Source organism: Gossypium raimondii, chromosome 10 (assembly GCF_025698545.1).
Source record: "Gossypium raimondii isolate GPD5lz chromosome 10, ASM2569854v1, whole genome shotgun sequence".
In the NCBI taxonomy this organism is placed as follows: domain Eukaryota; kingdom Viridiplantae; phylum Streptophyta; class Magnoliopsida; order Malvales; family Malvaceae; genus Gossypium; species Gossypium raimondii.
In genome coordinates this window covers 11,041,884-11,113,972 of record NC_068574.1, presented here as the reverse complement: position 1 = coordinate 11,113,972, position 72,089 = coordinate 11,041,884, and the positions used below count along the sequence as shown (strand labels likewise).

The following is a 72,089-nucleotide window of genomic DNA, read 5'->3' as shown; positions in this document are numbered from 1 at the left end:
GCCATTCTAAATGCCTTTCCTGGTTCACTCCGTGCCAGTATAGTACTCTTTCCTTGATTCTCTCTTCTTCGTGTTCTGGTTGACAACTTAATATCGGGATAGGGATATGTTTCTTCATAAAAGAAAAGTCTGAAACATCTGCTGCTTATCAGCAATACCTAAAAGATACAGAAACTTTCTTGACTGTCTCATCTCGAGTAATATTAAATCTATATTGCATTGCTACGCGTAAGAAAACTTAGTTCCATATAAAGTTGTGAATGAGTCTCTAACTTCTGTTTTCTGCTAAGCATTAGTCTGGTTGTGACTTAACATTTAGTATATATTTTAGTTGCTACGAGGGCTGAAGTACCTCCACTCGGCAAACATCCTTCACCGAGATTTGAAGCCCGGGAACCTTCTTGTCAATGCAAACTGTGACCTGAAGATATGTGATTTTGGGCTGGCTCGAACCAGCAGAGGCAACGAACAATTCATGACAGAGTATGTTGTCACCCGCTGGTACCGTGCACCTGAGCTCCTACTCTGTTGTGATAATTATGGGACCTCCATTGATGTTTGGTCGGTAGGATGCATCTTTGCGGAGATTCTTGGTCGGAAACCAATCTTTCCTGGAACGGAATGCCTCAACCAGCTTAAGCTGATTATCAATGTTCTCGGAAGTCAACAAGAGGCCGACATTCAGTTTATTGATAATCCCAAAGCTCGACGGTACATCAAGTCACTTCCGTACTCTAGGGGCACCCACTTTTCCCTTTTATACCCACAAGCCGATCCATTAGCCATAGATTTGTTGCAAAGGATGCTTGTTTTCGACCCATCAAAGAGAATCACCGTCACAGAAGCACTCCTACATCCATACCTGTTAGGGCTGTATGATCCAAGGTGCAATCCACCTGCTCAAGTCCCAATTGATCTTGAGATAGATGAGAACATGGGAGAATCGATGATCAGGGAGATGATGTGGAGTGAAATGCTTCACTATCACCCAGAGGCTGTATCTGCCAATGCTTAGGTAACATTGTTTTAGCTATCCTTGGTTTTCGCTGCTTTGTTGTAATGTATTTTCGGAACTGATATTTATCGATTGAACTCAATGAACAATGTTGAGAATTCTGGTGGTACCCAGATTTTGTTTTACTTTTAACATTCTTGTTTATTAGTTTATGATTTGGCTGTAGCGAACTTCGGGTTGTGTAACTTGTAAATATTTATGCTTTTCCGTGGGACTTCTATATAATCTTGTTATGGAAAAACAATGGGGAACGCAATAAACAACAAATTTGCCTCTTATTTTAGATTTCTAGTTTATAACTGTGATATTCAGAAGTGATATCATTCTTATTAATTTTATACTGATTCATATTGACGAAGATTTACGAAATTATAATTATTATTTTTCAATATCTATATTATTAATAAAATCTTTAGTTGAGTTAACTCGGTTGAGAGAATGTATTTTATTGATTAATCGGAATATTTACAAAGCTTCTTCAAAGTTTTATTTATAGGCATAAGAAGTATAAATGAAGTAGAAATCTAATTCCTTTATGGACATTCATTTTGTCCATTAGTAGATAATGTGTCTCGTTAAAATCTTACTAAGATGAAAACATTGTAGAAAAAAATTTAGTGAAGGAAAAAAAGTATACTAATTTTTAAATGACTATTTGAATGTATTTGCTAATTATTTATATCATTATTTTTTGAAAGTCATGAGAGAAATTTTGGGTAAATATATTTTGATCTCTTAGGAGTTTTAACAATAATTATAACAAATTTTAATCATTATTCTTCTATAAAAACACAAATAGGTATTTTGGATCATTTTATAATCTTCCTTAAACTACTATTCACTAAGGGCCAGTTCTTCATTGCTTAAAAAAGTACTTTTGGCTCCAAAAAGCACTTTTGAAAGAAAAGCTGTGAAGAACAAGTTGCTTTTGACTAAAATTTTTAACTTTTCAGAAGTGCTTTTGAAAAGCACTTCTGAAAAGGAGAAACTAAAAATTTTAGTTTTTCCTCTCCCAAAAGCACTTTTGGTGCTTAATTACTTTTTCACCCCTCTAATAACATGGTATTTTTATTTTTTTTTCTTAGTGCTTAATTACAATTGTGTTAAAATCATTAATTAAAAATAAAAAAATATTTTTTCTAAAATATTAATTACAAATATTTAATGGTTATATTTAAATATTTAAAATATAGTTTATATATTCTAATTAAATTTTATAAAATATTAATATTTATTGCTTAAAATATTTAAAATTTATATTTCATATATTAAAATATTAACAACAAGTTATAATAATTTTTTATATTCTTACTAAAATATAATAATATTAACTAATTTAAATATTATTTAAATGTATATTTGTTACTTGATAATAACATGTCTAAAATTGACATTTTATTTCTCAAAAGCACTTTTTGATAGTAATGCTAAACACTCAAATTTTAAACCAAACTTTTCAAAAGCACTTCTCAAAAGTACTTTTCCACAGCGCTTTTGAAAAGTGCTTTTGAAATTAAAATATGCTTTGGGCATTCTAAATCCTTCAATGATTTTAATATAAACTTTACACTATATAGTGATTCATAAAAGGTTATAACAACAACCAATAGACGCAAGTTAAATCTTTTATGAACTGTAAGTTTAATAATATATCTAAAGGTTATTGTATTCACCACAAAAGAATATTATATCTTTTCATAATTAATGTCAGGGATTAGCAAAAAAATTCATATTTTTTTTCTGCTTTTGCAAAACTACTTCATTTGCACCATTACTGGCTTTATACCTTTAGATATTTAGACTACTGGTCCAAAAACTTCATGAATTTAATTGTACTTAAGTTGCGTCTTTCTATTTTAATCAATCTATTCCATATCTATATTTCTCAATAGATTTATTCAAGATCCTCATTTTATTTCATTATTTCAACAATAATATTGCATGCAAAACCATTGTCGAACAGTTTTATTATTCAGGTCCACATTTTCTTGAATTGACATAACTTATTGTGATTTCTTTATTTTCATTACTTTAATATTTAGTTTCAAGTACCTGAATCTCTTCTAAAGTTTTACTTATTAGTTATGTCTTGGGTCTCTTCTGGAGCACCGCCTCCACTATATGACCATCTAGAAGAATCTTCATATTTGGAACCGATCAATCTATTATTTATTCTAACTGATTGTTCTACTAGGACTTTGATTCAAATTAAAATATTAGATGGTATATACCACTTGGTTATTCTCATTAAGTTTGTAAATACATCTAACTCATTACTCTCCCCCTAACTCATTACAAGTTATTATTTCTCTCTCCCCTAATGTCAAGAAAACTATCGAATCAAAATGGTAATCACAAATCATGTCATAATTGAATCTTCAATACATTCAAAACATCTAATAATATAAAGAGACTTGTAATTAATATATATTTCCAACTTTCTTTGAGGATTCCCTCATCTTTGTGCGTTGCGGTGGAGCAATTGGAACATATGCGCACATAAAAAAAATTCAAAGATGAGAAATAATTAGCTCTTAATCAAAGACCAATTGTAATAGGGAGTATTTATAACTTATTGGCTTGATGCGTACAACACGTAAATCAACATTATCTCATGTTGAAAGAGGAAGTTCAGTTCTCATAATTAATGATTTAGACATTAATCAAAAGCGTTCAATTAATAATTTCTCTAAACTATTATGCGCATAAATAACAAAATTTTACAAAGTTTTTCAAACTCAATCAATAACGAATGAGATATAAACTCATCAGTATTAGCAAGATGAATTGTCTTAATTGCATGATCTGAAATTAATTATTTAAACAAACAATCTTGCAAACGACAGGTTGCAAGTTGATAACACATACATGATTATTTTGTAGATGTATCTACCAAAATCATATAATACCAAAACCATCTACATGGTGGATGAATTGGCCCATATTTATTTTTAGAAATGTAAGATATTAAATCTCAACTTTAGCTAGTAAGTTTTAACAATCAATTTTCATTGAGAACAAGTAACAAATGAGAATTCTTTAAATTAAACAATATTCGGTTCTTTAATGAATGTCCATATGAATTCTCAATTAATTTTTGCATCATATATGATCCAGATAGTCTAACTAGTCATGCCAAGTAGTAAATTTATTTGTATCAAGAAACTTCTAGTTTACTTTAACATGTGTTTCAATTGTACTAAATTGTAACAAATTGATAATTTTACTATCATTCCTTTACTTTGTATCCACATATAAGTACTATTGTGGCATTTACTACTAGAAATATCTAAATCAATATAAAATCTATAATGTCACTAAGTCAATAAATATAATTTCCAAATAATTATATGCAATATTAGCTTCAAAGAATATGTTAAAATCTTCAAATGCAGGGCATTTGGTCTAGTGGTATGATTCTCTATTCGGATGCGAGAAGTCTCGAATTCAATTCAAAATAGTTTTAAAACCTTTTTAACAAGAGTTTTGCATAATCAGTTAACTACCAAGAATAACTGCCTAAGTTATATATAGAAACAAGTCTATATTAAATATATCAATAAACGTGTCACATCTTAGACATAAAAATATGACATAATGAAAAACTAGTATTTTTTTTCATAACCATCATCATAAACATGCATGAAATTTAATTCAAAATCCAACTATTCACGCTCATAGAACTTTTCATTTACAATTGCTCATATCATTTCTCTAAATAATTAACAAATGAAATAATATAAAATATATGAACTACTACCTATAACAATTCTTTGAACTTAATCAAATCTGAATAACCATAAAATTCATTGGTTTGTTAACATAAATTTGCATGCTAAATATGTTTTAATCAAATATATTATTTAATTATAAAACCTACTATAGCGACATAAATAAATCAGTTAAAATTCATTTTCATAAACAAATGAGATGCTTAAAACAATATGTAACACATGGAATCAAAATTTAAAAGAAGAACATCTCAAAATATTTAAATCATATATCAAGTTGATTTAATATTTAAAGACGTACCCTTTTTTTCTACATTGAGTCTTAATGATAAGAAGTAAGTAAATTAAACTTCAGTAGTAGACTTTGAATCCAATCGAATCTATTACTAGCAACCTTTGATAGTGGATCTTATTCTCTAAGTGTACAATAGGTACATAACCAATGACTCTTCAAAAATAAATTGTTTCTCTTCTTAAAAAGTTCTTGAAAATTCTTGTTATTTTCTTGCTTTCTTCATTTTTCCACTTCTGGTGGTAAGAAAATTTATTACGACCATCCCCCATGACTATTATTATAGTCTAATATACTACATCCATGTTAAAGATTATGTCTTTCAAATTTATTACATATTGTTACATTATCTTCAGGGAATGGTTAGGTTTCATGGTTAAAAACTTTTGTTCAATCATAAGTAAAAAAAATTTCATGATGTTGCTACCGTAAGAGCACATTTGAATCATGGAAAGTTGAATAATCTCTCTCTTGTAAGATTCTCATCAGTAATATTTTTCCACGTAATTTTAATTGAAAACTTACTCTGAATACTGTAGAGTTATACTCACAGTTTTTAAAAATTTGCAACTTCAGGTGCATCCAACTATAACAAACTTTAGATAGATTTACCATATTCTATTGCTAATAAGTAGATCTTTCATAGTCAAATAATTCGCTTTCAACCCCTTAATGGGGATGATGACAAAAGAAGATCACAAAGATAGTCACGATTCATTCAATTTATAACAAGAGGAATAAATATAAAACAATAACCCAATCCTCTTTTGATTCATATGAAATATAATTTTTCTTCATTCACAATCCCAATATGATATCCATTATAATGAATATCTTTTAAAACTAATGCATTAACCATCATAAATTTTGTACTTTTAGATATTGATATATTAGCTTTTCGAAGCTTTCAACTAATTTTATACTATCAAATATTGGAATAATATTTGTTTGTTTCATACCAAATAAGATAAATATTTTCTATTTGTAATAATGGAATTCATTACTACATTCTCATATCCTTCCTAAAAAATATTAATGAAACAAAATATTTGTGCATAAGCCACATATGTGGCCAATAATCTTTCATATCACATTGATAACATAGGTTATTTTTACCATTTGAAGAGTTATCTTAAGAACTCTCATTATTATCTTATTTATTACCATGTTCCCACTTTTAGTAGTCCATGATTATATATTTTATTTTTTTATGTTTGCATTCACTTCAGGGAATGCAACAAATCTGGTAGGAATGCAACAAATCTGGTAGGACGGACTTCTAAACGCCTCCATTGATTCTTTATTTCATAATCACCATTGCAAAACATTCATGGATTTCAAATCAAAATCTATCTATTCATGTTGTCATGATTAGTCTCCAATTATAATAAACATGATATAATAAATCATAGTAAAATATACTTTGAGATTCTTTAACATCATTGTTATCACCCTAACTATTATCACGAACACTATTACAAGTGGTAAAACAACTTTATTTTCATAATAACATTTATAACCTAATAGTAAAAAATTATTTAATAAACAAAATTAAAATTTTCGTCTCGATGCTTGAAAGTTATTCGATACACATTGTACCAAATTTCAATACCACATATATGTTATAAAATCTTAGGATGCTCTAATCAAATATTTATAAATTCAATTTAAAATATATAATACAATAATTTCAAGCATATTTAACAATAATTTAATTATAAAAAATTTAATCATCCAAATATCATACATACTATAATTTAATAAAAGAATCTTAGTTTAAAAGAAACCTTAAAGGAATAATATTTTTCATAAAATAATTTTACCAAAAATCAAACAACAAAGAAGAAAAACATGCCATGTAAGGATTATATAAATTTCTCTGCATAATTATTACCCGTAATGCTTAGGCCTCAATTGAAGACTGAAATAGCAGTAGCTGTAAAAGGCAATGGACAACAGCTTGAGTAGCAAATTTGAGTGACCAACTATTGCATTGGTTGTTGCTTGAAAGAGGTAAGGCACGGTGAAAGGGAAAAAATGAGAAAATTAATGGTTAGGGACCCTTGCTTAAGTGGCTAGCGGCTAAGTCTCTACATGATTTGGGGATTTTTTGTATGTGTGATCTTGTTAAATAAAACTTATGGAGAAAAACAATTAAAAGAGAATCGTGTTGATAACGTGTTATAAAATAAAAAAGCAAGTAAAGAACAAAGAAAATAGGAGAGCAAATATGAGAGTGTATTTTATTGATCAATCGGAATATTTATAAAGCTTATCTAAAGTCTCTATTTATAAGTATAAGAAATATAAATAAAGTAGAGATCTACTTCTAATCACTATTAGAATTTAAAGTATATCAAAACTTATCTTGATCTTGATGGATATACGATATTCATAATACTAATAAAGTTTTTTTAATCTTAATTTTAATTTTAATTTTAATCCACCACAAAACATTCTTGTGATATATAAATATTAGTTTAGACACCCGGTTTATCAAAAACGTTTGTATTTATCAAAAAAGTTTGTATACCCCAGTTTATAATTATAATTTTGATTTTTGTTAGATATATCTACCTATTTATCTAAGTGTGAATTTTAAAATTACTAAAGGTTAACAATGTAAATACCATTTAAAATTTTAAAATTCATAAAGTTATTTTATCTAATTTTATTATTTATTTAAATATTAATTTAAGTTTATATAAAAAATACATACTTAAAATTTTCTCATTTAATTATGTAAAAGTTATTTTTGGTCAAAGTAAGTTTTAAAGTTTTATTCCATTTTTATTTTAGGTATCAATCATTAACTCTCATTAAAAAAAACCTCTAAATAAATCAAATTATTACTAGTAATTTTTTAATTAAATAAAAATATTTAAAATTAACATTAAGTAAATGTTAATTTAAAAATAAAATTGCCATTTTTTTCCCTCTCCCTCTCCCTCTCCCTCTCGTCCTTCTTCATCTTCTCTATATTCATCTTTTTAACAATGTGTAAAACCAAACACCCCCGCCCCCCCCTAAAAGCAATCTATCATGGCCTCAAAATGGAGAAAACGGGAATTTCTTTTTTGCCATTTCTTTTTTTTTTCTTTCCTATTTTGGGTTTCTTATATTAAAAAAGGAGGTACGTTTTAATGCAAAGAAGATGGTGGTTTATTTTAATACTGAAAATTGGGGTTTATTTTAATGGAAGCAATTCAAAGTAGAGTTTATTTCAAATTTTGGTAAAAGTTTTTTAGAGAAGATAAGATGGAATGAGAGAGATTGAGAGATGATATTTTATATTTTTAATTTATTTTATTGAATTTTAGTTTTAAATGTTTTATTTAATTAAAAATGTCAAGTGTTATAATTTGATTGATTCAAAAATTTTATTTTAACTGGAGATAACTATTGGTACTTAATTTGGTAATAGAATAAAACTTTAGATACCTAAATAATAAAAAATACATACTTTAGAGGCCTATTTTTATATAAGCCAAACATTTCACATAATATTAATCTACACCAAATCAATAACAAATTTTATATATATAATTTTATTAAATTATTTAAATTTAAATAAACTAAATACATAAAAATAAAATCTATTATTTTAATTAAAAATATTAGGTTAACTTACCATTAAATTATTGAATTCTGAACTTTCAAATGGAATAATTTCAGAATTTGCCATAGGACACTAAAATAAATAGGGATAATATAGTTTTAGCCCCTACACTAGGTAATTAAGTCTACTTTGGTACCTTTACTTTCATTTTATTTTAGTCATTGAACTTGAATTCCATCAAGTTTTGAAACATGAATGGATTGGTTAGTCGGACCGATTGGACGGGTTGAGCTCATGCAAGGTATCTAGATCAATTTTCTAAACTCGGGCTCAACTTAATAATGGGCTTATTTTTACCCAAGTCTTACCTAAATTAAGAAAGGTAAACATGAGCCCGGCCCATATTTGATTTTTTAGATAATTTTTTATTTAAAACAAATTTTTAAAAATATAATGCACAAAAAGCACTAAAATAAATATTTTTAACACATTAAAATACATTAAAAAGTATTTATATTAAAACCACTAACATAAATATAATAAATGTTTTATTGTATTAAATATAATTTTAGAAATTTATATTTTCGGTTGGGTTATTTAGTTGGTAGGTTTTTCGGGTTTGAATAATGGGTTTAATTGTTATTGAGTTAGTGATTCAATATATATCTTAGTTTAAAAGAAACCTTAAAGGAATAATATTTTTCATAAAATAATTTTACCAAAATCAAACAACAAAGAAGAAAAACATGCCATGTAAGGATTATATAAATTTCTCTGCATAATTATTACCCGTAATGCTTAGGCCTCAATTGAAGACTGAAATAGCAGAGCTGTAAAAGGCAATGGACAACAACTTGAGTAGCAAATTTGAGTGACCAACTATTGCATTGGTTGTTGCTTGAAAGAGGTAAGGCACGGTGAAAGGGAAAAATGAGAAAATTAATGGTTAGGGACCCTTGCTTAAGTGGCTAGCGGCTAAGTCTCTACATGATTTGGGGATTTTTGTATGTGTGATCTTGTTAAATAAAACTTATGGAGAAAACAATTAAAAGAGAATCGTGTTGATAACGTGTTATAAAATAAAAAGAAAAGTAAAGAACAAAGAAAATAGGAGAGCAAATATGAGAGTGTATTTTATTGATCAATCGGAATATTTATAAAGCTTATCTAAAGTCTCTATTTATAAGTATAAGAAATATAAATAAAGTAGAGATCTACTTCTAATCACTATTAGAATTTAAAGTATATCAAAACTTATCTTGATCTTGATGGATATACTGATATTCATAATACTAATAAAGTTTTTTTAATCTTAATTTTAATTTTAATTTTAATCCACCACAAAAACATTCTTGTGATATATAAATATTAGTTTAGACACCCGGTTTATCAAAAACGTTTGTATTTATCAAAAAAGTTTGTATACCCCAGTTTATAATTATAATTTTGATTTTTGTTAGATATATCTACCTATTTATCTAAGTGTGAATTTTAAAATTACTAAAGGTTAACAATGTAAATACCATTTAAAATTTTAAAATTCATAAAGTTATTTTATCTAATTTTATTATTTATTTAAATATTAATTTAAGTTTATATAAAAAATACATACTTAAAATTTTTCTCATTTAATTATGTAAAAGTTATTTTTGGTCAAAGTAAGTTTTAAAGTTTTATTCCATTTTTATTTTAGGTATCAATCATTAACTCTCATTAAAAAACCTCTAAATAAATCAAATTATTACTAGTAATTTTTAATTAAATAAAATATTTAAAATTAACATTAAGTAAATGTTAATTTAAAAATAAAATTGCCATTTTTTCCTCTCCCTCTCCCTCTCCCTCTCGTCCTTCTTCATCTTCTCTATATTCATCTTTTTAACAATGTGTAAAACCAAACACCCCGCCCCCCTAAAAGCAATCTATCATGGCCTCAAAATGGAGAAAACGGAATTTCTTTTTGCCATTTCTTTTTTTTCTTTCCTATTTTGGGTTTCTTATATTAAAAAGGAGGTACGTTTTAATGCAAAGAAGATGGTGGTTTATTTTAATACTGAAAATTGGGGTTTATTTTAATGGAAGCAATTCAAAGTAGAGTTTATTTCAAATTTTGGTAAAAGTTTTTTAGAGAAGATAAGATGGAATGAGAGAGATTGAGAGATGATATTTTATATTTTTAATTTATTTTTATTGAATTTTAGTTTTAAATGTTTTTATTTAATTAAAAATGTCAAGTGTTATAATTTGATTGATTCAAAAATTTTATTTTAACTGGAGATAACTATTGGTACTTAATTTGGTAATAGAATAAAACTTTAGATACCTAAATAATAAAAAATACATACTTTAGAGGCCTATTTTTATATAAGCCAAACATTTCACATAATATTAATCTACACCAAATCAATAACAAATTTTATATATATAATTTTATTAAATTATTTAAATTTAAATAAACTAAATACATAAAAATAAAATCTATTATTTTAATTAAAAATATTAGGTTAACTTACCATTAAATTATTGAATTCTGAACTTTCAAATGGAATAATTTCAGAATTTGCCATAGGACACTAAAATAAATAGGGATAATATAGTTTTTAGCCCCTACACTAGGTAATTAAGTCTACTTTGGTACCTTTACTTTCATTTTTATTTTAGTCATTGAACTTGAATTCCATCAAGTTTTGAAACATGAATGGATTGGTTAGTCGGACCGATTGGACCGGGTTGAGCTCATGCAAGGTATCTAGATCAATTTTCTAAACTCGGGCTCAACTTAATAATGGGCTTATTTTTTACCCAAGTCTTACCTAAATTAAGAAAGGTAAACATGAGCCCGGCCCGCCCATATTTGATTTTTTTTAGATAATTTTTTTATTTAAAACAAATTTTTTAAAAATATAATGCACAAAAAAGCACTAAAATAAATATTTTTTAACACATTAAAATACATTAAAAAGTATTTATATTAAAAACCACTAACATAAATATAATAAATGTTTTATTGTATTAAATATAATTTTTAGAAATTTATATTTTCGGTTGGGTTATTTAGTTGGTAGGTTTTTCTGGGTTTCGAATAATGGGTTTAATTGTTATTGAGTTAGTGATTCAATATATATATAATATTATTTAACATATATAATTAATACAATTAATTTTTATAATATATTATATTCAAGTCAGGCTTGGGCAAAAAAATCTTGCCCAAGGCCCGACCCATATAGAAAGCGGGCTTTAAATTTTACCCAAGCGCATTTTCCGAACCTCGTATATTTGTCTAAATCCTCTCATTTTTCGAGCAAGCCTTTGGGCCTACGCAAGTGGCTTGGCCCATGAGCAACTCAAACCAAGAACTAATAGGTATACTGGTTCAAACAAAGGGGTTGAATCGAAAGAATTAAAAATTACTTAAAACTAGTAAAAATCGAAATATGAGACAAACCAATAGTTGAACAAGTTGAATCGATTTAATATTTTTTATTTTAAATTTTATGAATTTTTAATTATTGTTGGTTTAGAAGTTGAACCAATCAAATCGGTTAAATCGAGAACTAGTGGTTTGATCAATTCAACCACTGGTCCGATTATTAGAACATTGTTTGTGACACTATAAGATTGTATCATGTCATCACCTGAAAATTTATATAAATTTTTTAATTTTCAAGTGATGATGTGGCACAATCTTAGAGTTTCATATCATTAAAATTTTATATTATTCAAGTTTAGGAATCAAAATGATCTAGTTGCCAACTTTAGGTACCAAAATGAAAAGAAAATATAAATATCAAAGTGGGCTTAGTTACCAAGTTCAAGAGCTAAAAATTATATTATCCCAAATAAATAACTAAAGTTATCCCAAATAAATAACTAAAGTTTACACTTTCAAAAATACAGAAAACAAGGGCTTGTTTTCTATATAAAAAATGACTCGATTTATTTATTAATTACAAAAATGACTCATCTTTTCAAATTAAGTAAGTAAATGACCTGAAATGAACAGTGAACATGGGTGGTGCCAATCTCATTGGCGTCACCACCCGGCCATATCAGCCAATGATTGGTCCTGTTTCTTAAAAGTTATTTTTTGGGTGGTTCCAATGTATTTGGTGTCACCCGTATAAATATCTCTCCCAAATACATGTATTTCATGTATTTCGTTGGAGGGGAAAAATTATGGGGTGCTGCCAAGAAGATTGGCGTCACCAATGTCATAATTTTGATGGTGCCAAATAGATTGGTGTCACCAGTCCCAGCCATTTTTTTGAAGTTTTTTTTAAATGATTTTTTATTTGGTGATGCCAAATAGATTGGTGTCACTAGTTGATGGTCACTAAACTAACTATAAATACGACTAAGGTAAGCGCACCTATCGAACAATAGTATAATTATGGTGAGTAAGGAATATCGTATCCACGAGGACTAAAAGTACTAGTAATTACCGTTTTTCTATTATTTAGCCGAAAAATTGGAGTGATTGTTTTTAATCTAAAATTACTAAAATAATCTAACTAAGAACACAACAGAGAATGAAATCGGAAAATAATTGAAGATAACCAATGAGATAGACAATACCCAGGAAAGAATCCACCTAGACTTCACCTATTATTTTGAATCTAAATTAAACGATTTATTCACCTATGCCTTGATCCGTAGAAATCCCTAAATTATGTTAATATCTCTTTTGAGAGTAAGAACAACTGACTCTAGGTTGATTAATAGAAATCTCTTTCTAATTAAAACCTCTATTGTCGCATTAACTCGATCTATGGATTCCCCTATTAGATTTGACTTTAATCTGGTAGATTTATGTCGTCTTATTTTTAGGATTGCATGCAACTCCACTCAGTTATGCTAGATTTACTCTTAAACAGGGACTTTTTCTCCATTGAAATAAGCAATTTAAACTTGAATTAATATCTCAGAAATATTAAAATAAGAAATAAGCATACATAATTGAGAACAAGAATCAAGTATTTATCGCGTAAATCAGAAATCAAATAATAAGATTCATTATAGGTTTCATCTTCCCTAGGTATCTAGGGAATTTAGTTCATAATCCTGAAAGAAAACATCTCAAAGTCAGAATAACCACAAGACATAAAGAAACTCAATAAAACTTTGAAAGAAATTAAATGGAGATCTTCGATCTTGAGGGAGATCCACTTTCGAGTTGATCCTGATGGCATTCTTCGAGTGTTTTCTTCGATCTTCTCTTAGTGCCCCATTAGGTCTTCTTCTAATTGATATTTATAGACTTTAGAATTCTCATAAAGCTTATTGGGTTTTTCCGCGTATTTGGGAAGCAGGGTGCGATATCGACACGGGCTGGCACATGGGCATGTGGCCAACACGCATGGATCCTGGAAACAGCTATATTTGTTCGATTTTGGCTTATTTTTCGCTCCCAAATGCTCTCCTAAGTAGAGAAACATGATTTAAAGGATTAGGAGCATCAAATTCAATAATTTAAATAATTAATCATCCAAAAACGCATTAAGAATTGGGTTAAAATATGTTACTTTTACAGCTTATCAAATATCCCCACACTTAAGTGTTTGCTTTTCCTCAAGCAAAATCCTCAAATCACATTAAAAATAATATTTCTCAACTTGTAATTCCCATCAATAATGTCTCAAAATAATCCATAAATAATCATGCATTGGCAATTCAACTAAAAGAGCACTAAAGTCTCAAACAATCCAAGCTAAAATTTTTAAACATGAAAACATAGGTGTTTCTCCTTATCTAAGTAATTATCTTTAATTCAAAATTGACAAGAATCGACATCCGCACTAAAGATTCACTCAAATCACTCAAAGTGTTTAAGGTTCAAGAATAAGCACTCAATAGTCAAACATGAAAAGTCATTACCATAGACTTGCATGAAAATCAAATCTCCACCACTATAAAATGATATGATACTCAAATCAAAAAGTCTTTAAGAGGTTGTAATAGGGCGTAGGTTAAAGGTGTGGAGAAAGGCCGAAAAAGATGGTTAAAATTGAGATCGAATTGATAAATTACCAAACTATAAAAATAACAAATACTGAATTAAAAACAAGTGCATAAATCAAGAAATATTCAAGAATAAGAAAACGAGCTTCTTCTCGAAATGTGAATTTAACTGTTCAAGCTCATAGAACTAAATAATAATCAAAATGTAAATATATATTTTCGATTTTTTTTATTTTTTTAACAATAAGAAACAATTCAGCAAATCAAACAAAAGATCATAGTTAGGCAACTAACCAAATCAAATCTCGACAAAAAGGGAGTCAATAAACGGGAAAAATTCTCAACGAAAAAAAATAAGTTATGAGTTAACATTAATGGGTAATTTAAAAAACGGTGTGTTAGGTTCACGAAGGGTTAATTATGTAGGTAGGCTTTTTATGGGATAAGTGGGTTAAAACCTAAGTGCCTTTATCATCTCAGTGTATCAAATCAAAATGTGTGGTCTCGACATGTATAATCGACACAAGTTCTAGAATAACAAATCAAATTGACACACTCATAACCAATAATAGAATGAGCAAGAAAAATGTATGCTCTAAAGGCAAGCATTTGGGTCATCAACCCATCTAAATAAGGGAGAATGAAGCCTAATTTGGCAAGGGAATTTGGGAAGCTCAAAATTCACTTTTGGCAGATTTAATGGAGGTCCCTACAATTACAAATAAATTAGAAATAAGCACACAAACTTTACCCTTGAAACCATCTACCACCTTGCTTAATTCAAGCATGATTTCATGCATGAATCAAGCAACTAAATAAACCCCTATCTCATTTCATTTTCCAATTAATTTTCTTTCTTTCCACACAAACATCCATATTTCCCTAAGCCAACAAATCCTTGAGAAATTACTCTCTTGACCGGCCACCTTGAGGAGTAGTTTGTGGAAAAACAGTTGTGAGAATTGGAGGAAGCCTCCACGGTTAGTCACCACACTTATCAAAGAGTTTCTTCTTCCTTTTTTCTCTTTCTTAATTATTCAATATGTTTGCAAATTGCTTTGTTGTTTTTTCATCAACAATGGTAGCTTGATTCTGTTTAGATAATATGATTGCATCAATTCAATAAAGTTTATTTAAATCATGTTCTGTGCCTCAATCGATCATGTTTTCAATTAAAATCATGCATGTATTTCGTTCATTAAAATGTGATTGAATGCATTAGAATTAGTTGCCTAATCCGACCTAGATGGTGGCTAATAGACACAATAATTGAAAAGTGCATGCTTAATTTATATCCAACCTAGAATAAATTAAAGTTCGTAATAACTTGACTGAGCTCTATTACCTTGCATAGATTTTAGGTTTATGTGATTAAATTGTTTCAAACCAATCCAGTCCCTGTTACTTCACATTAATTCTAAGAAACCCTTAGTTTAATATGATCAGTAATATGCATGTTTTTCTAAGTAAAAGATTCTGAAAGGACTTAATATTTATTTCAAGCTTATGAAAAATTGAGTTGCCATGGAATATTTTTCTAGAACATTATTAATATGATGATAATGAACTAAGTTAATTGATGTGATTATCCTAGCTTGTTCATGTTATTGTTTTAAAATCTTCCGAATTCTACTGTTAAGTCCATCTCATCTATTTTATTCCTTCATCATACTTAGATTAATTTGCATTAGGGATCATTTTCCATTTAGTTATTTATTTTACATCACACCACTAAAAAATTATTGTGTTTTCCTCACCAAATTGTTAACTTTAATTTTACAATTAATTAATTAACATACATAGTCTCTGTGGAGATGATAACTCTTTTACTTACTTATTTAGTGAGAAAAAGCTATTCGGTGTTGATTTGATTCGAGAAACTTTTGAAAATTTCAAAGTAATACGTGACAGTTTGAAAGCCGCTTCTAATCATTAGAAATCTTACGCATATTTGAAAAGAAAAGATATTGAATTTCAATTTGGCGACAGAGTATTTCTAAAAGTATCGCCCTTGGAGAAAAGTTCTCCATTTTGGCCAAAAAGGGAAACTTAGTCCATGATTCATCGGGCCGTATGAGACCATCGAGAGGATTGGGCCAGTGGCTTATTGTTTAGCATTACCATCTGAGTTAAAGACAATACATAACATGTTTCATGTATCGATGTTAAGGCGGTACCGATCAGACCCTTCACACATAATTTCACTTGTTGATGTTAAGATTCAGCCAAATATGTCGTACAGTGAAGAACCAATCAGAATCTTAGCTTGGGAAGTTAAAAAGTTAAGAAATAAACTATAGCTTTAGTTAAAGTTCTCTAGCAACGTCATGGAATTGAGGAGGCTACCTGGGAACTGGAAAAAGCTATGAAAGTGTAATACCCGAACCTATTTTTTCGTACGATTTTTAGGGACGAAAAATTCTTTAAAGGGAAAGTTGTAACAACCCGTTTTCAGTGGTGTTGGAAATAGTGGTTTCGAGACCACAATTCTAAAAAATGAATTATTATTTAATATTTATTTAATTTCTACAGGATTATATTAAGGTTGTATTAAAATTTCATTAAGAAATTTGAAGTTTAAATGGTTAATTAGGTGAAAAGGACTAAACAGTAAAAGGTGAAAAAGCTGAGTTCTATTAGTTAAAAGGGTCAAATGGCTATGAAAGTTTAAGCTAATGGACTAAGATAGTAATTATACCATTTAAAGAGTTATTGGATGTGCATGGACAAGGTTTTATTGAAATTATTAATTAATGATAAGGGTAAAGTAGTAATTTAGTAATTAAAAAGAAAATTAAGTAAAGACAAGATGAAACAAAGTTATCATCTTCCTCATTTCATTTTTTTGACCAAAATTCATTATTGAACAGGGGGAGAGCTTTAGTTTTGATTTCTTCATGCATGGTAGGTTTTCAAGCTCCGTTTCTAATGATTTTTATGTTTTTGAGTTTGTTTTAGCTTAATCTAGCTAACCCAGGGGTTAATTTGCAAAACCGTTGAAGGTTGAGGGACTTTCCATGGATTTTTTTGAATAGGTTTTGAAGTTATTTGATAGCTTACTTATCTTGGTTGTGAAATAAACATGTTTTGTTAAGTGATTTTTGGTGAAATTGTAATTAGGGATTAAATTGTTAAAAGTGTAAATTTATGGGTTTTATTGTGAAATTTTGGTAATAATGGGTTGATTCAAGGTCCCTTGTAACATTGGTTAAGTTGGATTTAGGCTAAAATGTGTTATATTTAGGTTATGAGCTTAAGGACTAAATTGTGAAAGGTCAAAGTATTAGGGGTAATTTTGTAATTTTTCATAAATATGAACTATAGATTAAATTGAATATTAGAAGTACTTAATTGAATGAAATTATTTATTTAGATCAAGATAACCCATAATCAGACTTAAATCGAGGAAAAGTTAAAGCTTCGGATTAGTTTGAATTCTACTTCTACGATCTTTGTTATCAAGTTAAGTTCGTATGAACCATGATCGTATTAGTGTTAGTTAAATTTATTATTTCCTATGTTATGTAATATAAATGAACTTGAAATTGTAAATGTATCAATGCTATGATGAATTGACGGATAACGAGTCCCGTTTGAACCTTAAGAATTCTTAGGATACAAATGACATGTCATTAGGGATTTCATATTTCGGGTGCTGGTTTTGAATGTCTTACCAATGGCTAAGGTCCTGCATTTTTTTTGGATTCTCCACAACTCGTGTGAGCAGCATCGTGTAGCTTACATTCCGACCCACAGCTCGTGTGAGCATTAATGTAAAAGAAATGTTACAGTTATATGGAAAGGCACACTATGTGTGAGCATTCCCGAGTATCCGATGTAATTCTAGTTGGTTCAATGGGTAAGAAAAGGAAATGAAAAGGTAAGTATGCAATTGGGATGAATCATGATCTCATGGAAACATTAATGAATTAAATGGTGTTTATGTATGGAAATCTACTTATCTTATTGTTGAATTCATTTGTATCATGGCCAAGTGCACTAACATGTGAGTTTGATGTTTTATAGGCTTATACTAAGCTTATGGCATTGGTAATGACTTATGCTTAATCTATGAATTGTATAAATGAAATGGTAAGTTATGTTTAAGTTTATACGAGCTTACTAAGCACTCGTTGCTTACGTAGTTACTTTCCTTTGTTTTATAGATAATTGGAAGCTCGATCAGTTGGAAGTTCATTGAGACCTATCACATTATCCAGCAATCACTTCTGTAGTTTTTGAGTATTTTGGCCAAGGTTAATAATGGCATGTATAGGAACTTTTGTAATGGTAGTTTATGAATGTGTTAATGGTGATTTGGTATGTATATGCTTTGAGGTTTATGTTTAGTTTCATGAACCTTAATATATTGTCAAGTTATGTCATTTTTATCACTTTTATGTGCTTGTGTATAAGGTCATGGTTGGTACATTTACGGTGATATGCAAGTGGTCATGATGTTATTTAATACTTAAGGAACTAGATTGGTATGCTTGGAATATAGCAATATTGACTTGTTTTGGTAAATAATGTTTTGATACAATTCTGGTGCCTTTGGATGGCATATTGGTTACATGAATTAGGGTGTTTGAAATACATGCTTATACGTGTTTGAGTGAGGTTTAAATCTCTTGAATGTGTGCCCAAATGGAATGAATGGTTAGGTATGGATTGGACTTGAAATGGTTTGATTTTAGGTCAATTTTTGGGATCACATGGGCTGTCACACGGTCGTGTGTCATTTGAAAATTCTTAGTGTTTCAAGTCAGTGAGTTACACAGCCTAGCACACTGTCTGGCACACGGTTGTGTGTGGCAACTCAAAGAGTTACATGGCCTGCGACACAGCCGTGTGACCCTACTTAATGAGTTACACGGGTGAGGACATGAGCTAGGACACGGTCGTGTGTCCCTTTGTTCAAATGTTACATAACTTGGGCTATGTCACATGACCTGGCCACAAACGTGTGACCCCTGTTTTCACATTTTTGCATCTTTTTCTTAAAACTTTTGAATTCTTTCAGTTTAGTCTTGAATTGTATTTAAGCTATTTTTAAGGCCTCGAAGGCTCGATTTAGGGACAAAATGCATACGATTGATTGGTTTATAATAAGTTTAATTTATTTAATCTTATAATGATAAATGCTTTTTGATTGATCGGTAATACACCATAACTATAATCCGGCGACAAAGACGGGTTAGGGGTGTTACACCTTGCCTAACCACAGATTAAATCCTTGAAAGAATGCACATGCAAGGCAATGATTTCCTAAATTACAGGGATACAACTATCGACTATAACATGGTGGTTTACTTGTTCCCCCAGAAAATTTGTTTTCCCTGTCTTATCTTTGTTCATGGGGTGAACCAAGGAAAGGGTCGATTGGGCGATGCTAATAACTACCTCCTTCCTCCCTAGAGGAGATTTTTGGTTACGGGGGGTTACACATCTCTATTTCCAATCAACCTAAAACGAGGGAGGTTTTTTTCTTAAAAAAAAAAGGGAAGTTCCTTTCATTAACTTTCTCGTTCCTTTCCAAGGCAAGGCTTATCATGACTCCTACTATAACATCAGGAAAAGATTACTTTAGCATCACTCATCTCTCCTCCCCGAGGGTTTAAGTTCAAGCCTTTGAAGGCTTGCAAATAAGATGTGGGAGGAATCTGTAACCTGATGAAAAGATGCAATTGTAAAATGGGGAGCCACTCAATCCTTCGGCAGATGCCAAATCTGGCATCCAAACAAACCTCCTTTCTCATCCTCCCTACTTAATTCCCATTCAAACCTAATGCAAGGGTCCTCCTTGCTAGGTTTCAAACTCACGGCTAGGTTTTCCTACTACTAAGGGTCCTCCCATTGCAGATCTCACCTTTCCTCCAGATCCAACAAGGAGGTTGACAAGAGGAATCCAACTGCTTCTACATTTTCAAGCATCTAGCTCGATCATTCCTACTTTTTCCTAGGAACTAGCCAAGAAGAAGTGAAGACACCATTGAGGCAACAGCCTACTAGGTGAATAAAGATACTTGCTTCTCTTTGTATCTCTTCTTTATTGAATTTTTCTTTTTTCTAGTAATTGTACTTTCAACCACTATATTTACCTCATTATACTTCCCTTCTATTCATTTTCTGAATCATTTATTTTTAATGTCATCACCATCTGCCAATTTTGGCTACTGTATCCATTCATATCACATATTAACTTAATTAAACAATGACTCGTAGGACTCAGCCAGATCAACCGTCCTGCACATAAGGGGTACTCCTTCCAATTCCTATATCCAAAGGACCGACTAAATTATGCTCTGATACCACTTAAATTGTAACACCCTCACCCAACCCAACCCATCATCGAGTCTGGGTAAAGGGTGCCACAACTAAATCGGATCTTTTAACATACTTAAAGGCTTGCAAGATGCAATCATATTGTATTACCTATTGATATAAAAAAATTTACAATGAATCAAAAACAAAACAAAATAAAAGTTCATTGTATCAACTACAGATACTAAGGGATTTGTTTAACTACAACTCATTCGACCCCTAGGTGGAGTATCTAGAGGTTTCCCCCTTAAATGTGCATGACACCAACAGGTTATCACTCCACGATCTACTATTGTTTGGTTGGGTCCTTCCTCAAGATCCAACAGGTCCTGCATACATAAACTAGATCATGTAAGTTCAAAGGAACTTAGTGAGCTTCTTTACTACCATACTCAATAATATTCCCCAATTGTAAAGGTTTCCAATTGAAAGGACTAAACGTATATTCCATGTCTATCAAATGCTTATCTTTAATGCCGGAGTGTTCGCAAGGCAATCACTACCTGAACTTCTTACATCCATTAGTTATCTCTGGTGGATTCCCACTTTTTCACTACTAGCTTCTTGTAACTTTCCATCCCTATTCCTATCAACTTTCAATCAGCATTGACGGTTCCTTGATTATCTCAACATTTTTACGGACTCTATCCTTCCTTTACTTGTATTCTCTCCCCATTGGCAATCATTCCAATTCTGTTTAATCCATGGTGGATTTTTTTCTTACCCTAATCCCGAAGGACTAACTATTTTCCCATCTTGTGGAATGACTAGTGAAAAACCTGACACTTAGGCATATTAAGGCCCTCTTGGGACCAATAGTGGTTGGATTTCTTCCTTGTAATCCACCTTATTTGAGGTATCATGCTCGAAAATGTAACATATTTGTCTATTGCGGGCCGCTTTGGCTTTCAGTATCCCGTCGACTATTATTAGAGTGGTTCTTTGTGTTCACAGTCTCTCCCTCATATTGGTCCCCTACAGAACTAGCCATTTGGCTGGTACATACTCAATGGTTTCCCTTTGAAGAGGAATAGTCTTGACAGCCATAACTATCATCCTGTGTGTCCTTCTTTGTCACTGAGCTCTAACTAACCCCTCTTTTCCTTATGGACTAACTTGTATTCTCATGACAAACCACTAGCATATAGGGTTTCTCTCAGCGTCCTCTAGCATTTCTTAATGGCGGATCCTTATCTATGATCCTCATATAATCTAACTTTCGATCGACTATACACTAGGAACCACTAATACGTCAACTCTCATGACTGATCCCTGCTGGATCACCACTAATGCCATCTTACTTGACCACCTGTGTTTATTATCCCAGTGAACTATTCAGTGTTTAGTATCCCAATAGAGTCTGTTTGTTACCATAATCAAGCTATGGTCTTACACCTCAAAATTCTCGCGCTTACTGTCCCAACAGACTATCTCGTGTTTAATGTCCCGTTGGACTATCCCATGCTTAATGTCTCGTTAGACTATCTCATGTTTAGTGTCCCGATAGTCTATCTATGATGTTGCAACATCTTTTAGCTATGGTCTTACACAATATAACCCCATGTTTACTGTCTCGACGAACTATCAAAGGATGTCATAACATCTTTCAGCTATGGTCTTACATAATATAACCTAGTGTTTACTGTCTCGGTGAACTATCAAAGGATGTCATAGTGTCTTTCAGCTATGGTCTTACACAAGATAACCCCATGTTTATTGTCCCAACGGACTATCAAAGGATGTCATAGTATCTTTCAGCCATGGTTTTAGTCCTATTTACTGTTATGGCACACTTTCATATGATGTCATAGCGTCTTTCAGCTTTGGTCTTACTCATTTTTATCATGATGCCATAACATCTTTCAACTATGGTCTTACTAATTTTGCCGTATAGCCTCTAAGACTAGCCACGACATTTTGTTTACTTTTCTTGTTGCATCCCGTCAATTCCTCCATTCTTCGCCCTAACATTAATGCTCAAACATCGCAGTGTCCACTCCGCAATGCCCGAAGCTTCGCTTGTCATAGCTGCACTCAGCAACACTCTATGGTGGTACCTAACAAACTCAACCTCTTTTTCCCATTCCTAACTTCATCAAACCCATTGGTAATTTCTTTTCCAAATAATGCATACCATACAGAATACCTTTATGCAATACACTATGCTAGATAACCATTCAACAATCATCTACTATTTCAATCAGCATGGAAATTTCTTACAACAACATTTTGTAACCAGAAGGCAAAGTGTAGATACTCACCTGATACCTCTTCATCTTATCAACTTAGCTTTTCCAAATGTTAGAGCTTCCATTTCCTAGGAAACTAAGCATAAAAACAAAAATAAGGGGTTAAACTCATTGTTTTTAACTTAAACCTCAATTCGTTTTAGAAACATGGAAAACCCTTTTAATGGTTTTTTAAAATTTTTATCTTCATTCTCTTAATCCCTGCATTTACAGAAAGATTAAAAACCTGACCATTTCACTGGACTCTCTACTCTTTCTATCTAAACCTAATGATCATCGCTCCATGCAAAGCTTTCCCCTAACCACCTCTTTTACAGAGAAACCAAGGAAGAGGATTGAAGAAGAAAAGAAAGTGAAACTAAGTCGAAAAAAGTCTCCTTGAGAAATCATTCCCCCAGCTATATATATAGCCCTTCCTGCACGGTCTTCAACCATTTTAAAACCATCCATTGACAATCATTTTGTCCCCCACTAAGGGACCAATTGGTTCTAATCTAACCGAACCAGATTTGAGGCTCAATTATGTCTAAACTAGCCTTTATACTTTTAAAATTTTCGGTGGGCCCTAACTAACGGTCTCTTTTAATTAAATCCCTAATTATTCCAAATTTTTGGGTTCAAGGGAAACTAGATGTGACATTCATTTTCATAAATATAAAACTCGTGGAAGCTAAATTTAAAACATACTATAATTTTATATAAATTCAACATAAGCAAAGTTCACAAAAATTACGATTTTGTCCCTTCTAACTAAATAATACACCTTAAGCCTATGTACATCCAATACTATCTTCAAAATATAAAACCATAATCTTATCCTAGCTCGATGATGTGATGTGATGGGATGAGTAAGTCTTGAACCACTTCTAACTTCCCTTTTCAACTTCAACGTACGCGTTAAAAGAAACGTGTTAAGCTAAAATAGCTTAGTAAGTGCTACAAGAATTTAATCGTAAACCACATATCATATTGCAGTTTACTATATATACATATACTCTTAACATTAATCATGCTTGTTCAAATTACACTTACCAATTTGTATTTTGTTCACACAACCTAAAATGGACTGATTAGAACAATTAGGACATACGGAATAGAACTGAACATAGTCGAAGCAGATAACAGAACACAACCAAAGCGAATCAATAGTAAGTGCACTATATATATTTTTTTAATGGAATGCCACTAATATCCTAATTGTTCATATTTCACCTACTTGGGCTCAACATCAACTATGCTAATTTTTCAATTTTTTACAATTTAGTCCTTGGACTTATAGTTTCACGTGCAACTTCCATTTACAATCACATCTTTAACACACATAGTTATCTTAATACATATAATTCACCATACCACTTTTACTTTCATTTACATTCTTATAACATATTTTATTATCTATAAAATTTAGTCCTTTTATTACTATTACATATATATCTAATATTTGAGCATCTAATTAACAAATCCTATTATTAATATCTAAGGAAATGGGATTAAATCCTTGTAGTACTCACAACCAAGCCTTAAATGATAAATCTTGTTCTTCATTCACTTCTTAGCTACACCTTTTACTTTTCTTCAATTTGGTCCTCTCCATTCTTCTCTTTTTCTTCATTTCCATAACAAATACATAAGATTTTCTTGTTAAAATCATGATCACATAACATATTCATGCTTAAATAATAGAAAATAACATGAACATCATGAAAATTTTCCGTCTCTTACCTTGAATTCTTGATATCACAAACTAACCTTAATTTCCTCTCTTCTCTTAGATAGATATTGACTCTCTTTTTATGAAACTAAGGTTACTACCTTACTCTTTTATTGATTTGAGTAGGAAAATATTAAAGAAATTTGAAGGAACAAGGTTGCGAATTCAAAAATGGAGGACATAACTTAAATGGAATAAAAACAAAAGATTAGATGGAGAGAATAGGTAGGTGAAGTTTTTGGCTTATTTGAGAAGGATAAGAGCTTTTCATCTTTCTCTAAAATTCTACACTATTCTACTAAAATATCTCATCATTTTAATTTAAAATGGTTAATTTGATATCTAGCCCTTATGCTAAATACCTTTACACTTAATCCCTAATCACTGTCTCATAATATCTTATTTAACTAATTACTATTTTGTCCTTCCTCATCTCTAGAAATTCCACGTAAGAATCATATATTTTTTGAAAAATTTCCTTTTAGTCCTTCATTGTTTTTCCACCAAGCCTATGTTACTAACTTAACTTTTAATTTTCACTTTTTTGCACCACTACTTTTCATTTTCCTACAAGTTAGTCAATACTACCAGCTAAAATTTCTTATTTCAAAAACACCTCGAGCCCTTTACCAGTTCCAACTCAATTCGCCACTATCACACCGATATTCCTAGTAATTTATTTCCAAAAATTCTCTAATTTTCTCGGCCTGACTTGCTATTGTTAGGAGTGAGCAAAACTCGATTTGAATTGAAAATTTTGAAGAAAAATTCGAATTTTGAGTTAAATGAATCGAGTTATTTGAGTCAACATGAATTTTTTTCAAATTTCGAGTTCCAATCGAGTTGAACTTGTGAATTCGAATAACTTGAATAAATCGAATATCAAACAATAATATTTTATATTTTTACCCCAAATCCTCAAACTTTTTTACTTTTCCCCCAAAACTTTTACTCCCTTCCCATCCCAATTCCCCCATCTACCCCGAATCCATTTCCCACCAATTTTTTTAATACTTTCCCTCCAAAATTTTACACCCACATTTACTTTCCCTCAAAATTTTACCCCCAAAAACCCTCAAAACTTTTTATTTTCCCGCAAAATTTTTACTCTCTCCGACTTTCCCCCTAAAACTTTTACTCCCCTCCCATCCCACCCCCATCAACCCTAAACCCATCCCCCCTTCCATTTTTTTTATATTTTCTCTCCAAAATTTTACTCCCTCTATTTACTTTCCCTCAAGATTTTACTCCCCAAAACTTTTTATTTCCCCCCTAAACTTTTACTTCTCACCTTTTACCCCCAAATAAAAAATCAAAATCATCCAAAAAATCCATAAACCTAAATAATAATAATTTTATTTATATCTACTATTTATATTATTAAATTAAAATTTCACATTTTGTACTATTTAAATTATTAATTTTTAATAATATTAAATATTTATATTAAAATTGAATTATTAATAATGTCATAAAATATTTGTGTTAAAATTTTATGTTGGTATCAATTTCACATTTTATCTTTAAAATAACTTTTATTAAAAATCACATTTTTACATTTAATAAATTTTAATTTCAAAATACATAATCAGAAGATAATTGAAGCAACTAAGTAAGCAAAGAAGCTAACCCATATATAAAATATTAATAAATAAATTATGAGGTGATGAAAGTTACTAACAAATTTGATTACGGTGGACAAATTTGATTACGGTGGGTGACAGTGGTTATAAGGACCCAAGATTATTTTTTAAAATTCAACTCGAACAAATATATTCAATTCGATTCGAATTCCATCTCACTCGACTCGATCCGAGAAAATTTTAAATCAAGTTACGATGATAAAATATGATTCATCAACTCGATTAACTCAATTTTTTTTCATTCAATTCGATCAAATGCTCACCCATAGCTACTGTACCACGCACTGAACCCTGAGGATGTTACATTTTCTATTTTCCAAAATAAACATCATAAATTAATTTTCCAATTAAATAATTTTCATAACCCGATTTTTATTCTATTAAAATCATGGCAACTTTACTGTAAAAAAATCTATGAGAAAATATCTTTAATTTTTGTACATTCAATGGATTTACAATGACCAATTAATTTAATTCTATTTTCAAACTTCAATTAATTAATTAATAATTAAAAAACCATAAATTAATTCTTTGGTCATTTCCATATTGAGAAAACCGCTTTCATTTTTTAATGTTTCTCATTTCTCTAACTTTACCATTTCTATCCATTTTTGTTCATTTGATTCAATATACAATTTATTTTTGGTTTCAACAAGCTAAAGGAGAGATTGATTGCACATATGCAATTATAGCTCAAATGATTTATAATTAACTTCCAGCTTTTCGCCTATTAATTATAAGCTCATTTAGTAACGGAGTCATTCTACTGTAGTATCTTGACTGAACTCTCCTTAGACATATCGTTATAAAAGCAACTCAATCAGTGCTCATCTAATGACCTTTTCAAGTGTGTTACCTTATAGGATATCATTAATCTCTTTGGGATAAATTTGTTCTCTCAATATGATCATATTTTATCTCATGGTAACCATAACATCTTCTTTTATGATAAGTCAATTACTATCAAAAAGTAATCAAGTCATTCCTCATAAAGACGAATGACTCATGACCATGTTCACTTTTCATCTCTCATGTAATGCCAATGAGAGGATATCATTTACCCTTGTCTAGGGATATGAATAGCACTGTTGTGAATGGTGCTATATATTACAAAAGTCGTATACCCAACGTATCAGCTTTCAGTTCCTTATCTATTCAAACTTAGGCTTTTACTTACATCAAAGTATATGAGCCACACATACATAGTCCATCATGCTGGAAAATCAAGTTTGGAAAATGTAGCGGAAAATAAGTTTAAGAGAAAAACCAGAGTTTTAAAATTTTTTCCAAAACAAAAACTTGGTTGTGATATCTAAAGTAATAAACACTTAATCAAAATTGTAAATTTTCAATTCGTCTAGGACGAACTCTTCAACCAAGAAGTCTTCTTTATTATCCTCAAGCTCACGTCTTTCGAGTGTGGACTTACTTCGAATTCGAAAATTTTCCACAAAATTACCAGTGGGATAATTTTGCAATTTCTCTAAACTTCTGGGACAAGTTGTAAATAAGAAAAATGTCACTAAAAAACTTCTAAAATAATTTCTTAAGAGAATTTTCTCTCTACAACTTTCTCTTGAATTCAAGTGCGTAAAACTAATTACCCATGACTCTCTTTATATAGAGAGAGTTTAGAGAATTCAACTATGATTAAACTTAATCATTTTAATATTAAATTAATAAAATACTTATCAAGATAAATATTAGATTAAATTTAATATTAAATCTTTTTAAATTAATAGAATATTTATTTACAAAATAAATATTTAATTTAATTTAATATTAAAACTATTAAAATAATATTATTGTTAGAATAATTAATCTAAAATCAAATTATCTAGGAGACTCCCAATAGGAGTGTGATCCTTCCATTGCTCAACCGTCGATGGACCACCCGTTGGCCACTGGAATGCCGTTGTTGGCACCGCCGTGCCCGGCGGTGCCATCACAAATACGACACGTTTACGGCACTCTAAGCCGATTTGGTTGTTTTCAGTTTGGTCTGGGCCAATGACGGCCCGACAGATGGCAGGACCGTCAACCCTATTAGACCATCTTTTAGGTCTCGATTTTGGATTCTCGGGCCCAATTTTCAATCTCAGACCCAATTTTCAAGTTCAATTACCCATTAGACCAATTATCTGACTTGAGAAATAATTTCAAAAAAATATCATATTTATTTTAATTAATTTGATTAATTTAATTTGCTTGATCAAAATTAATTTTCCCAAAAATCACTGAGATTTTCCTAAATTATTTTTTCAAGAAAATTCTTTAAATAAATTCTCTAGTTGAACAATTCTCACGATCACCCAATTTAATTTCAAATTGAATAAATTGACTCAATTAAATTATTTCCAAAGTCGTAGAATTTTCTTTTAATTCAAATACAGGTCGATTGAGCTTTTGTTGAGCTAGCAGAGGGACCAATCAAACATATACAATTAGGCTCTAGTTATTGTAATTATATCTAGAAGCATTGCTCCGATAATTTGCAATTTATTTAATCATGAAGTCAACCCATAAGAAGTACCATGATTGAAATCCCCTTATTGTATAGTCTTTACTAAAGCAATTCATCCAACTACTTTGTCCAATGACCTCGTCATGTGTGTGTTACCATCATATGATATTCTTGAATCCTTTGGGTTAAATCCATTCACTCAATACAATCCTCTTTTATCTCATTGTCACCATTGTGTTTTCTTAATGATTAATATAATCACTGTCAACAAATGACTATGACAAATTATTCGTTCAAGAATAAACAACCAATGATTACGTTCCATATTTATCAATCCACATAATTCCAATGAAAGGATATCGTTAACTCTTTAATTGAGCTATGAATTCCACTGTTGCTAGTAAAGTCATGCCATACACAAGTCATGTACCCATCATACCGACTATCGGCTCGATCATCTTTAAAGCATAAGCCTCCACTTATATCAAAGCACATGAGTTACATACACATTGTCAGTAACCAACTCATGATTTAGGTAAATCACATTATGAACGTCACAAGTGAATTAATTCACAAACGGATTCAGAAATAATTCTTCTTAGGTCCAGTCCAATGTATCATTCTTCCAATAAATACATCTATGTCTCCACCCGCGCAATCAATTACTCTGATAGTCAAGACTAGTCATTTATCCAATTGGAATTGTAGACGACATAATAATCTTTCTAAGTATTTGAATCAAATGCTCACTTTGATTCTTTTTGCGATTACGGACTCATTTATATTATCACTGAAGTAAGTTGTCTTTCTCGCAATGTAAACGTTCTTATAGTGCCACCTGTCGTCAGTTTGAACTTGGACAATCAATAAGCTATTATTTACTTATCAGAATTTCGCTATGCATGTAAAACATGAAATACAAAAACACAAATGTCATAATAGTAAAATATGAAATTAACTTTATTTATTTATCGTTCAAACACATAGAAAACAATTACATGTTTACTATAATATGGGCACATTTCCCAACACATCATCCACTCAAGATTCAGATATGTCACACTTTAAACGTCACAAGTGAGTAAATCCATAAACGGATTCAGGATCTATTCTTCTTGGGTCTAGTCCGATGTACTGTCAGTCTAGTCAATCACACCTATGTATGTATCTTCTGGGAGTTATCCGCTTCGATGCCCAAGAAAATGCATCTCTCCAATTGGACTTGTTAGACGATATATTGGTCTTTCAATCAATTTGCTCATTTTCAATTAGACTAAGGACATGTTTAACTTTGTCTACTAAAATAAGATGTCTTTCTGTATTACTATCTGACCATCTAATACCACTTAGTATTAGTTTAAACATTAAATAACTAGTGGGTCAATATTTGTTTCTATTTTTATTTGCATGCAAAACCCATATAAGAACATTATATAAAATATATTAATGTAATCAATGAATTATTTTGTTAACCAGTCTGCTTGAAAAAATTACAAGTTTACAAACGAATATACTACACTTAGAACACTAGAACCAATAGTTTGCTCATATTGCTCGTGGAGTAAATGACCCGACTATTATAACGGGGTGTAACAGTTGTCACACGTTCGAGGGAGAGGTTATACAATAGCCTTCCCAAAAGCTCTCTCGTATGGAATGTTTCCAAGGGGTTCTCACGAGGAGGTGATTTTGGAAATGTTGAGAAGGACTTGCCTTTGAAGTGACGAAAGGGTACATGTCTAGAAGGTTGAAAAAATTTTGCATTGCAGGGATGTGCTTCCGGGGTGGTAAAGGTTCTAATGCTACCATGGTGAGTTATTAAAAGTTAAATGGGTGGGTTTTATGTGTGAAAATCATGTGTGATTGTCGTTTTCCAAACATTGTACATCATTAATACGTGCATTTATGATCATGCATTACAACTCACCATTAGGAATCAACGCGCCTAATTTCCTGTCGTTTGAGTTTAAGAAATGCCAAGTGTTGTGTTGTGATTAGTGGCGAAGTCATGTTTAGTGGCTTTTTGAAGATGTCTTTTCGCCCGAGGAGTCTATATAACTTGGACTTTGTTGTCTTCTCAATTTTCACCTAAGTTTAAGGATTCTTAGAATATTTTCAGTTTTCTTGTATTACTTTTTTTCTATTTTTCTAATTTTCTTTATGAGTTTTTGTTAAGCTTTGGCCTACATTGCAACAGGAGACCAGCAGCAATTCAGCACAACACCAGCAGCAAACTGTTTAAAGTGCAGAAATGGAGCTGAACCGAATGCAACAATATGTTTTGATCATTTTGTTCCTATGTAACTTTGGCTAGTTTATTGTAATTTATTCACAAAGTTAGTAGGATTAGTTTATGATTTGAGTTGATGTAATAGTTGATATGTCAGCTACCTTTTGTGTGTAATTCAAGCAAATTTTAGTCTTGTATTAGTGGGAGCAGTTAAGTCATTAGGTAACTTCTAATTACTTTGTAACTCATATATTATTCAAATTTTGAATGAAAAATTAAAGTGAACTTTTAGTTATCATTTTCCAAATTGTTTTCATTCTGTTTATGCTTCGATTTCTTTGCCTGGTCTGCTGCTTTTGTTTTTGTTTTACTGCTTAAGTTCCAAAAAATGGTAATCAGAGCCTGTCATCTTTGAGGGCCTCTATTGTTGGTTGTTTTTAGCCAAAATAAAACTTGAGAAAAGAGAAATCGAAGCTGTTGGGTTTGTTTCAGCAGGATGAGCTTCACACCACCTCCACCACCTGTGTTCACTAGAGAGAACTACCACGTTTGGATATTTAAGATGAGAACATACCTTCAAGCGCACAATTTGTGGAATGTGGTTGAAAATGATACTGAACCACCTCCATTGAGGGTCAATCCCACCATTGCTCAAATCAGACAACACAGTGAAGAGTGCTCCAAGAAGCATAAAGCAATGGCCTACTTGCAGAATGGAGTATCAGATGTTATCTTCACTGGGATAATGGCATGTGACTCACCTAAGTAGGCATGGGAGAAGTTGAATAAGGAGTTCATGGGGTCAGACAAAACAAGGTAGCAATAAATAATTAATCTCAGGAGAGATTTTGAGAATTTGAAGATGAAAGAGTCAGAAACTATCAAGTAGTACTCAGACAGAATAATGGACACTATCAACAGCATTAGGCTCCTTGGAGAAGACTTCAGTGGGAGCAGAGTTGTTGAAAAGGTCATCACCACTCTCCCTGAGAAGTTTGAGTCAAAGATTTCATCACTTGAGAACTCGAGAGACTTGTTAGCTATCTCATTGTCTGAGCTGATAAACTCTCTGTATGCACTTGAGTAAAGGAGGGCCAATAGGCAGGAAGAGCATCCTGAAGGAGCTTTCTAGGCAAAGGCCAAAGTAGGCTCTGGTTTAAATTTGAAAGGGAAGAAGCCTTAGCTTGATAAAAGGGAGAAACCAAGGAAAGATGCAGGCAAGAAAGTTCCCACATGCATTCGCAGCAAGAAGACCACACATTTGGAGAGGTACTGTTGGTACAGGCCAGACATTCAATGCAGAAGCTACAAACAGTTTGGCCATGTTGAGAAAGTGTGCAGAAGCAAGGGGAAAGAACCTGCTTAAGAGTAAGCTCGAGCTACTGAGGATCTTCAAGCTTAGGAGGAGTATGTTTTTGTAACTTCTTGCTTTGTAAGCTCAAGCTAAAGTAAAATTAGATGTGACTGGCTAGTGGACAGTGGTTGCTCACACCATATGGCAGCTAATGAAAAGCTGTTCAAGGACCTGATAGGAGTTTTGCTGTAAAAATAAAATTTGGTAATGGTAATCTGGTTGAAGCTCAAGGCAGAGGAGATGTTATGATCAACACCTGTTCAGGTAACAAAATCATTTCTGATGTGTTTTTTGTGCTTGGCATATATCAGAATCTGCTTACTGTTGGTCAGTTAGTGGAAAAAGGGTATTCTTTGGTCTTTAAAGATGGCTCCTGCATTGTTAAAGACTCATTTGGTCAGGAGTTAGTCACAGTAGCAATGATAGATAGGTGTTTTATGCTCAATGTGAATCAACTCGAGAAGAAAGCTTACAGTAGTCTTGCTGATAACACGGGTCTTTGGCATAGGAGACTAGGCCATGTCAATTTTAGATCACTTGATTTGTTGCACAAGCTAAATTTGGTAGATGACATGTCAAAATTTAAACCAAGAGACATTTTTTGTGATGTTTGTCAGCTTGGTAAGCAGGCTAGATTGCCTTTTCCAACTAATAATGCATGGAGAGCTCGAAAAAAGCTTGAATTGCTTTATTCTAATATTTGTGGACCAATGAAGACTCCTTCATTGAATGACAATAAGTATTTTTTTCTGTTCATAGATGACTTAACCAGGTTTTGTTGGATTTATTTCTTGAGGCAAAAATCTGAAGTGTTTGAAGCATTCAACAAAATTAAAGCCTTAGTTGAAAACCAGACTGGCTGTAAGATCAAAGCTTTGAGAACTGATAATGGCACTGAGTATTTCTCTGATAGATTTTAGAAGCTGTGTGAGCAAGCTGGGATTCATCATCAGCTAACTACAGTTTATAATCCTCAACAAAATGGAGTATGTAAGAGGAAAAATAGAACTGTGCTTGATATGGCCAGATGTCTATTATTTCAGAGTAACTTGCCAAGTAAATTTTGGGCTGAGGCAGTCAATACCTCAGTGTATTTGCTTAACAAGCTGCCAACTCATGCTGTCAAGGACAAGACCCCCTTTGAAGCTTGGCATGGACTCAAGCTAATTGTATCACACCTCAAAGTGTTTGGCTGTGTATGTTATGCTCATATTCCAGTAGAAAATAAGACTAAGCTTGGAAGAATAGTTGGTTCAGGGATGTTTGTTGGCTATAGCAGCACTAAAAAGGGCTACAGGGTATTTGATCCTTCAACAAAAAGGATTTTAATGAGTAGAGATGTAAGGTTTGATGAAGAAAAGGTTTGGAGATGGAATAATGCAGATGCAAGATCGATTGAAGAAGATCAGATGAACTGTGACTTTGAACCTGCTGAAGTAGAGCCAAGAAATGAAACTGTTGATAATGCTCCTGTGAGAGGTACCAGAACTATTACTGACATCTACCAAAGATGTAATGTTGCAATAGTTAAACCCTCTAACTTTGAAGAAGCTAACAGGGACAAGCACTGGAAGAAGGCCATGGAAGCTGAATTGGAGATGATACACAAGAATGATACTTGGGAATTGATGAGCAGACCTGATCATAAGAAGGTTATTGGTGTCAAGTGGGTGTTTAGAGACAAGTATAATGCTGATGGCTCATTGAATAAACACAAGGCAAGGCTTGTGGTGAAAGGCTACAGTCAGTAATATGGCATCGATTTCATGGAGACATTTGCTCCGGTAGCAAGGCTAGACACAATTAAGCTTCTGTTTGCCTTGGTTGCTCACAAGCAATGGAGGGTTCACCAGTTAGATGTTAAGTCAACATTTCTGAATGGTTTCTTCAAGGAGGAGATTTTTATTGAGCAACCAGATAGGTTTAAGGTCCTAGGAGAATAAGACAAGGTCAAAGCAGGCACCAAGAGCCTGGTATGACAGGGTTGACACATACCTATCTAGGCTCGGGTTTGAGAAAAGTGTTAATGAAGCTACACTTTATGTGAAGAGATTAGAAAATGAGACATTGTTGATTGTTTCTCTCTATGTGGATGACTTACTTGTGACTGGAAGTAAAGATGAATTGATTAGTGATTTCAAAGTAAAAATACAAAAAGTGTTTGAAATGACAAATTTGGGAGTCATGACACATTTTCTTGGTATGGAAGTAAATCAATTAGATCAAGCCATTTCCATTAGCCAACATGCATTTGCTTTGAAGATTCCCAATAAATTTTGCATGCTAAACTGCAAGATAGTTAGCACACCTGTGGCTCAAATGGAGAAGCTGACTAGTAGTGGGAATCAAAAAAAGGTTGATGAGAAGGAATATCGAAGCCTTGTAGGTTGATTGCTCTATTTAACAACAACCAGGCCTGATATCATGTTTGGTGTTAGTCTTTTGTCAAGATTTATGCACTGCTGTGATGTGGTTAATTTCAAAGCAGCCAAGAGAATTCTCAGATATGTCAAGGGAACTTCAAGTTATGGAGTCAAGTTTGAAAAGGGAAAGGAGCTTAGGCTAGTAGGATACTCTGATAGTGATTGGTCTGGCTCTGTCAATGACATGAAGAGCACCTCTAGTTACTTCTTTACCCTTGGATCAGGAGTTTTCTGTTGGAGTTCAAAAAAGCAACAAACGGTTACTCATTTTACAGTTGAAGCAGAACAATTGCAACTGTTGCAGCTGTTAATCAAGCCATTTGGCTTAGGAAGCTCCTATATGATCTTAATGAAGAACAAGCTGAACCAACTGAGATCGGGTCGATAACCAATCTGTAGTTGCCATTGCCAAAAATCCAATCTTTCATGGTAAGACTAAACATTTCAAGATCAAAGTTCATTTTGTTCGAGAGGCAAGGCAATCAAAGGAAGTCAGTCTTGTTCATTGTAGCTCAGAAACTCAATTGGCTGATATTTTTACCAAGCCATTAGGAGCTACTAGATTTGAAACTTTGAGAAGGAAGATTGGTGTTTTTTGCATATAGTCCAAGGAGGATAGTTAAGCTTTGGCCTGCATTGCAACAGAGACCAAGAATAGATTCAAAGACAACACCAAAGAAGAAAACTGTTTGAAGTGCAGAAATTGAGCTGAACCGAATGCAACAATATGTTTTGATCATTTTGTTCCTATGTAACTTTGGCTAGTTCGTAATTTTTTCACAAAGTTGGTAGAATTAGTTTATGATTTGAGTTGATGTAATAGCTGATATGTCAGCTACCTTTTGTGTGTAATTCAAGCAAATTTTAGTCTTGTATTAGTGGGAGCAGTTAAGTCATTAGGTAACTGCCCATTACTTTGTAACTCATATATTATTCAAATTTTGAATGAAAAATTAAGGTGAATTTTCAGTTATCATTTTCCAAATTGTTTTCATTCTGTTTATGCTTCGATTTCTTTGTCTGGTCTGTTGCTTTTATTTTTGTTTTACTGCTTAAGTTCCAACAGTTTTGTTTCAAAGTCCATTATTTTCTTTCGATTTTATTGCTTTCATCTTACTACTCACTTGGTTTATGAAGTTTTTAATCGACGTCGAGTTGGTTTTTCTTTTCGGTAAGTTTAAAATTTTTAATTTTCCATCTCCCACATTTTTCTTGTTTGGGTCGAATATGGTAAGAGGGAGTCATGGGGGTGAGGCCGAGTCCAACTTTAAGGTTGATAGTCGTGAAAACAAAAAGGGAAAATGAAGGATAGGGGAGCATGCTTTGAAGGGGCATTTGAATGTACCACTAGCCAGAACAATATGTAGAGATTGTTGTAGTGTGGAGGGCTGTTACTAAATTAACTATGAATTCAAATTTAGTATCCTCCGTGACAAACTTGAGCTGGGTACAACCTGTGGGCTGAAGCACCACGATAGGAAGCTTGGGTTCTTCTTACCTTTGTACGTTCTGGAAGTTGGGTTCCATCTACCCTCACGCGAGTTTATCTACGAAGTGTTGAACTTCTACGAGGTTGCATTGAGGCAGCTTGTTGGTGCCTCTTAATGGAGTTCCTTATTTTGTGTCGCCAATAGGACAGGGTTCCTCTCTTACGTACATTTTCAAAACTTGTATAGCCTGGCCCCTTTGAACCAAACGACAAACCCCGGGTTAGTGTGTTTCACCAAGCGTTAGGGAAGGCACGTTGAGCTTCTAGTGTTTGGGAAAGTTAGTAACTTGGGATTGGATTGAACCAAGTACATCTTAGTGGAGCATAGATTCCCTAAGGACTTCACTTTCCCTACTACTTGGACGCTTCCTCCTGACACTATGGATTATTCAAACTAGCCCTAATGATGCATTTAGTATTGAGCAGTCTGATACTCTTCAGAAGGTAGTCCTTTGGATGTATTGAGGGTTATCACGATTCGAAACATATGGAGGCATCTGTAGTTCGAGGCAACTACTAAATAACTATGACCAAATTGACATGTGTAAAACGTTGAGAGTTAAGTTTGTTACCATGTTAATTTTTGAATTATAATGTCATTTTTCTATGACATTTTAAAATTGTCACGTCATTTTTTATGACAAATTTAATAATAGTTAACAGAATTGGATGGTTAACATAATTGGATAAAAATAAATGCGATAATTTCAGTGATCATTTTATAAATTTTAGAGTTAAGTGGTCAAAAAATTTTAAGCATAGTTGGGTAACTTGCAATGTAGTTTAACAAATATATTTAATACTACTTACTTAAGTTAGATTTTAAGTTTCGCTTTTTAACAATGACAAATTTTTTTCATTATTTTTGAATTTTTAAATTTTTTGCATTTCTACTTTTTAAAATATTTTTATATTTTTAAGTATATATATTTTAAATTTTGAATAGTTTTTTTCTGAAAATTTCTTAATTATATTTTTATTTATGGTTAGATGAACTTTTTAATTTTTATAATTTTAAAATTAATTTTTATTAGATTTATAAAACAAAATAGTGTCACATTAGTGAAAGGTTAAGGATCAATTTGCTTCAAAGAAAAGAATAAGATTCAAATTGAATAAAGGTGTAAAAATTATAAGTTTTTGTTATCATGCTTTATATGGAAAACACCAAAATGAGAATTTCACAACACAATTTTAAGGATTATTTTATTTTTATGTAATATATAGGGATTAATTTGCTCATTTCTCAAATAGATAAATAAAAATGTAATCTAAAATATAATACATGTACTTAGTATGATATTTTTACCATACAAATACTTGCAAGGTCCTATTTTATTAATTAACCAAAATCAATGTCGACAATTAAGAAAAAGAAACACTTGTGTTTGGGCCAACTTGTCAGAGTCCAAAACAGAAGGTGGAGTGGATTGTGGTTCCTTTGTTTCTTGCTGAGATGACCCATAACCATAACTTGATATTATATCCTTCGCCCGCCCATTCAAAGTGGCGGCCGACGGCCCGACCACTTTCACTTTGTTGTTTATTAATCATATACGTATACGTTAGCTTTGGAGCCCATATAAAACGAACCAGAAATAACGGTAGCGCGAGATGCGATCGGCGGTCGACCCTGTTTTTGCTTGTGCAAGTCGCCGCTCCTTTTTCTTTTGAATGAAATGTCACTATCACAGTGGCAATGGGAGACTGCAACCGCCGGGGCCGTGGCGGGTTTCGCCACCGTAGCCGCGATGTACCCTCTCGACATCGTTCGTACCAGATTTCAAGGTCCTCCGTTTCTTCTATCTCCCTTTCTCTCCGTATACGCATAGTTTAGTCAAATATGTTTCAGCCTTTTATGCCGCTGATTGGATTGAATTTTATACAGTTAACGATGGTCGAGTCACCAATTTCCCCGCTTACAAGAACACCGCCCACGCCATTTTTACCATTACTCGCTTAGAGGTTCGCACCTTTTTCTTCTTCTTACTTTAGCTTATCAGATTGTATTGCTCAAGTATTAGCATTTTTAAGCTACTTAATTAGTCATGTAACCATGAAATTATGTGATTTCTATCTGATTCGTAATTGCTTAGTACTCTTAGGTACTTTCTTTTGGTGTCTAGCTTTCATTGGAGATTACAGTTTCTCTTTGCGAAGTCCCCCCTTTTTTTTTTTCTTTTGATGGTTTACAGATTTGTGGGTTGATCATGTAGGGTCTGAAAGGGCTTTATGCTGGCTTTCTTCCTGCAGTTTTAGGATCCACCGTTTCATGGGGTTTATATTTCTTCTTGTAAGTATCAACTATAAATTTACGTGTTACAAGCTTCTCCTTTTGCTTTATGTGTTTTGAAACGCTTGATTACAGTACATTAGTTGGCATACGTGTATATATATATATATATATATATATATATATGGATTATTACCAGGTTGAAAAATGTTTTATGACAATCAATTAACCTGAGGTTCTATTATTATTCTCTGTAGCTATGGCAGAGCTAAACAAAGGTATTCTAAAAACAGAGAAGAGAAGCTTAGCTCTGGCCATCATCTCGCATCTGCTGCTGAGGCTGGAGCTTTGGTGAGTATATATACTTCTAATAATGATTTGGTGGAAAAGTGGAAGGTTCATACTTACTAATAATATCAAAGTTCACAGCTGAAAGGAACTTTTCTTTTAACAGTAAAATTTACTAATAACCGAGCTTAAAACCATTTAGGATGGTCTAAGATGCTAAGTTTCAATAGCATGTCACTAGATGTTGCTGCATTTGGATACTATTTGAGTTGTCTTGGTTTGAATTAGTCAGGTACTCGTATTCTCACTGCTGATGCTAGGTTGAATTGGCCCTTAATTGATGTTAATTGAGATAGTTTTTGGTTTGTTTTCTATTAACAATTTCAATCTTGTGGCCTTCAATTGATGTTAAATTAGTTATGTACTCGTGTTCTCACTGCTGATGCTAGGTTGGATTGGCCTTTAATCTATGTTAATTGAGATAGTTTTCAGTTTGTATTCTATTAACAATTTCAATCCTGTGGCGTTCTTCAGGTTTCCTTGTGCACAAATCCTATTTGGCTTATAAAAACGAGATTGCAGCTCCAGAACCCTCTTCATCAAAGTCGACGTTATTCTGGCATTTATGGTCTGCCCTTCATCTTACGTTATTTTGCTAGTAATGTGCTCTGAGTCTGCGATAACCATTTCTGTAGTGAGTCATACTAACTCTGACTCCAAGCACTAGCAAGTAAATGATTTGATATCATTGGTCCTGCAGAGATGTTGATGCATGAACTTTTAGAAGATACACCTTTTTCCTTTGTAGATTTCTTGTGCGATTTGATATTCCAGTAGATGATTTAACACTACTAAGCAGATATGATTTTCAGAATTGTTGAGAACTTAACCCTTTTTGAAAATGATGGATGATCGTAGGTGTTTATATTTTTCAACATGAGTTCCTTTTGTGCCTCAATGTTTTCAGTTGGATATTTAACTGTGCAAAATTGATGTCTTAATTATTTCAGATGCCTTGAGAACCATACTGAGAGAAGAAGGATGGACTGCACTCTATAAAGGACTTGGTCCGGGTCTGTTAATGGTAATTTGCTGGCTGCTTTAGTCGTATTTCTGCTCCTGCTTTTCACATCATGTGTGGGTTTTTTTTTTCAGCATTTGAATATCTCAGAGCTAAATAAGACTAAATTGTTTGAGTAGTATCTATGTTACTCAAACTCAGATGTAAGTATCTGACACTCACATGTTCAATTCTTTTTTTCAGCTTTCCATGTATTTGGAGAGCCTTTGATGTTTGGAATCTATCCTCGTACCCATGTCCAGATAAGTTTTGGACATGAGTACTTCAGGAAAAATGAAGAGTTGGAGCTATGTACTACTTAGTTGGACTTTAGCATAATAGCACGTGTCTATCCCATACCCATGTCCAGATAAGTTTTGGACATAATCTTATACTTTTGCAATTTACTGCTTAATTGGACTTTAGCAGGTTTCTCATGGAGCTATTCAGTTCACAGCATATGAGGAACTTCGTAGGATAATGGTTGATTATAAAGAGAAAAAACAGAAATCTGAAGGTGCCAGTAATTTGTTGGTATGTAAATTCAGTTCCTGTTTGGCTGTTTGTATAAAGTTTGGATTTACTTTACAATATATTTTTGATTGATGCATAAGAGATGTCGTACAAACACGTGACTGGTGCCATATGCCCAGAGTATCTCTGTTTATTGTGTTCTTGGGCATGCATGGTTTAACAAACTCAAACAAATGAGATATTTCATGACTTTGATAATTTGAACTTGATGCTATCGAGATCTTTTTGTCTCCTCGTGGTTAACTGATAATGATTTCTAACATCTTTACCATTTTGCACAGAACTCGTTTGACTATGCTCTGCTCGGGGGGTCATCTAAAATTGCTGCAATTCTTATTACATATCCATTTCAGGTATTCATTAGTATAAGTGGTGTGAGGCCTTTGTATCTATTCACCTTCTCTGAACTGGCCGGTCATGGTGCCTTACAAGGGTGATTTCTTTTTTTTTTCTTTTTCCAGGTTATTAGAACTCGAGCACAGGTAAAGTAAAAATCAAAATCTTTCATTTATGAATACAAATGAGTCATCGGAATTCTTTAGTTAGGATATTAGTATGGGAATCCTCCAAGGACAGTCAAATATCCCTGTGTCGGACACATACCAGTATCCGTTACTGCCAAGCCCCGAGAAATAAAGGGATAGATAGTGAAGTTGACTTGAGAAGATAATCCGCAACTTAGTGTTGGTTTGTATTGAAGACTCTAATTTGAAATTACCTCTTCATCACTTGCAGCAAAGACCTAGTAAAGAGGGAATTCCAAGATATATGAATAGTTGGCATGTTGTGAAGGAAACTGCCAGGTGAGAACATACCGAAACCCGATTTTTCCATCTTATTGCTGAGGATAAACATTAATCCATATTAAAATTTGCAATGTCCTTCCTCCGTAAGTTGATCTTATTTGCATCTGAGGACTTGCAGGTTCGAGGGTATCCGCGGGTTTTACAAGGGGATAACCCCAAACCTTCTGAAAAACGTTCCTGCTTCTTCGATAACATTTATTGTTTACGAGAATGTACTCAAATTGTTAAGACCAAAAAGAAGGAATGATTGAGAAAGACATTTTGTTTTATTCTTAGTTTTCTTTTACATTCTTCACATTGTACTATACGAAGATCATATGATTTTTCTGCTATCTTATTGTTTTGCACTCAATGGTGAAATAGCTATACGTGGTAGCTGATTATCTATAAGCTTTTTTCGGAAAGTTACATATTGTGTGCCGCAATACATATAGCCTATAAACAACCCAATTTTGATCAGTGCACATTACAAAAGATTCAACACACCAACATCAAATATAATACAATATCACATTACAGAAAGAAAAAAAAAAGGCTAAACAAAGTTCCAACTTATTTTGGCAATTAGTATCATTTACTCGTGATTTGCACATTTTGATCTTATTCGATTTGATGATTATACCAAATTCAATGTACCATATCAGAAGCGATGCCCTTTGTCTGCCAAACCAATATTCTTCATAGAAATTCCTCGGCTCTTCCCCCTTTGCCCATTTCAGCTAACCTCCATCATGACTTCTTTCTTTGCACATTCGAAATCCTAGTCACTGAACGTGGAAAAAATAGAGAAGACTTCATGGTTGTGCTTGTTTTCCCAGCCTCGGCTCTAAGAATTAAGTAAGTGTGGAAGGACTTTATATGGGTTGAGTATCCCATTGGGGTCAAGCAACTTTTTTATAGAAGCCATTGTTTGTACCTATCCAAACAGATTCTCAGTTTAGACAAGAAGTACAACCATGACTCGGAGAAACACAACCAGCAAACAGAGAAATTCGTTGCATCTTTTTATTTAGAGGAAAGCTCACAGTTTCAGCAGATTTGCTGTAATAAATCTTGTTAGCTTTCATCAGTCCCAGGCCATGTTCAGCACTGATACTCCCTCGGTGTTTAGATGTCCACTCATAGACATAGGGTTCAATTTGTTCTAAAATCTGTACAATATATTGCAGATGGTAAATAAAACTGTGGAAGCATTCTCCAAGTTTTAAGTAAGGACCTTACTTTATCATCGTACTCTGGAGCAGACACATTAAGGTGCAAATTTCCATCCCCGAGGTGACCGTATCCAACTACTTTAGCCAAGTCACCTGAAAATTTAACATGCAGATAAGAGTGGACTTTGATTATATTCTGTGAAATGCTGGACGAGTTATTTACTAACAACAAAATCACATTGAATTGCTTAGAAAAGAAATATTTTATACACAGAAATGGTAACAACTTTGCTTACCAAGTCTTATTCTCATGTCATCCACAAGATCGTACATCTTTTCAACGGGCAATGACAAATCATATTTGTAAACGGCACCAGCTTTCATCAATGCTTCTGGCACACCCTGCAATGTAAGAGAAGGAACTTTACAGTTAAAACCTTGCTTATGAAATTGGCAGTGTCACTGATGGTTGTCAATTAAAAAAATGTGGTATCAAAATCGGAACCTCTCGTATTCGCCAAAATGAGGATGCTTGGTTTATGTCTTGTGCAAGAACACCATCAGAAATTAAACCACCTTCCATCGAGCTAAGTAAGAAGGCCTCAAGTTTCTCCCTGCAGGAATTCTTATGATTTATGAACTCAATGTAGATATTATTGGCACTGATAGCTGAAAATAGGTATTTGAAGGAATCACAAAAAATAGTATAATCATCAAGTGATCTTTAATCTTTTCTTTTTCTTTTCATTTAGGAGAAGCCAGAAGCCTTAAGAACCAAATTCATATTTTTTCTGTCAGTAAAATGGTTAATGAAAGATCATTTGACAGCATCAATTACCCACAAATCCAAAATTAAGTTACAACTCAAGAGGTAGGTTCCATCATTTGAACTTCAGTTAAGATTGTGCGTCTCTTATTATGAATGCCAGAGATAAAGGATGGTGAAAAATTCATTACCAAAACATGAATAAGAACTGTTGACAGCTTATCTCAACTGCTCTCATTACTGATTTTTAGGGATTAGATTAGCTTAAAATAAAGATTATTGATTTAATGTATTGATTATGTTTCCTTAGTAAGGCCTACTCTTTTAGTATAAATAGCCATGTAAACTTTTCTGTTGGAATATACAAGAGAAGGATTCCTGTGATATCAAGAGCTTGAGCTGTGCATGGCTCTCACACGCCACCCACAGCTTCGGCATTCTTGCTCATGCGTCGGCACGTGCAACTTACATCCATCGAGTTTGATTCTCCGACCACCATCATTGGCTTTGTTGGTGTTTCTCTGATCTTCCTTGCTGTTATTGGCTCTTGGGTTGCATTTTTTTTTAGAAAAAAATAAAAGAATTAAAAAATATATATTATTTATGATAACCCCTCGAATCTAACATCCAATTTTGTAAAGTCAGGTCATAATACTCATATTAATATTGACTCATGGAGTATTAATTCTAGTGCGAATACACACGACAGGTTCCTCTAAAAGTTTTTTAAACTACTTCCCAAGTCAAACAAAAGAAAGTGTCAGGATAGTCGGTGGATCTTTTACTCTTGTAACTGGATCACGTTCGTCAACTGTATACTCAATATTAAACTATCCTCTATACTACATGTTCCACGTTTTCCAGTTAACCTTTTATCTGTTAGTATCATCACAAATACCTTAAATTGCAAAATTGAGTTTTTTTTTAATCATTGTGTATTCCAAGACCTTCAAACAGGGATGAAGGTTGGCAGTGATAGATTGCATGATGACTTATATATGTTGGAGAGCAGTGGTGAATCTATCCAAGCCTTTTTTCTTTTTTGGAGGTAATAAGATTATCAACCAAGATTATTTTTTGTTATGAAAAAGTTATAACCCGAATTATTTTCAAAGACTTGGTTTGATTCATTGTTTTGTGAAGCTTGTGAGTTTGCTAAACACACTAAATATTTTTATCCTTTGAGAAATAATAGAAGTAATACTCCTTTTGTGACTATTTATTCTAATGTTTGGGGACCAACTCGACATACATCATTATCTAGTAATCGGTGGTTTGTTACTTTTATTGATTGCTGCACTAGGATGACTTCGATGTATATCGAAAAATGATGTGTTTAAATGCTTTCAATCTTTTCATAAAATGGTATGTACTCAATTTGATGTTAAGATACAATTTTTTAGAATTGGCAATGGTACAAAGTACAATTTTGATACCTATTTGGAGTCTTATGGGATAATTTCATAGAATGGGATTGCTGAAAGGAAAAATAGGCATTTGCTAGAAGTCGCCAGATCTCTTATGTTTTCTATGAACCTTCCAAAACCATTCTGAGAGGACACAATTCTTGTACCCGCCTACCTTATTAATAGAATGTCACTCAAAACCATTAATTTCAAAAATCCCTTGGAAACTTTACAAGGTAAAAATAATCATATTTTTCCACCCAGGATATTTGGATGTGTCCGTTATGTCCATGACCGAAAAGCAAACAAATTAAATCCACGAGCCGTTAAATGCGTGTTCATTAGGTATTCTCCAACACAGAAAGGTAAGTGTTATCATCCTCCTTCACAAAGAACTTTCGTCAGTATGGATGTTATATTCAGAAAAACTGAGCTCTACTATGGTACAACTCAATCACCTTTTCAGGAGGAGCACAACGAGAGAGAAGTGATACCCAGCTCGGTAACTATTAAAAACCTAATTCCAAAAAACACCATTGTTCAAGAGGAAGTTACTACTTAGGGGGAAACTACTGTTCAAAAGGAGATTGTTGGGCATTTGGACAAACCAAATTTAAAGAAGTATTCAAGAAGGATTAGAACAGAAGAAGTCATCATGCAACCTACTACGTGCCAAGAATCTTCCTCTTCTAGTGAGTTACCCCCTAATGATTTAGATAAACCTATTGCCCAAAAAAAAGGTGTTAGATCCTATACTAGACACCCTATGTCTAACTTTATCTCTTATGACTCAATGTCCCCCACCTATAAAGCCTTTGTCTTGTCTTTTTCCTCTGTATCTATTCCACAGGATTGGCGTGAAGCATTTGAAGATCCCAAGTAAAAAGAAGCCATGGTTGAAGAAATAAAGGCACTAGTAAAAAATGAGGCTTGAGAGCTAGTAACTCCTCCAGTAGACAAGATTTTGGTTGGATGCAAATGGGTGTTTATTGTGAAACACAAATCTGATGGTTCGATTGAAAGGTACAAAGCCAGATTGGTTGTTAAAGCCTTCACTCAAACTTATGGAGTAAACTATCAAGAGACATTTGTCCCTATAGCCAAAATGAACACCATCAAAATTTTGTTATCTTGTGTAGCCAACCTTGATTGGAACCTAAAACAATTTGACGTGAAGAATGCATTCCTACATGGAGACTTAGATGAGGAAATATATATGGAGATTCCTCCTGGATTTGATTATGCAAAAACACAACAGAAAGCATGCAAATTGAAGAAAGCCTTGTATTGATTGAAACAATCTCCCAGAGCATGGTTTGATAGATTCCGTAAAGCTATGATCACTTTTGGTTATCAACAAAGCAATGATGATCATACCCTTTTTATGAAACATCACAAGGGTAAGATCACTCTTCTTATTGTATATGTTGATGACATAGTGATGACAAAAGACGATGATGAAGAAATGGCTCAACTAAAACAATGTTTGGCTCGAGAATTTGAAATAAAAAATCTAGGGAAATTACAATATTTCCTGGGAATTGAAGTTGCCAGATCAAAGAAAAGAATTTTCATATCTCACAGAAAATACATCCTAAACCTCTTGATTGAGACAAGTATGATGAGATGCAAACCCGCAGAATCACCTATAAAAAGCAATCATAAATTGTAAGATGGAATAGGAGAGTCGGTGGATAAAGAGAGATATCAAAGACTGGTTGGTAGACTAATTTATCTTTCACACACTAGACCTGACATAGCATATGCAGTCAGTTTATGCATGATCCTCAAGAGCCTCATATGCAAACTGTCTTTCACATTCTACGCTACCTAAAGTTTGCCCCAGGAAAAGGTCTCCTCTTTTCTAAACATGGTCATTTCTAGATAAAAACTTTTACAGATGTAGATTGGGCTGAATCTCTGAATGATAGGAGGTCTACATTTCGATATTGCATACTTGTGGGAGGAAACTTAGTCACTTGAAGAAGCAAGAAGCAAAGTGTGGTTGCTCGGTCAAGTGCTAAAGCATAATATAGAGTCATGGCTCAAGGTATTTGCGAGCTACTATGGTTATTAAAAGTTATGGAGGAATTAAAGTTGTCAAATAAAGGAAAATTATCCTTATATTGCGACAACAAGGCCGCCATTAGTATTGCCCAAAACCCAGTACAACATGATCGAACAAAGCACATAGAAATTGATCGACACTTCATCAAAGAAAAGTTCACTGCCGGCATCTTGGGCTTAAGTCATGTAGCCTCTAACAAGCAATTAGTTGATATGTTCGCTAAAGGACTTGACAACAAAAGCTATCATAATTTGGTTTGCAAATTGGACATATGTGACATCTATGCACCAAGTTGAGGGGGAGTGTTGACAGCTTATCTCAGTTAATCTCATTACTGATTTTTAGGGATTAGATTAGCTTAAAATTAGGATTATTGATTTAATGTATTGATTATGTTTCCTTAGCTCGGCCTACTCTTTTAGTATAAATAGCCATGTAAATTTTTCTGTTGGAATATACAAGAGAAAAGGATTCCTATTATCAACAAGAACCAACTAACAAAGATACCTATTGTAAGATTCATCACTGCCCGTTGTCTCAATCAGAATGTAGAAGTTGTGCATGGAGGCAGGTAATGGATTCCGAACTCCATCTAATTGATGCAAAACCTGGCAGATATAATACAATAAGTAGGAAGAAAATAGAGAATATATATTAAAAAATAGCAGTGCTTTTGTTCCAACCTCCTTTCAACAATAAAGAAAATTAGACCTGCAGGGCTATACATTAATAATCAGTGAAACAGTTTTCAAAAACCCTTTAGTCCAGTCAAAATATGAAAGTGAAAAGGACTTTAACAGAAAAAAAAGAATAGCTATATGATGCGCAGACTGGGAGAAGAATTGCAATATGCCACAGAAAGCTAACCAAATTCATTGCCTCCGTATCCAAGAATTCAAAAGCAGATAGAATCTCCCCAAGTTTTCTTTTTGCTTCCATGAGAAGTTTCTGATGAACAGAAGAAAGAAAATGGTAAGCAGATGAATTATTCTGCATTAGTTTAGCATAAATTGATCCCAAGAAAAGATATTTTGGAAGCTGATTAAACCTGGCAGCTAGAATAATCATTGCATGCAAGAAAAGCTATATTTACTGAAGACAGCTTCGGAGGGGTCAATATAGAAACTTTAGTTACAATTCCCAGAGATCCTTCACTTCCTACACCAATAGAAGAAATATGTAGGAAGTTGAATACACTACTGAAAAATAAATTTGCTTCAAGCCACTACTAAAGGTGCCCACCTATAAACAAATGCTTCAGGTCATACCCAGTATTATCTTTACGCAAAGTCCCAAGCATATCAAGCACATCACCATTAGCTAAAACTGCTTCAAGACCTACAATGTTATGGGAAAGGTAAGTTGCAAGATAAGTTGACAGTGGGTCTTTGAATACTGGAACAATCAACCTATTAGAAACAGTTAAGTGGCTAGACTTTTCAGTTCTTCAACTTCAAGATGTTTCACATAATTCCAATGTTAACATTAATCCATCTCCAGAGATTCATGTTTCTTTTTCTTTTAGAGAATAAGTTTCAAGCACCGAGAAGAAACTGAAAATACTTGAGACTTGCCTAAGCAACCATAGTTCTCAAGTACAACAATGAATATGGATAACATAGCATAACTAGTTGATGAAAATGAAACACCCTAAACTTTTCCTATTAGCAGGTGTACCGTGCATAACAAACAGCAGGCTCTTTTGCATTTTTCCTTTCTGGTTGGCAGACCTATCTTACTTCTGTAGGACTATACAGGAAGAATTAAGGGCCGAAAAAGGGGGGGGGGATTGAAGAAAAAGAACAAAATTCGAATTCGAAGTCCAATTAACAAGCAGATTTCTCACCAAGTACATTCCCATGAAGTGAACCATAACGTACAAGTCGCAAGCCACCAGCATTAGTTGAAACATTTCCACCAATTTGACAACTTCCTTTTGCGCCCAAGTCCAGAGGCATAATAAATCTGAAACAAACCATTTGTTTGTTTAGCATGAGTGAAGACAAATCAATATCAACAGATATAAAATATAGGGATAAACGTCTGCACCGAGTGTCAAACAACATTATGGGTCCATCAAGAAAAAAGAGAGACATTGACAGTAGCAAGCAATTACCCTTGGTTGTCCAGGAAAGAGATAAGATTTTCTAGTATGCACCCTGCTTCACATACCAATATACCACTGACCTGAAATATAGCATACAAAAATCCTTCATATATATGGTGTGGGGAGTTTTCTTTCTTTTAGAAAGTAGTTTCATTCAGAATTCTTAATTGATCAGGATTACTAGGTGTTATTCTTCTTTGTTCATAAAGTCCAAGAATGAACTTCATAAAGTCCGTCATGAATTCTGGTAAGTAGATCCACACCGGCAGAATCATGATTCAAAATGAAAGGTCCTTATGTGTTTATACTTGGAAAAAAAAAACAGAATACGGAAGAAACAAACAGAGAAATAGCATAAAAGCATACCTTGTCAAAACTTATGATATTATTCATTGAACTAATATTGACAATCACCTGAAGAATTAAATCAGCAAAGAGAATCATCTAAATAAAAGACAAGAAGAAAGCCTCCACCGAAATAAGTATCAGACAATAGATTATTGATCAACAATAGGCATTACCTCATCAAAAACAGGCACACTACCACCAACAAGACCAGTATTCCCCCCTTGAGGAACAACAGCCAAACACCTTGAATTACAATATCTGAGAATCTGTGCCACCTGCAATATAAAATTGGGTGCAAAAAAACATATAAGAAGGCCTTGATTTTAGTACCGGAGAAGATACAAAAAAGATCGACGACCGAAAATTTAGAAAGTGAACCTCCTCAGTACTTCGAGGCAGAAGCAAAAGCTTACTGGAGCCTTTGTACTTATGCATCCAATCCGTATTTACAGTTTCGAGCCTGTCCTCATCTTGAATAACACTTTTTTCTCCTAGCAACCCCTTAAAATAACTAATGTCATCGGAATTTAACGTCGAAAATGAAGGATTTCTCTGAACAAGTGTCGACGCTGAACTGAAACATCTGTGCTGAATCGCATTCACTTGTCCTAGACTTTTGCAATCTCTTATCAGATTGAAGCTCGATTGACAGCTCCTTTTTTCATTTAAATATCTAAATTCTGTTAAAAAAACATAGTGGTCTTTAAGCAATAAGAATAACTCTTAAAACAATACTCAAAATTTCTAAAGAAAGATTCAAATATTCATAGGAGTTGAGCTCAATGCAGCGGATAAAACCTGAAACAGAACTTAATTGACGGTTGAGAATCGATTTCAATGATCGCCGGAGATTGCTTGTAGCTCTCCACTTCTCCATTTTCAATTTCCTTTTCCTTTTCCTTTTCTGGGTCCGCTGTGTCAATCCAATCCGCGAAAGTTGTATTTATACACGCATAAGCATTCTTAACAATATATACACAAAGGTCTAACTTTGAATACCATCCCTATACTTTATGAAATTTTATAATTTAGTCATTATATTTTAATTTGTTAGTATTTAATCCTTGTATTTTATAGAAATTAAAAAGTTAGTCAAAATTTTGATAAACAAATGAACTCAAACTGCTGATTTTTATAATATATTGCATATAAATTGTTGGATTACTAATTCCTTCCATGAAAATTGTTGGTTTAATATATAAGGACTAAATTTTGAAAATTTAAAGTAGAAAGGCTAACTTCTCAAATGTTCTTAAAGTAAAGGGATGAAATTCAACGGAATTATACCATATATATTCACCAAAATCAAAATGACCGTAATATCCCCGTTGCACTTCGCTTAGACCAAAACGCAGCGTTTTGAGCCTTTTCCCTTTCCCCTGCCGCCATATCCAGTTTGCGTTGGAGAATCAAACACAGAGCAGTCACACAAAAGAAGTGGTTCCAATGGCCTCCATTTTCAGCCAGCCTGGCTGCTGCTTCAGAATCCATCGACGATGCCGTTTCAACTCTCTAAGATTCTTCCCCTCCAAGCCTTTCGCTTCCCATTCCAATTCTCATCGCCATTTCTCTCACAAGCCACTCAGAAAATCCTTCGTTCTCGATGTTTCCAGAAGCTTCTCTCAATCTCACCACCTCCTCAACGCTGATCTCCCCGCTCTCCATCATTTCATTGCTCAGTCTTCCCTCACGGCCTCTCAACCACCGCCCCGGTAAGTCAGTCCAATTTATTTTCGCTTATTTTTCTGTTTCTTTTTCTCGTAAATATTAAATTTGTGTTTTATGCATGAAAATTATATGTAAAAATGCACAAAAAAACAATAATTTTTAAATTCAAATCCTTAATTTTATTTTTTTGTTTTGAATTTTTAGTATTTTTCCTAGTGACGAATCAGTTTCGGAAGTTGCCTCGAAAGGTAGAATTTATCATGAGACATATGGATGTCAAATGAATATAAATGATATGGAAATTGTGCTTTCAATTATGAAGAATGCTGGATACAGTGAAACAGTGGAAGTTCCTGAGAGTGCTGAGATTATATTTATTAATACTTGTGCGATAAGGGACAACGCTGAGCAAAAAGTGTGGCAAAGGCTTAACTATTTTTGGTTTTTGAAGAGGTGTTGGAAGAGTAATGTAGATTCAGGAAGGGCGCAGTCGTTGCAGCCACCAAAAGTGGTGGTTTTAGGATGTATGGCTGAAAGGTTAAAGGATAAGATTCTGGATGCTGATAAGATGGTTGATGTGGTATGTGGACCCGATGCTTATAGAGATTTGCCGAGGTTGTTGGAAGAGGTTGATTACGGTCAGAAAGGGATTAACACTCTTCTTTCGCTTGAAGAGACATACGCGGATATTAGTCCTGTTAGGATTTCAAAAAATGCAGTTATGGCTTTTGTGTCGGTGATGAGAGGGTGTAACAATATGTGCTCATTTTGTATTGTTCCGTTTACTAGAGGTAGAGAGAGGTCTCGTCCCGTGGAGTCTATTGTGAAGGAGGTAGGTGAGCTTTGGAAAGAAGGTGTGAAGGAGGTAACACTCCTTGGACAGAATGTGAATAGTTATAATGATGCATCTGGAAGTGAAAATGAAATTGAACCTGGAAATAATTGGGCGTTGAGCGAAGGGTTTAAAAGCATGTGCAAAGTGAAAAAGATGGGCTTACGTTTTGCTGATCTTTTAGATCGACTTTCTACTGAGTTCCCGGAGATGAGGTTCAGATATACATCCCCACACCCTAAAGATTTTCCAGATGAGTTGCTTTATGTGATGCGAGACCGCCATAATATCTGTAAGTGTATACATTTGCCTGCACAAACAGGAAGTACCACAGTACTTGAAAGAATGCGGCGAGGGTATAGTAGAGGGGCTTATCTAGAGCTCGTTCAGAAGATACGCAGAATCATTCCAGACGTTGGAATAAGCAGTGATTTTATATGCGGTAAGGTTTATTACGTTATTCTGGTCTTGCTATTTCAGTTAATATAAAGTTAACCACCCTATTAAGTTCAGTTAATTTAAAGTTAACCACCCTGTTAAGTTTTAGATTAATGTTCTACCATCTACATTGCCTGTAATATTACTTAAAGCTTAAATTGAAATCAATTTCCTGTTCTTTTACATAAAGGGTTTCAATAAACTGATCTAAATGTCATCTGGGATTTGTGATGTTGGATCTTTTGGAGAAGCTTATTATTGTGTCAATTAGTGTTAAATTGTGTCAATTTCAAATTTATGCTGCCAGTTCACCTGTTTTTGGTCTGCATTTTCAAAATTATCTGGATTTGTTTTGGCAGGTTTCTGTGGGGAGACAGAGGAGGAACACGCTGACACACTAAGCCTAATAAAGGCAGTTGGTTATGATATGGCATACATATTTGCATACAGCATGAGAGAGAAAACTCATGCCCATAGAAACTACTCGGACGACGTTCCTGAAGAAGTCAAGCAAAGGAGGCTTAGTGAACTTATTAAGGCTTTCCATGAGACTACTTGCCAGCATTACGACTCTCAGGTGGGAACCATCCAACTTGTGCTGGTCGAAGGACCAAACAGGAAAGCTCCAGAAACAGAGCTTGTGGGCAAAAGCGATAGAGGCCATAGAGTTTCATTTGTTAATCTCCCTTTGCTAGATCGAGATAATCAAGGGGACAGCAAACAGAACCCTGTTGTCGGTGATTATGTAGAAGTTCATATAACGAAGTCCACAAGAACATCACTTTATGGAGAGGCACTAGCTATAACCAAATTAACCACATTTTACAACAACGTGGAGAAAGCAACAGTTGCCTGCGGCATTTGAAGTTGAAAACCGGCTGCATTTTACTGCTGTGCACGTGGTTGGTCTTCTAACCAGTTTCACTCTTGTTTCATAATGCTATAATTGCTTGATAGAGATTTGACATTAATTACTAGGCTATTAATAGTTATTTTTGCAAGAGAATTTGATATCAAATATGCGCATAACAAATGCCATAAAGATCATTGATATTTATTTGTAATGATATTGTTTTTTTAACATGGTCATCTATTATATGAAAAGTTGTCAAAGCAAAGTGATATTTTAAGACTATCAGAAGATAGAAAGAAAATATAACTCTTAAATTTTCAAGATTTGAAAGCTAAAATGCTATAAGATAGTTTAAAAACGTATACTAGATACTGTAAAGAACGAAGAACGCTGATAATATATGCATGCTTTAAATAAAATGAAAGATCCATAGATAAAGAAACTTAAGGTCTAATAACATAAGAGATGTAGCAGGACATAATCATGAGGTCAAGTTCCTCCAAACATTAAAGATAAAGACAGTTGAACTAATAATTATCATAAAATCAAGCTGAAGAAGTAGTACTGGTGGCAGCCATATGCTTTATCACAGTCTGCTGAAGCTCTTCTTTCTTTGCTCCCGTCACTTTGTCCACAATCTTCCCTTCCTTGATGAACATGAAAGTCGGCATAGCCTCCACTGCCCAATCGGTAGCAACCTCCTGTAAAACAAAAAAAGAAAAACCGAATTCGATCAATTCATCTGTGTATCTATCACATCATAAAGCATAGAATCGATTAGTTCAATTTCAAGTTTACCTTCAACTCATCCACATCCACCTTAAGAAAGATAACAGAAGGGAACCTCTTGGCTAGTTCAGCCAGGAAAGGTGCAATGAAACGGCAGGGTCCACACCATGAAGCAGTGAAATCAACCACCACCTTCATTTACCATACTAGCTCAAAATTCATATACCATGTCCAATGAAGCAAAACGTAAACATATACAAGCTTAAAATGGTTAGCGGAGAAAAAGTATACGGTGTGAACAGGCTATGGCATCTGATTTCAGAGGCAAGTATAGGAAAACCCACACTCATAACCAAATGCTCTAACAGAAATATCGAACACAAATATTTTTTATTTACAAAAAAAAAAAAAAAGAACAGCTACCAAACCATAAAATTCATTACTCTCACATTTATTCCCATCAGTTTATGTCACTACTAGCAACTGTTGTAAAATAATTGTAAATAAGTTATAAACCTAAATACACTTAACATATATAGAGAGCTTATTTACCACTTTGCTCCATTGAGTTGTTGGTAAATATTCTTTATAACAGGGAAAGATGCAACCAAAGAGGATAAATATTAAGCCTGTCCATATACTAACAACTTATTTGTTTCTTAAGTATCCTCTGTATCAGTATTAGACCTGTCCATGGGCCGGGCCGTGTCGAGTTCGGGCCGGGCCCGGAAAAAATTTTCAGCCCGCCTCCTAGGCCCAGGCCCGGCCCAAAATATGGGCCTGAAATTTTACCCAAGCCCGGCCCGAGAAAATATCATAAGCCCAGCCCGGCCCATTTTTAATAAACATTAAAAAATTATTTTAAAAATAAAAATATTTTAAAAGTATTTTAAAATAAAAAAATAAAAATAAAAAATATATATTTATTATATTCGGGCTCGGGCCAAAAAAGTGGTGCCTGAGGCCCGGCCCGTTTTTTAAATGGGTCTCGTTTTTTTGCCCAAGCCCATATTTCGGGCTTATATTTTTACCTGAATCCTCACATATTTCGGGCGGGCCGTCGGGCCAGGCTGGGCCGCCCGGCCCATGGACAGATCTAATCAGTATACATTAATCACCCGATCTCCATTCAATCCAAGTTTTAACATGTAAAATAGGAGAATGTATTGTATGAAATGATTCTACCATTTCCAATAAGAGAATGATAAATCAGATTTTTCTTTCTGATTTATAATTTTTTCTTTCAGAAAAATTCAAATCCAACTAAAAATACTAAAAACATTGAAAAGGGATAAAGATGTCGTGAAATCACAACTTCGTACAATCCTTCTCATAATATAGACTAATAACAATGCGAAGTTGAATTTGTTGATTCTCAGCTACGAAGATATCAAATGGGATACATAAGACTGGCATGTCAGTAACTCATGTATCATAGTATTCGCTGAGAGATACCTTCACCAAGGACGGAAATCGTTTTTTTAATGGAAAGCTTAAAGCCATAAACTTTTTCTGATGGTAAATATTTTTTAATATTAAAATTCTAAATCTAGAACCCATTATTCAAATCACCCTGCAAATAGAACAACCAAATCATAATATAAACATACGAAACAAATGAAAACAGAAAACAGAGCAGTCTGAAAAAAAAAACCGAAAATCAACGCTAAATAAAATAAAATTAAAAGATCATATAAAAGGCTTTGGAAAAAAAATTTTAAAAAGTACCAATTTTTTGGAGTCGTTGCCTTTTTGAAGCTGCTCGTTCCATGATTCAAGATTGTGGCAACCGTAGACTTGGCCTTCCTCTGCTGCCATTTTCGCTTAGTTCTTGAAAGAAAAATGAGAACAGAATTTCACAGGTAATAATACTAAACAAATAAATTGTCACGCAAAAAACGCTTCTCTGTTTTAACAACTTTATTTTAAACAAGGAAATTAAAATGATTTTGGCAATGGGGCCTAGTGTTTTTCTTTAATTACGGTTTTGCCATTTTTACAATAAATCACGTCCTGGGATTCCCTATTTAATGTTAACAACAGCACGCCAAATTCAAACGTCAGCACTGCCGGCAGTAGTTTTGTGAGCACGAAAACGGGCATTCTACAATAAATGGAAATCCAACATTATTTATGAAAATGAGTCATTAAAAAATTATTTATTGGAATGACTCAAAATTTATAAAATGCTTTGATGTGAACGTATTTTTAGGAAAAAATATAAAAAAGTGCATTGATGTGGGAGCGTTTTACCACGTGTCAACAAAAACTCGCTAACGTGGGCACATTTTATCTTGTGTCAGTAAAAGCGCACTAATGTGAGCACGCTTTACCCTATGTTTAATTAGGATTTTTGGGTTATTTGTATATTAGGGCTTAGGGTTTGGGTTAGTGAGGATTATGGTTTTTAAAAGAATAAATTAAGGTTTAAGGTTTTTTAAAAAATAATTAGGGTTTGTTTTAGGGTTTAATTTTTTTAATTGGTAAGTATTGTTCTAGAAGAAATAAATTTGACAAGATGGGATATGAAAAATAAATTTGACGTGATGTGTTCTGAAAAAATTATTTTGATAAGATGAATTTTATTTTATTTTTTTGTATAGTCAGTAATTGTACAAAAAAAGCTTTAACTGGACTTTTTTTTGTACAGTTGATTCTGAAAAAATAATTTTAAGAAGATGGTTCTGAAAAAATATCCTAGGAATGGTTCTGAAAAAATATCCTAGGATTCACGGGAAATCTAATAGTTAGAGTTGAAAAATGCTTCAAGCAAGATGCACTGTCAGCAAAAGTACTAAAAAAAATCTCAGCTGGACATTCTTTTCAGTAATGCTAGTGATAGTGCATCCCACTATCCATTAGGCTATTAATGAACCAAATTTCATTGTCTTGTTGCATAAGTTACAACAAGAGAAATTGAAGGAGTTCAGAAGAATAGGAACTGAAGAAGTTGATAGGGTATAAGTTGATTTATCGTATTAATATTTAACGAATCATTATATTTTTGCATAATGTTTTTCGTTTTGAATTTCTTTCGATAGATAATTTGGTTGAAAATGAGTGAACATATTAGTATTGTTATTTACTACGACGATGAGGTCCGTGACACCGAGAACGGTGTTGTTTTTCTATCGGAGAATACAGCGCAACTGATTTTTAACCAGAACATAGAACTGATAAAACTTCGTAAAAGAATTAGGCGCAAAATCTTCGGAATGACGCTAATGAGAGTTTCGTCTATTAAGTATCGATTTTGTGCTTCAGTTGATCCCGTGACATATGACTCATTTGATATCGAATGTGCTCGTGCTTGTAGGCAATGGTGCAGACTCACCACACTAGTAGATTACCCTATCTTGAGTTATAAATGGAATTTTCATTGCCAAATAAAGCACTTGCGACTTCAATATCTACAATTGTTCGAGAGGAATACACGACCCCTGCTCAACACTCCGTTAGTGGGAGGTAGAACACAAAATCATCTATTTTTTGTGGCAGTACAAAATACACGACCCTTGCACGATACTCTGTTAGTGGATGGGACATGCACCTCAGTGGGTCGATGTTCAATGCTGAAAATACTTATTGGGGAATGGCATCAACTTCTAGTGGTTGGCAATCCACATTTGATTGGGGACACTATGAAACATACACGAAAAAGGATGATGTACTCCCTACGATGTCCACCGGTGAGGGGACCTCCTAGTTGCAGATGTTGGTGGGTCGGATGATGAGTCTGATATGGATCCACTTTGAAAACCTGGTCACGATAGTGCAGAAGTTACATTATTTTCTAAACTGGAGCCTGTTCCAATCGAACTTGAAGACAATGAGAAGGTTCAGATGAAGAATAATAATAAGATCTGCGATTCACGACGTACTCGCCTTTAGCCCGCATGTATAATACCGATCTATCGGTAGATGATGCATTAGAGTTTCCATATCTACCACACAAGAGGCATGGCCACACAAGTTCGTCGTTGGATTCGGGTGAATTAGAAGTTGGTAAGGATTTTTCTAGTAAGGATGGTTTTCTCGGTGTATTGAAGCAATATAACATCATGAACAGAGTTAACTACCACGTGGTTAAATCCAAATCTGAGAAGTTCGAGGTCAAGTGTACTGTGCGATACGGTTCATGTTCATGGAAAATCATGGCTTCAGTTAATAAGATGACAGGGTTGTGGGAGATAAAGATGTTCAAAATTCCCCATACGTGTATAGCCAGTACAATATCACTAGGTGTTTAGGTTTTTTAAATATTACTGTTATTATCTAATGTTGCATTATTTAACGTACTCATAGGTTGACAGGTATTTCACAAGATCATTCCAAGTTGGATTCAAATATGATACGAGCTTAATACTACCGATGGTGAAAGCAGATCCCAAGACTGTTGTATCGGTCTTAATTACCAATATTTGTAGTCAATTCAAGTACATGCCTTCTTACCGCAATGTTTGGATAGCTAAGCAGAAGACATTAGAGAAAATACACAGTGGGTGGGACGTTTCATACAATGAGGTGTGCCAGTGGTGTCAGATGTTGGAGAGGTACGTCTCAAGTTGTGTAACATACCTTAAAACGGTTCCTGCGTACTACAACAACCGCTTGCTCCGTAGATGCCTAGTGTTCAAGCGTCTGTTTTGGAGCTTTAAGCAATGTCGGGCCGCATTTCAGTACTGCAAGCCATTGGTACAAATTGACGGTACCTTTATGTATGGTAGATATACCCATCAGCTATTGCTAGTTATGGCACAAAATGGTGATGGAAGGATCCTTCCAATTGAGTTTGCAATAACACCGAAGGAGTCAGGTGACGACTTTAATTTCTTTCTTTCTAGGTTGAGGAGGCATGTCTGCCCTCTACCTGATATCTACGTTATATCAGATTGAGGCACTGAAATACTAGTCACAATTGAGCGATAGAGAAGCCTCTGGGATCGTACACACCATCAGTATTATCTAAGGCACGTTACGTTCAACTACTACGGGCAATATTGGTCTATCATTAAACGACGACAAGTGACCAACATGGGTATTTAATCGCCATCAATATTATTTGGTTTGTAATATTCAATTTGTTCTGAATGGAATAATAGTATGTAATTATCATTATCCACTTATATTGATAGGGTACGAGATCAATAATGACCATTTTCATGAGATGTTGGTGATTTTATGGTCAATTAACGATCAAGGTGTAAACTACCTCTATAACATACCTTTCGTTCAGTGGACACAATTATACAACGGTGGCCTCCAATATAGTCAGATGACCTTAAACTTGGTTGAATGCATCAATCCTGTTCTAAAAGAAACAGTTATTTACTGATAATATCGATTGTGTGGGAGACATACTTCCATTTGGCGGCATCATTTCCAAAGTAAGTAGCGAGTTATAAAAGCCAAATGCAGGGAGGCCATATATGGTGCTAAAAGGTAGTGTAAGAAATTAATAAGGCTAAGACGCGGACCAACTCCATGTACACAGTGTGTCACGATCGCGACAACCTATGGTTTCATGTGACTGAGTACAACAGACCGAACCAAGGTATTCCCAGCAGACAGTATCGTGTACACCTGAGAAATAGGACTTGTGACTATGAGAGGTTTGACGCACTTCGTTATCCATGCGTTCATGTAATTGCAGCTTGTCAGAATCTCCGTTTGGATCTCATGAGCTATCTCGACGAAATGTACAAATTATAATACATGTATAACTTGTGGAGACACATATTCCCACCAGTCAAATAAATGTAAGTGGCGGTCTGTATCGCTTGCTCTGTTTAAGTTATTATCGGATAGAGAATTACGTCACAAACTAAAAAGTCAATTGTGCTCGACTAAAATACGTGATAATATGGATATTCAGGAAAGAACGAACCAACAGAAGTTGCGCGGGTGGTGTAGGAACCCGAGTCATACAATGTGAATATGTCCAAATCGAAATAACTCATAATTTTATTAAATAAAACAATGAAAAAATAATTTGTATTGTCTTATTCAAAAGAATTTCTATTTTATTGAATGAAACAATATAAAAATAATTTGTACAAAAATATTCAAAACAACTTCTGTTTATTAAATGAAACAATATAAAAACAGTTTGTACAAATATATTCAAAAAAATTAATGCATATGCCGGTCGAAATCAGGACGGTTACGTGCTGGATTCTTTCTTGGTTCAGCTTCTGGCAGGGGTTATGGTTGTTCAGGATCAGCTTCTGGTTGTGGGTGTTAGGAGGATGACCCACCTTGATAGAACAAAGATTGCGGAGGTGTTTGCATCACCCACGAGGGAGGTGTTTGAATTTCATAAGACGATGGGGATTAGAAATGAGATGAGCTCCCCGACGGTGCCTCATGCGCTTTTTCCTACGACAATGGCCTATATATCATCAATTGAGTTGGAGTTATCGGGAAATGAGATGCACGGGGTTATGCATTCCAACCTTGCATAAGAGTGGAAAAAGGAAACATATAAGGGTTAGGATATGCACTTGGCATAATCTGAATGGGCTGTGCTGTGGACATTGTTGCTTGCTCTGTTAAGGCCAGTGATTGCGTGGGTGCTATTAATGGGCCCGTCCCGTCAGCCGTTGTCCTTGGATTTAAAGGGCCCCGTTGTTCTCTTTTGACACAAAATTGTCAATGTCTCTGCTATTCTAAGAGCAAATATGGCTTACTATGGATCCTAAACCATGGCATGTAATTCGGCTCGCATGCTAACTCTGAAACGATAACCGGTTCGCGAGTAGTTATATTATCATACTGATTTTCCCATATTTTGATATATTCCGAGTGGAAGATCGGCCAATGCGTATTCGGTCATCGTAAATCAATTTTGTGCTCATCATCAATCACCTCAGGTGCCACAAGAATCGATTGTCAGAATCTAAATTGCCACAACACTCTATCCGTCTGGTGCATTTCAACGGTAGCGTAGTTGACCAATAGGACCTTAGCGTGCAAGATGTTCAGATTCTGTAGGAATTTATCCGGAATTACTGCATGAATTGTCAGATCCTTGTATGGTGCCCATTGAAACTATATAAACGTGATAAAAATATTAGTTATATGCATAAAACTAAATACTAAATACGAAATCGACTATGTTATGTATATATAGTTCAAAATGAAATAAGTATTTACATGCGCTTTCGACTGTTAGTTTAATAGAAGCCATATATCTTCAAGAGTAGTAGGTATTCCACCGTAACTCGCTGAATGGTTCCACCTATTTAAATAAAATTTTAGCATAAAATTATATTTTAAATTTATGTAATAATTGTAAATTTTAAAATAAATTTTACCTTATTAAAAGTGAGAATATATACAAGTGGTTCACTCGATGACGTAAAAATGAAAAGCAAAACCGAGCCCCTGATTGTAGTAGAGAGAGGCAACCTCCGATTTTGATTTTATTTGGTTACGTCGCCCGACACATCTCCCAGTACAATGTTGATAACACGACAGACCCCCAACTGAGTTCGCCAGTTGCTCTAAAATCGATGAGTTTCAGTAGCCACCTTAGATGTACAAGGTTTTATGACTTATCCGACATCAGATAACCTCCGAAGATCTGAAGAATGTATGCCCGAACGTATCGTACTCTTTCTACTTCAATTGAATCATCCCCCAACTTCGGGAATGTGTCTTATAACCAGTCCATATCAATCTGTCCTCCGTAAATAATATCCAGAATCACATCCAAAATATCGTAGCATATGACTCCCCAATCAGCAAATTGAGCGAACCCGATGAATACGAACCCATCCACCGGTAACCCCAATTATAACTGCATGTCCTCCAAAGTGATGGTACATTCCCCACATGGAGGATGGAATGTGTGCGTCTTAGGTCTCCACCTGTAACAGCCTGATTTTAGCTAAATTAGAACAGTAGTTTTGGGACCAAAAATATGAGTCATTAAAGTATCTTAATATTATTTTTGGTGTCTACAACATGTTAATTTACATGTATGAAAATTTCGTGTGAAAATTTTATCGTTTGTGTGCTCGGTTTTATAAAAGGACTTAACCGCATATAATGCAAAAGTGGCTAGCCATTTTTTAAAGTGCTATATTGCTATGGCTTTTATAATGTGGGGTCCTTATGTTGATATTTGACCATAGAAAATTAGCATGGACGGTTATGGACATGAGTTATAATGTTTTCATATTATTTTATAAAGGTTAAAATAGTAAATTATGTGTTAAAATGTAATTAAATAAAATTAAAACATAAAACCATGCATTATGTTCATCATCTTTGCCGAAACTTCAAAGGAAAAAGAAAGAAAATAAGCTAGCTACATTCAGCCTTGGTCCAAGCTTGATTCAAGGTTCGTTTTTGCTCGATTTTTGATAATTTTTACGTTTTTGAGACCGTTGCTTCGTGTTTTAGCTAGCCTATGCTTTAATTTTTTCAATGGATGATAAATTTGAGATTTTCCATTGTTGATAGCTTGATGATTTTTGTGTTTGATGATGAAAAATAAATATATGTGGTTAGATTGTCAAGTTTAATTAAGTGATTTTTAGTAAAAATGCCTATTTAGGATTAAATTATGAATTTTGTAAATTTAAGGGTCAAAATACGAAATAAATGAAAGATATGGACTTATATGAACTATATGGATATTCGGCCAAGCATGGGAAATATGAAAATTTGTGTATTTTGTGATTTATGAAATAGGGACTAAAATGTCAAAAATGTGAATTTTAAGGGCTAAAGTGCAAAATGCCCTAATTATGTATTTGTTGTTTGAATTGAATGTAATGTGTTATTAAATAGCCAAATATAGATCAAGAACAAAAGAAAACAGAATTAGATTGAGGGAAGTCGAAAGTGGTCTAGTAGTCGATTCCATCTGTTCGTTTCTGTACGAGGTAAGTTCATAAGTAAATAAATGTTGTTAAATTCGAATGTATATGCATTATATGTGAGCATTGGAGAACTAGTTACGAGCTTGAATCTATTGAATTACGACGTCTGAAAGCCTCGTACGAACCATAGGAATAGTTAGGATACATATGTCATGACATAGGTTTCCGATATGAGTTATTGCGTAAGACCATGTCTGGGATGTTGGGGTCGATTTGAGATTTACATGTAAGACCATGTCTAGGACATCGACATCGTATACAATTTCGTGTAAGACCCTATCTGGGACAATGGCATCAATATTTGATTACATGTAAGACCACGTCTGAGACATTGACATTGTACGAGCTTTCTGAGTTATCCGAGTATCCTTATCGATTCCGAACGGTTCAACGGCCAATATTGAGAAATGAATGATTATGTAAAAAAAAATGTATCCGATTCAGGTACGTGTGATGTGTTTATGTAATTCAGAAATGAAAAGTGGGTATGTTTCAAATGTCTATATGTGAAATACATGGCAATGAATGATGCTTATGTAGTAAGTTGAATTATATGATAAAAGTGAATGTATATATGTTTGAAATTGTTTGTATTCAGCCTATTTGAATTGGATTGTTAATAATCTTATAATGATTTATTTGTTTATGGCTTACTAAGCTTTCCAAGCTTACTTTGTGTGTTTATTCGTTGTTTTATAGATTTTGATAGCTAGCTCAGAGCTTGGGGATCTTCAAGGAAGTCTTTCACATTATCGATCTCTATTTTGGTATTTTAAAAGCTGGAAACTTTGAACATATAGCATGTATAGGCTAGTATTAAAGTAACTGTATTTTGAATTTGTCTATAAATCCATACAAAAATGGCTAGAGATGATGCTTATATTTATGCATTTTCGGTTATGGTATATGTGTGTGATGTGTTTGGTATTTGATTTCGGTATGAAGTAATGATATATATATATATAGCTTATGATTAATTCAATTTGGTAAGCTTGATATATGATTGATGAAGGTGTTTTGGTTGTGGATTGTCAATAATGCTAATGATAGTGATTTTCAGTCATGTATTAGCTTAAATTGTAAATATAAATGATGGGTTTAATCTAAATTGTGGTTCGGCAATAGTGATTTGATCATGTAGTTAATTGTTTAGTTATATGTTAATATTGAAATTGTTTGTATTTGTTATGTGTGAACTATGCTATACTATGGTTACTTTGAGTCAAATTGAAATGGTATGCTTGCATTAGTGAAATGGTTTAGAAATAGTGAATAATGAGTATAAGTATATTCGGCTAAAGTAGTAGATTCATATTAATGAGTATGTGATATGGTTTATGTTATGTATTGAAATTATCTTGGATGAAGGAATATGCGAATAATTAATTGGTTATATGTATGATTTTATAATGTGAATTGGATATATAGGTTTGGTTGTTAAATGACAATTGAGGAAAGTGTTTCAGGTTAATTTTGCTAGTCGAATTGATAAGAAGCAAGTTGGTCTTGTGTGATAATTTGGTACAATGCATAATATGTGTAATAAACATGATTTGATTCGGCTTTTGTCATATGAATTAAAATGATTGGGATTGCTTTCTGACTATATTATAAGCATGTTTGGACATGTTTTTATATCACTAATGCCGCATAAATGAATTATGATTCGTTTGATGTTTAATTTAGTAATGAATTATGATTCGTTTGATGTTTAATTTGTACATGTGGAAAAGCATTATAATAATAGGTTAGATAATCAACTAATGGAATAGTTGTTTTGTTATAAGTTCTGTATATAATATGTTTTGACACATGCTAGAATATGTTTTAATTATGAAATGTTATGTTGTTAAAATTTTAAGACTCGATATTTGATTAAGTTACGAGCATTGATGTGATTGAATTTTTAGTTGTGAAATGAAATAATCAACTGTATGAACTTTGATATGACCGGTAATACCTCGTAACCCTAATCTGGTGATGGATATGGGTTAGGGGTGTTACACCACCTCTCCACGAACACGCTGATGAGTTTCGGGTCCAACTTGCACCACCGGCCTATATTGGCCAAGCGCCAAAAACCCGTTTCCCTCAAGTAATTTTCTATCAACGGTGATGAAGGATTAGTCATATTACGAATAAAACATTGTAACACTCGATCCACCGATTGTTATAAAAAAATATAAAAAATATTAATTAAATTACAAAAATGAAATAAAAATATTAAATAATATTAAAAAATTAAAATTAAAATTAACCCTTACCATTTCCGTTTGGTTGACAAAGATATGTTCATCATCGAGACGAATTAATTATCGGGTCATTTCTAACACGATCAGATTTCTTAGAAATTATAAAAAAATACTAATTTAGACAAAAATTAAAAATTTAGAGAGCTTTGAGAGCTTTTTTGCGGAATTTAGAGAGAAGTTTGGAAGAAATTTTGTGTGAAAAATGGGTGGAAGTTTTATAATTTATTTTTCCTGATCGTTAGGCCCAACGATCAATTTTTTAAATGACCGTTGGGAGAAAAACACAGGATAAAGCGCGCCCACGTCAGCGCACTTTTGCTGACACATGGTAAAGCGCTCTTACGTCAGCATGTTTTTCTGCATTTTCCCCTGAAAACATGTCCATATTGGAGCGTTTTGTATTTTTGGACCATTCTAGTAAATAATTTTTTAGTGTCTCATTTCCGTAAATAATGTTGGAAATGGGCCTTTTCTTGTACAACACCCCACGAAAACAGTTTGAATGATTTATCAACCGTAAGTAGAGGTCCTTGTGGGCCGTTGTAAGGTATTTAAGTTTGGGTTGAGTTTGATTCGAAAAAAGGGTTTAATTTTTTGTTTAAGTGCGGTTCAATTTAAGAAAAGTAAAATTGGGTTTGATTCGGTTTGTTCATATTTAAATTTTTTTAGATTATTTTTTATTTAAAATTAATTTATTTAAGAAATATAATACACTAAAAAGCTAAAATAAAAGTTTTCTAACATTAAAAAGTATTTATATTAAAAATACTACCATAAATATAATAAATGATTTATTATATTAAAAATTAATAAATATAATAAATATTTTATTGTATTAAATATAGATTTTAAAATTTTATATTTTGGGTTGAGTTATTTAGTTGGGTAAATTTTTTAAGTCTTAGACAATGGGTTTAATTGTCATTAGATTTGTGATTTAGTACAAATATAAATATATAATTGTTATCTAACATATATAATTAATATAATATTATCTTATAACATAATATTCGAGCTGGATTCAAGCTAAAAATCTTATCAAAGACATGACATATATAAAAAACGGACCTTAAATTTTACCCGAATTCATTTTTCAAGTTTATTTTTCCAAATCCCCCAATTTCAGCGGCCTTGAGGCACATATTTTATATCCTCGTTTTGAAGGCGGCGACATTTATGGGGCGAGAGCTTTAACATGCATATATGTGCGAACTAGAGTTTCACGTCTCGGCTTGGGGTGTAAACTCCTCGAGGAGAATGTGTATATTAAGGAGCATTTTGGGTTGTAAATATATTAAATAATAATAGTAATAAATAAAGTGTAAAACAAAACAAAAGAATAAAAGGGGCTCGAACCCCACGAGAATATAACCATCGCTAATAATAGAACCCCACGCTAATCTACGTGTGTTTTGGCTCAATATTTATGATAAGGTCAAAATTAATTTGTAATTTAAATAGTCTATATTTTTATAAATTTTAAAAGATTAAATTAAAATTTTGTCATTTTTAATGGGGTAAAGTGTAATTTTATTTTTACCAATTTAAAATTTTAAAAATTTAAAGGGCTTAAATAAAAATTTTTCGTTTTAGGGGGTTGAGCCCCAATTAGCCCCTCTCCCCCGATAAACCCCTAATTATTTTTCTAACAAACAGCTTGTCAACAGCTTACAGTTACTTATTTGGTGTAGTAACTCGTTAATATGAATTCAAATACTATTTCAACAATTCGTCGAGAGGTAAAAAAATATATTACTATAAAAATTTATTGATATCTTTTCTAGTAGCATGTGAATAAATGTCACGACATGCATATTTCGTCGGCAAAGAAGCAAGCACATTCTAATTTTTTTAGGCAAACTCCAACAAGAGGTAAAATATATAATTATAAAAAGTTTATTGATATTTTTGTGTTGTGTAGGGGTAAATGTCATGCCATGTAAAATATATATTATTATAAAATTTTATTGATATTTTTCTGAGTAGCACAAGAATAAATGTTTTATTGTGTATAGCTCATCGGTAAATGAGTGAGTTCATTCTAACCTTTTTAGGCACATTCCAACAAAAGTTTTTTTGTCTTTTCAGGATTGATATTGTCTTTTCAGGCTTGCTAAGTTTAATAGCAAAAACACTGATAGCATCTTAAGGAACTTAGCTAAAAATTTTTACAAAATTGATAACAGTAACAATACTACCCATTGGGGATACTACTCATTAAATTGATAGCAGAAACACTGTTGCCCCTTGGGGATACTACTCGCTAAGTTAATAGCAAAAACACAGCTAACCTCTAAAGTCACTTAGTCGAGTAGAATCACTGTTAGCCTCTTAAGTCACTTAGTTAAATATCAATAATTTTAAAACAAATGGTACAAAGTTTAAAAAGCAAACACTTAAATCCTCGAAGAATATTTTACGAAATCTCAAAATGCTGGAAGATTTGAACCAATAGAAACTCTTACTAAAAATTATGAAACCATTTTCATTGATCTAGAACCAAAAAAAGAAATGAATAGAAAACTAGCACATAGCACAAAGGCTTCACCCATACTTTTATTTTGAATAAAGTCACTTTATAACTTCTCCCTATAACCACTCTACACATGCCGGCCATCATAGCACGAGTCCCACTAAGGCCCCCTTTATATACTTCTCAGCTCCTTGATCTAGGGGTTTCCTCTCCAATCTTCTTCTTCTCTTTTCTACTTCATGTTCCCAACTTTTCTATAGAAAACTTAACTTTCCATCACGAGCCAACCACCACCATTGGCTCTCCACCTTGTCCTAAACAGAGCGAATTGATCAACACCACCACAACCTCCACATTGTTTGATCAAGTACGAAAATAATTGTATCATGTAGTGTTAGGATGAATTGTAATTTTAGATTTTTTAAATCAATATTATGAACACTTTTTTGCATAGTCTCAAAGGAAAAAAAAAAAAGAGAATGATTGGGTGTTGTGCTTTTAATTTTAGTAAGAGAAGTTAAATTATAACTCTAAGGCTTAAGAAACATTCAATTTGATTTAAGAGTTATAAACATTTTGGTTCTCATCATTTTTATTATAGTTGTCACCTTTAATTACATAAAAATTTAAAAACAAAAATAAAAGAAAAGGCAAAACAAAATATAATTATCATTAATAACAATTTCAAAAAACTCTTATAGCTAGTGATGACTTAGCTTAATAGCAAGTTTAAGACCTTGAAAATTTTAAGATATTATGTTCGAGTCTCAATTTTGTGAAAATCATGCGAGAGTTCTTAATCCGTATTTATTTTAGTTTATGTATCACTATATGTAAGCCATATATAAAATTATTTTTATCAAAGTATACTTTATAATGATTAATTGTAATTATAATTATTCAAATGTATTCTTTGTAATTGCAATTGTTACTATACTTGTAACTTCAAGAAATAAAACTCACATAAAGTATATCATATTTAGCATATATTAGAATATTGCAATCTACATTAATTTAATAATAATTCAAATATTTTAGAATTAATTCTATTTTCACTTTTTAATTGAGAATTATAAAACATAAAGATTAAAGATAACAAAAATAAATAAGTTAATTGCACTATGCATCCCCAAACTATAATATTTATTTTAAAGTGGTACCAATTTTTAAAATGAAAAGTTTAAAGAAAAAAATATCGTAAAAATGGATTCGTAAAAATATTGGTTTTAAGGTTCGTAAAAGCTTTATCGCTCAATAGTTTGGGGATGTAATTAGAATGTTTTGAATTTTGAGAGTCAATTTAAAATTAGGGTCATAGTTTGAAGATATCTGTGTAATTAACTCAAAATAAATAAATATTAATTAATAAAAGATAAAATTGTCCTTTTATTAGAATTCATTTAACACAAACGGATTGTGTATTTTTCATCAAACCTTAAGAGTGTGTTTGGATGAAGAAATATAATTTTTTGAGATTTTCAAAATGCTAGCATTTTAGAGTTTATCAATTCAAAATGCTAGGATTTGTAATTGATTTGTTTGGATATATAATCGATTTATAAAAAAATTAAGTTATTAGAATTTTACAAATTAAAAATAATTATAAAAGAATAATTATGTTAAAAATAAAAAATTCAATATTGACATCATTATATTTGTAAAAGTTATAAATAGTTTTAATAAAAAAGACTTTAAAAGTATATATTATAATTAAAAAGTAATAACTTTTTCAAAATTTCTCATAAACTTACTTCAAAAATCCATGCCGAATATTTAATATATTAATTATTTTAAAATAATCATTTTTAATTTAAAAATTCCAATAACCTAATTTTCTTAAATTAATTAATTATTTAAAATTTTAAAATACTTCATCGAAATACATTCTAAGGGAGTAGGTGAATTTTATCAAACCTCAAGGGTTAGAATACTTTTCCCAAAAAAATTATATAAATATATGATAACTTTTAACATAACTAAGCCATGTGAAAATACGAATATATGATAACATGAACAAGCAATGAATCTTACAAGCACATCTTTACATTAATGGAGTTGGAGAGTTGAAAAATATAAAAGCTACAAATTGATCAAATTCTTAAAACAGTGAGTACCAAGAAGGAACCAACAAACAAGAAGGGCCGCAAAGAGAGCCAAGGAAAACAGGTATGTGGTGCCACCAAACGTAAGCCCAAGACCGGTTACGACAACAAATGGCATGAAAGACCGAAAAAATGCTAATTTGCTCACCCACTGGCCTTTGAGTAAGAGGAGAAGTGCAACGTTCACTACATTCCACCCTCCATAACGGAACCCTAACTTGTTCAGGTTGTTTGCTACAAATGAATGACAATTGCATGTGAATAGGTTGTATGACCGGTGTTGGAACTCCATCGTGCTTTTTCGAAGTGCTTCGTCCCATGTTAACGACTCTCTTCTAGGTTCATCATCCTGGTATTCTTCATCTCCTTTAAGTGCAGATGAATGGGGAGAAATGCCGCATTCCTAAGAAAAAAATTCTCTAAAGATTACATCCTTAACCGAGGAAGAACAATCAAGAAACAAATACTTGAGTAGAAATGCTAGCACATATATAATTCCTATTATTGGCACTCATCATAACTATCCATACTCAAATTTTTGCTCTCCCATCAACCAAACCGAAGTACAGCCATGAAATATTAAAAGAAACCCTAGTTATATTCTACATTGGTGCAACCTATTTCCTGTCATTTGCACCATCTTAGGTACCAATGCCCCCAATTTTTCCATCAAATTTGCCAATAAGGAATTCATGAATTATTGAAAAGCAATGGAATTTATAGTCTATTACAATGATTCTCTACCAAATCCTCATCTAAGGTAAATGCATGCAGCACAATAGAACCAGAGTAAAACCATTCTAAGAATCAGCCGTTGTCCCTTCACAAATTATTGTGAAGCTTAGAAATTCACTTTGGGTAGCCAATTACAACTCTTCCCTATCAAATTCCCATCTAAGGTAAGAGCCTAAAGCACAACGGAACCAATAAATCCTACTTCAGAAAATCTGTCACAGTGCATTTACAAATCATTGAAAACCATATTAGGAATTTATAGTCTATTACGGTTCTTCCCTATCAAATCCCCACCTAATGAAAATGTGTAAAAGCACAATGGACCCGGAAAATCCTACTCTCGAGAATCTGCCATTGTGCTTTCACAAATTCTTGAAAAGCTTATGAATTCACATTGGGTAACCTATGACAACTCTTCCCTATCAAATCCCCATCAAAGGTAAGGGCATAAGCTCAATGGAAGCAGTAACTCCTACTTCAGAAAACCTGCCATAGTGCATTCACATTCATTGAAAAGCATAGGAATTTACATTGGGTAGCCTATGACTACTCTTCCCTATCAGATCCCTATCTAAGGTACAGGCGTAAAGCACAAAAGGCACCAATATAAATCTAACTTTCAAATTCTTAATCCAGTTAAAGTTGTCATGTAATTTTCCCGTACTGCAACCTTTTTGTTTGGGAATAAATAAATGAAATTCAAGAAAAAAAATAAAGATAAGAGAGGCAAAAGGAGTTGGAAGATGGAGTTATACACCTTATCTTTGTTAATTTGGAGATAGCGAGCCACTGGTCCGAAGGTGAAATGGTCAACACATACAAAATTAGGCCCTGCAAAATCTAGAATAATTCCATCTTCTCTGCAAATTCCGACATGTCCAATGAAAGGAACCAGCCATGAAAGAACGGGTAGAGGCGCCCAAACAATGCAGCATGGAAACCGATCCCTCGATGGATCAATATCCATACTGTGTGGGGCCGTAAAACCACCTTCCATCATTAACTGACGATCTGAATCTACTTGTTCTTCCATTTCCAGCTGATCTAAAATTGAAAAAAAGAATATTAAAACAAAAACACCGATTATTCCAAAGCAGATTGAAAAACTGTGATAAATTTTTAGAATCCAGCTGATCTAAAATTGAAAAAAAGAATATTAAAACAAAAACACCGATTATTCCAAAGCAGATTGAAAAACTGTGATAAATTTTTAGAATCAACCATCCATTAGCGAAGGAGAGAAGATTGAGTAGCAAGCAAAATTAACGGGCGAAAATTCGATTAAGAAATCAAAGAGAATTTCTTCTGGGAACTGATAAAGAATGACTGTTGGAAAATGGAAAAGTTGAGATTAGAGCGCACCTTTGTGGTCGGAGAGAACAAACGAAGACGCAGCGGAGAGTGGAGGAATTGGGCGGCCAGTGATGGGTTAAAAGGGGGCCGGGCTTCTTTTTGAATTTTGTTGGGTGTTCAATATTTTTCTTCTGATTCTTATACTTTTTTCCATGTTTCTTTTTGGTTAAACTCTGCTATAAGTCCAAGTAATTTGCAAAAGTTTTGGATTTAAAGATCATTTTTAATCCTATCATTTTTAAATTTTCAGTTTTCACCAAACGGCAATTATTAAATTAATTAAGTTAAATTGCTATTTCTAAAATCTGATATGTCAAACATATTATTATATGTGTAATGTCATGTCAACTTGATATTTTCACATATTACTCACGAAAACCCCAGTTAATGGTTAACGATGGTCATTGACGTTAAGGCTGAAATTTCAAAAATTGAAAAAGCATGGAGACTTATAATGATACAATCAGAGAATATGGATCAAATCTACAATTGTATGCATAGCACATGAATGATAATTAAATTTTACCAAACAAATTTAAATGTTATTG

The 72,089-nt window shown here is 33.0% G+C and overlaps 6 protein-coding genes across 8 annotated transcripts in view; 3 read left to right on the top strand and 3 right to left on the bottom strand.

The window, feature by feature from the left end:
* LOC105777357 (mitogen-activated protein kinase 7) overlaps positions 1-1,293 on the top strand; it is a 3,257-nt gene extending 1,964 nt beyond the window's left edge. The window contains exon 3 of the mRNA XM_012600589.2: positions 332-1,293. Within this exon, the coding sequence (XP_012456043.1) occupies positions 332-1,015 (684 nt within the window). The 3' untranslated portion in view covers positions 1,016-1,293. The remainder of the gene's footprint in view (positions 1-331) is intronic.
* A 36,708-nt stretch (positions 1,294-38,001) lies between these two features.
* Positions 38,002-41,718, top strand: LOC105776902 (folate transporter 1, chloroplastic). 2 transcript variants are annotated; one of them, XM_012599857.2, is made up of 11 exons: positions 38,002-38,233; positions 38,334-38,410; positions 38,662-38,738; positions 38,936-39,029; positions 39,501-39,594; positions 39,977-40,050; positions 40,456-40,560; positions 40,842-40,913; positions 41,022-41,042; positions 41,296-41,363; positions 41,485-41,718. In XM_012599857.2, the coding sequence occupies exons 1-11, from the start codon at positions 38,125-38,127 to the stop codon at positions 41,615-41,617; spliced, it is 924 nt and encodes a 307-aa protein (XP_012455311.1). In that variant the 5' UTR covers positions 38,002-38,124; the 3' UTR covers positions 41,618-41,718. The 2 variants fall into 2 exon arrangements, with proteins under 2 accessions (XP_012455311.1, XP_012455310.1); XM_012599856.2 differs by having other exon boundaries at positions 40,453-40,560.
* On the bottom strand, positions 41,719-50,144 carry LOC105776901 (D-2-hydroxyglutarate dehydrogenase, mitochondrial). The gene is made up of 15 exons (XM_012599855.2): positions 50,014-50,144; positions 49,594-49,895; positions 49,389-49,490; positions 49,234-49,281; positions 48,877-48,947; positions 48,607-48,725; positions 48,003-48,098; positions 47,809-47,918; positions 47,628-47,708; positions 47,268-47,368; positions 43,026-43,134; positions 42,817-42,922; positions 42,588-42,673; positions 42,392-42,517; positions 41,719-42,282 (listed from the first exon to the last, which is right to left on the bottom strand). Exons 1-15 carry the CDS (start codon positions 50,090-50,092, stop codon positions 42,193-42,195), a joined length of 1,626 nt encoding a protein of 541 aa, XP_012455309.1. The 5' UTR covers positions 50,093-50,144; the 3' UTR covers positions 41,719-42,192.
* Positions 50,145-50,575: 431 nt separating this feature from the next.
* Positions 50,576-53,257, top strand: LOC105777025 (CDK5RAP1-like protein). The gene is made up of 3 exons (XM_012600069.2): positions 50,576-50,927; positions 51,088-52,157; positions 52,513-53,257. Exons 1-3 carry the CDS (start codon positions 50,662-50,664, stop codon positions 53,016-53,018), a joined length of 1,842 nt encoding a protein of 613 aa, XP_012455523.1. The 5' UTR covers positions 50,576-50,661; the 3' UTR covers positions 53,019-53,257.
* A 157-nt stretch (positions 53,258-53,414) lies between these two features.
* Positions 53,415-55,643, bottom strand: LOC105777026 (thioredoxin H-type). Its single transcript, XM_012600070.2, has 3 exons — positions 55,464-55,643; positions 53,805-53,927; positions 53,415-53,707 (listed from the first exon to the last, which is right to left on the bottom strand). The coding sequence occupies exons 1-3, from the start codon at positions 55,551-55,553 to the stop codon at positions 53,552-53,554; spliced, it is 369 nt and encodes a 122-aa protein (XP_012455524.1). The 5' UTR covers positions 55,554-55,643; the 3' UTR covers positions 53,415-53,551.
* A 13,694-nt stretch (positions 55,644-69,337) lies between these two features.
* LOC105777918 (protein RTE1-HOMOLOG) lies at positions 69,338-71,701 on the bottom strand. 2 transcript variants are annotated; one of them, XM_012601436.2, is made up of 3 exons: positions 71,551-71,701; positions 70,946-71,232; positions 69,338-69,856 (listed from the first exon to the last, which is right to left on the bottom strand). In XM_012601436.2, the coding sequence occupies exons 2-3, from the start codon at positions 71,219-71,221 to the stop codon at positions 69,431-69,433; spliced, it is 702 nt and encodes a 233-aa protein (XP_012456890.1). In that variant the 5' UTR covers positions 71,222-71,232; positions 71,551-71,701; the 3' UTR covers positions 69,338-69,430. The 2 variants fall into 2 exon arrangements, with proteins under 2 accessions (XP_012456890.1, XP_012456891.1); XM_012601437.2 differs by having other exon boundaries at positions 70,946-71,227; positions 71,551-71,658.
* Positions 71,702-72,089: the final 388 nt, after the last annotated feature.

What these genes read in the sequence shown, in the direction of transcription:
- LOC105776902 (XM_012599856.2), top strand. Translation starts at nt 38,125, where the DNA reads ATGTCACTATCACAGTGGCAATGGGAGACTGCAACCGCCGGGGCCGTG. An exon ending in CTGCTGAGGCTGGAGCTTTG is followed by an intron (nt 39,030 to 39,500) that starts GTGAGTATATAT and finishes GGCGTTCTTCAG; the next exon opens with GTTTCCTTGTGCACAAATCC. An exon ending in TTATTACATATCCATTTCAG is followed by an intron (nt 40,914 to 41,021) that starts GTATTCATTAGT and finishes TTCTTTTTCCAG; the next exon opens with GTTATTAGAACTCGAGCACA.
- LOC105776901 (XM_012599855.2), bottom strand. Translation starts at nt 50,092, where the DNA reads ATGGAGAAGTGGAGAGCTACAAGCAATCTCCGGCGATCATTGAAATCG. An exon ending in TGCCTCGAAGTACTGAGGAG is followed by an intron (nt 49,491 to 49,593) that starts GTTCACTTTCTA and finishes TTTATATTGCAG; the next exon opens with GTGGCACAGATTCTCAGATA. An exon ending in CTCCAGAGTACGATGATAAA is followed by an intron (nt 42,518 to 42,587) that starts GTAAGGTCCTTA and finishes TATATTGTACAG; the next exon opens with ATTTTAGAACAAATTGAACC.
- LOC105777025 (XM_012600069.2), top strand. Translation starts at nt 50,662, where the DNA reads ATGGCCTCCATTTTCAGCCAGCCTGGCTGCTGCTTCAGAATCCATCGA. An exon ending in GCCTCTCAACCACCGCCCCG is followed by an intron (nt 50,928 to 51,087) that starts GTAAGTCAGTCC and finishes TTGAATTTTTAG; the next exon opens with TATTTTTCCTAGTGACGAAT. An exon ending in AAGCAGTGATTTTATATGCG is followed by an intron (nt 52,158 to 52,512) that starts GTAAGGTTTATT and finishes TTGTTTTGGCAG; the next exon opens with GTTTCTGTGGGGAGACAGAG.
- LOC105777026 (XM_012600070.2), bottom strand. Translation starts at nt 55,553, where the DNA reads ATGGCAGCAGAGGAAGGCCAAGTCTACGGTTGCCACAATCTTGAATCA. An exon ending in GCAACGACTCCAAAAAATTG is followed by an intron (nt 53,928 to 55,463) that starts GTACTTTTTAAA and finishes TGGTAAATGAAG; the next exon opens with GTGGTGGTTGATTTCACTGC. An exon ending in TGGATGTGGATGAGTTGAAG is followed by an intron (nt 53,708 to 53,804) that starts GTAAACTTGAAA and finishes TTTGTTTTACAG; the next exon opens with GAGGTTGCTACCGATTGGGC.
- LOC105777918 (XM_012601436.2), bottom strand. Translation starts at nt 71,221, where the DNA reads ATGGAAGAACAAGTAGATTCAGATCGTCAGTTAATGATGGAAGGTGGT. An exon ending in TCCAAATTAACAAAGATAAG is followed by an intron (nt 69,857 to 70,945) that starts GTGTATAACTCC and finishes TTTTTTTCTTAG; the next exon opens with GAATGCGGCATTTCTCCCCA.